This window comes from Sturnira hondurensis, unplaced genomic scaffold (genome assembly GCF_014824575.4).
Source record: "Sturnira hondurensis isolate 20B ecotype Veracruz unplaced genomic scaffold, ASM1482457v3 Scaffold0000022, whole genome shotgun sequence".
Classification (NCBI taxonomy): domain Eukaryota; kingdom Metazoa; phylum Chordata; class Mammalia; order Chiroptera; family Phyllostomidae; genus Sturnira; species Sturnira hondurensis.
In genome coordinates this window covers 5366758-5438846 of record NW_028072653.1, presented here as the reverse complement: position 1 = coordinate 5438846, position 72089 = coordinate 5366758, and positions in this window count along the sequence as shown.

Sequence of the window (72089 nt, the reverse complement as noted above, 5' to 3'; positions counted from 1 at the left end):
ACCACACGTAACAGCTGGTTTTGTGGCAACTTTGCAAAGGCATGCCCTTGGTTACATGGGACAAGTGCGTGGATAGACTTATTAATAAAATTCATTTCTACCAGAATACCCACTTAAAGTGCCACACTAATGAAGATGGTCCGTAAGAATTAAGAAAACAAATAACTAAGTCATAAAGTATTTTAATGCCATTATCTATTTCTCCAAGTAGAAATATTGACCTTCTTACATTTTATGTCCTTAACTAAAATAGTTACAATCTAACTGATGTTTTATTTTGCTGGAGATAGCTGTGGTCTAGAAGACTAAGATTCTACCAAGGTTTTGATGTTTACTTGGTGATTTTGAAACATATACATTTTGACCAAATGAATTAACCTTTGTGTTAGATGTTTTCCTTATTTATCTCTGTTTCTCTTCCACCTCAGATCTCTTACAGTCTACTATTGGCTTTTGAGAAAACAAGATATTGAAAATAAGGAAATATTCCTGGAGTAGTATGGTGAGTCAAGAATGAATACTAGTTTTGCATTCTTCCAAAGTAAATATGAAATGGACTGAATACCTTAGAGAAAACAACAATGGCATAAAAGCAAGAGCTATTATATTGTTAAGCATATAATTTACTTTATAAATGTAAGCTCATGCATATTCACCATCCTGTGGGAATAAACCACAACATGAGCACTAAGGAATTTTGCTTTTTTTTTAGTAGATAGTGTAATATTACTATGTACTCAAATTATTTATTACCAAAAAGTCTCCAGCTAAGACTAGAAACACATATAGTTCTTATAGTCAACATCTGGAAATGGATTTCAATGTATATCCTTTGATAAATGGTGCCAAAAGTTACCATTATTTCTCTTACATATAGTAAAATTGGCAAATGGAGATTTTAGAAAAGCTGAATAAAACAATTCACAATCTAAAGTATTTCTGTAGTTGTGTATTTTATCTATCCAGTCTATGAATTTCTCTCCCTAAACTATGCATATAGTCAGCCTCAACACTGTTCTTTTTAATATTTCACTTTGCTTTTTCTTTTCATGTATATGTTATAAATCTATACAGTTATCCATCCTATCCTTAGGGCAGTAGTCAAAATATTGTTAAGTTTCATAAAATAAGGAGAGCCATACTTCTTGCGGTTTATGCATAACTGCAAATATAAAATCTTGTTGAAGAACATGAATGTAATGTAAAAGATGCTCAATATCCCTAATAACCAGGGAAATTCTAACTAAAACCACAATGAGCTATCATCTCACACGTGTCAAAATGACTGTCATCAATAAATCAACAAATGACAAGTGTTGCCAACAATGTGGAAAAAAGGGAACCCTTGTGCACTATTGGTGAGATTGTAAGTGGGTACAGTCATTGGGAAAACAATATGGAGGATCTTCAAGACAATACAAAATACGACTAACATAAGACCCAGAAATTCTACTTCTGGGGATTCGTCCAAACAAATCCGAAGCACAAATTCAAACAGATAAATGCACCACCGTATTTACTGCAGCAGTATTTACAGTAGCCAAGATGTACAAGTGATCCAAGTGACCACTGACCGACAAGTAGATCAAGGTTTACAGAAAGCATAAATTGCCAGTTATGAAAATAGGCATGGGAGTGTAAAGTACAGCATAGGGAATATAGTCAATAATATTATAATAACTATGTATGATGTCAGTTGAGTACTAGAGTTATTGGGTTGATCATTTTGAACGTTATATAAATGTCTAATCACTATGTTATATACTTGAGTTTAATATAACATTGTATGTCAACTGCAATTACAGATAAATTTACAAAGTAAATACAATGGAATGTTCAGTCATATTTAATGATACATAATTAACGTATTGGTAATACTTGTGACTCCCTACATTTTAAACACAGAAAAAGGTTTACCCTTAAGAAAAAAAAGTGTGAGGCAGATGTCAGATGCTTCAAAGTGTTTAGCCCTGTCATGAATTCACTACTAAGTATATAAGTTGAAAAGAAACACAATTAATATTAGCACTAGTGATAGTGGCTGGCATCTGAACTTAGCATCTCCTTGTCCTTCAACTTGTCTAATATGATGACATCTCTGGGGAGTTAGCATCAGAATTGGATGGAATTTTTGAACACCCAGTGAATGTCAGCAATCTAGTTTCAGAACAGAATATCTATGAAATATATACAGCAAATAACTTCCAAATTGTGAAATTTTGAAAACATTTCCTTTTGAGTTAGGGACAAAATGCAACTCACTGATTCTATTAAACATGTGCTGAACTGAATAGTCAGCATAAAAGAAGGAAAAAAACCCCATGTGTGTGGGATATAAATAAGACAATAGACTCATCACATAGACAAACACTGTAGAAACAGAAAATCCAACATAAAATATAAATTATCATTAAAGCTTAACAAAATAGCCTACACAAAAGCAATATACAAGAATTAACTGCACTATTTTTATGAGAAATATCAATATTTGATATGTATAAATATTAAATATCTACAAATAAAAAAGTCATACCCATGCTCATGAATTAGAGGACACAATATTAAAGAGATATCAATTTTCCCTAATCATTTTATAGATTCTGTACAATTTGATTAAAAATATCACAAGGAAATTTTATCAATTTTAAAGAAATTGAGAATCTGTTTCTAAAATGTACATGTGAGGTATAGCAGGTAGAGCTTAAGGTGTTTCCCCAACTTTTCCTGCTCTAATTCCTGGTCTGAGAATATGATGAGATATCACCCTGAGTGAGTTACACAGCAAAAAATGTTTTGTAGATATATTATGGTTAGTAATCAGTTGACTCTGAATATATTAAAAAACATTGATTTAGTCTATCAAGCAGCCATTTTAAAGTTTGGGTTTTTTTTTTAAATTAACTTTACAGGTCGGGGAGGGAGAAAGGGAAAGAGAGAGAAAGAGATTTGTTGTTCCACTTATGTATGTACTCATTGGTTCATTCTTATATGTCCCCTGACCGGGATTTGAACCCATCCATAGCCCTGGCATATCAGGAATATGCTCTGACCAACTGAGCTACCTGGCCAGGGCTTACATGGCATTTCAGAAGAAGAAAATATTGTTCTTCCTGGTAGCATAAGAAGGTAGAGGTTTAAATCAGAGGGTGGCTGGTTTGCAATGGGCAAGGTTCACATAGGAAGTACCTGAGGGCAGCTACCATGACCTAAAAGTAACCACAAGACCACAACCAGCAAGAAACAAGCATCTCAGTCATATAAACTCATGGGAATGAATTCTAGCAACAAGTATAAGCTTGGAAGCAGATTTTTCCCCAGAGGCTAAAGATGAGAACTCAACCTGGCCGACTCTCTGATTTTAGCCTTAAGCAGAGAGTCTGGCCAAACCATTCCGGACTTCTGACCTATAGAATGGTGAGCTAATAAATGGATTCTGTTTTAAGCCATTGAGGTAAATCTACCACAACTCACAAGTAAAATAGATCAAAACTCTAAGATGCTTCTGAATCAAAGGAATAAAACGGTACTAAATTAGACCTACCTGAGATCAAGGTAATTATGAAACTATGGTAAATAAGAATGTGATCCTCCTGTTATAATCCAAGTACAGAGAGTCCTTAGAAACTGATTGTTGACATGTTGAATTTGCTTTATATTGTAGAAAGTATTGTAGAACAGCATGGAAAGGAGAATCTATTCGATATTGTAGTATGGGAACTCTTGTGTACTCAGATTGAAAAAAATTACGTTTAAACTTCTTACTGTACAGAGAAATCAACCCTAGTTAAATAAAAATTCTAAATGTTAAAAGTCCAAACTGTAAAACTTTGTGAAGAAAATGCATGGGAACATCTTTGTGACCTCTGAGAAGGAAAGAAGTTCTCAAACAAAACCCACCAAACACCATAAAAAATATATAAAGCAACCATCTTAAAACAGCAACAGCACAACAAAGGGAGCGACAGGAACAAAACCATATATTCCTCAAAAGTTTCCTTAAAGGAAAAGAAATAAAGCTACGGGCCATTGGAATACATTTGCAAAAGTATAACTGAAAAACTATTGTTATCCAAAGAAAGACATTTCAAAACCAGTAAGAAAAACACTCAGCAAGTCAATACTTTTTAAAAGGTAAATGATGAGCAGCTATTTTAAAAAGGAGAAAAATATAGTGAAAATATATTCCTCAACTCTAATAAAGGATAAATGAATTAAGATGAAAACAATGTCATTGATGCTTTTATGCTTACAAAAATTTGGCTTATGCTTGAAAGTCTAGAGATCAGAGAACATAATTACCTAAATTGTTGTTTTCTATCATGAGATTTTAGGTTTACATTTGCCTTTTTTGCCTACTATGTTGAGAAAAAAGTAAGAAATACAACAATAATAAGTATTGGTTAGGGTATGGGTCAACATGAACTCATACACATGGAGCAGATGAAAATTAAAATTGAAACCCTTACTTGAAAAAAATTGGACGTTAGTCTGAAATTTTAAAGGTACTCACGATGTAAGATGTGGAAATCCCATCATGAAATGCATAACTTTGGCAATTGACTTCCTTGTACAACTGACCTGTCTCCACTGCCTTCCTTTTTTACCCTTTCTCTATGCCCAAATTTTAGTAAATACTAAAAACAACTAAGTCCCTAAAGGAAGTACTCAGTTGCTCATTCAAAAAATATTTATTGAATAGCCACTCTGTGCCAAGTATTTAAAGCAACGACGGACTAACTAAACATGTCTCCCACCCTGTGCTTTTTGCTTTCCCAAAAGTGATGAGGTAGTTGTTGTGAAGACACAAGATGCAAGTAACTCAAGCAACTTCAGTTGTTCTGAGGGAGAAAAGTAAACAGGGTGACCTGATCTGATTAAAAAACAAACAAACAAACTGTAGAAGAAGAAACCTTTATTAGACACAGTGTGTCCTAAGGAGGTCATTGTTCAGTATATTCTTTATATACTGAATTTCATATACTTGTGTGTATATGCATGTGTGCATTTACATACACACATATACATACAGTTGACCCTGAACAACATGGGTTTGAACTGCCCAGATTCACTTATACACTTATTTTTCTCAACACATACTGTAAATATGTTTTCTCTCATGATTTTCTTAGTAATACTTTCTTTTCTCTAGCTTACTTTAATATAGGAATACAGCATATAATATATAATATACCAAATATATGTTAAATGACTGTTTATGTGACTGGTAAGGCTTCCCATACTAGGCTATTAGTAGTTAATCTTTCAGGGAGTCAAGAGTTAGAGGCAATTTCTGACTACAAGGGGTGGCAGCGTCCCTAACTGCAGGTTCAAGGGTCAACTGCATACATACACATTTATTTCCTATTTAAGACTCTATGAGTCCATACCCCACAGCACATGCTTGAGTCATCACGTTACCATCTTCAGTTTGCATCCCAGTACCTGACCACGACACTAAACGGGCATGAACAAATGCCACCTGCTGAACAAACTTGGACAGATTATGTTACCAGGTATCTTTCTCCTGTATGGCTAAGGTTATAGTGCTTCCAGGTGAGCTTGGGCAAGAGCTCCTCCACCTTTCCCACCACATTCTTCTCTGCACAAATGTCTGATGGCTTCTGGTCTTCCTCTGTACTAACTGATTTGGAGGATGTGGACATTTTTCTTAAGAAATCTCTGTGACACCTACGCAGACCTTGAGGATCTGAAGGCTGGTTATAAATCTAAATCAGTGACCAGCAACTTCCAGTCAGTGGGTGGAGATAGAGAAAACATTTTATATTGTTTGTGTGCCTTTATTGGAATAATACAAACATTTAAAATGCTTTCAGGAAAAAAATTAAATTTTTTTCTTTGTAATGATAATAACCTCTGCTTCTCTGAATTTCTAATCATAGACAAAATATTCTTTGATTTTTAAAGTAGTATTATGTTTTCTATATGATTGTCAATCTCTTGTTTCATGATAATAAAACTGCTTGTGAGAAAGTTGATGCTAATTTACATACATACCAGTTGTCTATGAGCCTACCTATGTTTCTTCCAAAATACATAGGGAAGATTTTCAAATTTTAAAAAAATTTTGTTTTAGCCCAGCTGGTGTGGCTCAATTGGTTGGGTATCAGCCTGCCAACCAAAGGGTCATCAGTTGTGGGTTCAGTTCCTGGTCAGGGCACTGGGTGGTGGGTTCAGGCCCCAGTCGGGGTGCATATGAAAGGCAATCAATCAATGTTTCTCTCTCACCTTGATGTTTCTTTTTCCATATGCTCCCTCTCTTTCTCCCTCCCTTCCCCTCTCTCTGAAAAATTAAAATAAAAATAAATGTTTCATTGTGTTGGAGAGCAAAAACAAAAAAGAAAAAGAGCTCCATGGTTTTTTTGTTTGTTTGTTTTTTAATCTAATTTCCTTGTACTATGACTGAAGTTGAACTATTTCCACATGCTCATTACTCTTTTGTGGTTCTTATACTATGAAACTCTTTAACACTGTTGACCATTCCAAAAGATTTTAATGTTTTTAAAATTCTTTTACTTCTATATTTTGGGAAAAATTCCCTTGTTTGTTATTTATCGCTTAATTGTGCTAATGACTTTTTGATGTATTAACGTTTGTGCATTTTAATTCAAGTACATTGATCTTCCCCTTGGTGATTTGTCTCTGTTGCTTTCATACTTAAAAAGTTTATTTATGCTTAGAAGTCTACAGATCACAAAAAGTAATTATCTAAATTGTCATTTCATTATTATAAGATTCTAGCTCTACATTTCCCCTAATTTGACTTTCTATCAGTCTCTGAGTATAGCTTCTACATCTCCCTCTTGGATTTATTCTGGTATATGATGTGGAAGGAGGAACAAAATTATTGTCTCCTCCTAAATATAACCAATATTTTCCAGTCACTTTATTAAGTAATCTTCTTTTGGAAATGGCTTGTGATATTTTCTTATATCTATATATAATAGATATATAATATACATCCTACTCACACATTTATGTTTGTATTCTCTACTTATTTTCACGTATTTGTCTGGATATTCTTGTGGATAATGCTGTTTAATAGATTGTATTTATTAAATGTTCCAATATTTGTATTACATTTCAATAATTTAAAAATACATTTAAAATATATTTAGAACCACCTAAATTATATCTTTCTTTTATGACATGGTAGTTATTTTACGTGGCTGATTTTGAAGAGAACTGGGATTTTAAATAATTTTGTCTTTTTTATAATAAAATTCTCTCCTCTGCTAAGTTGCCTGCTTATTTAATTATTATCACTGGGGATTGTAAGTAATTAAAAAATACCTTCAACAAATTTTAAACAATGATTGCAAAGTCCTTATAAGATAATATGTAACTCTAAGAACAAATATTCTGCAAAGAATCACTAAATTAAACTTCACTGTTCTCTAGTTTATAAAACAATTTAACATTTGACTCATGGATCTGAAGTGTACACATAAACAGGTCAGTTGAAGCCCATGGCAAATCTACTAGTTCTCTGGCATTCACACCAAGAATGTTTTGAAAACCACTAATATGCCACTCTCTAATATTTTCTAATGTAACGATGGTCTATGTGGTCTTGAGGGAGGGTTGAACAGAACTGAATACCCGTTAAATAATGCAGGACCACAATTATGGGAAAACAGTCATTTCCTATTTAAACCATTCCGAGGAGAAAGAAAGAATCAAGGGGTGGGGCAAGGGTGGGATGCAAATGAGACTAAGAAAAGGAAGCTGGAAAGATAAGAAAATAACAGGCGAGCAGAAGTGAATTACAGAGGTGAGCCTTTGAAAGGAACTGATAAGATGTCACCCCCAATACCATGAGTGCCTTTCAAAACTTGACAAAGAGGCCCAGCCTACAAAAAGAGATTTGAAAAATGAAGCATAATACTTTGTTAGGTAGGAGTTTTATGCTAACAAAGAATGCTTCATTTAAATATAATGCTGTTTGCTCTGAGCAAAACTGAAATGGAAACATCGGTAAAGGTTTCTCTGTACTGTTTTCAATCTATAATTTAACAGCTTTACTCCACCAGAACAAACATTTGCTGAATCTCATGGAAATGGTTTGAAAAGTGTGCTTCATGCAAGACCGCCTCCGAACGCCGCAGCAGAACAGGCAGCACCTGTGCGCTGAAATGCACAGACCCACCCACAACATGGGCAGTTTTGGGGAAAGGGAGGCGGCCACAGTCCTGTTCTTTGACACACTGTAGTTTTTTCTCTTCTGTCCTTCAGAATCTTCCTCATATTCTGCGCAAGCAAGAGGCGTTACTCACACCAGCCTCCACGCCCATTTGTCCAAAATTCTTCCCTATGACCAATCCCTTGAATAACTCACACTCCTGACTTTTCTGATCAACGAGATGACTGATAAAGGCAAAGGCTTGTGGTGTCCAACTTGGTAGAAGTTGCCATCTCCTCTGAGTAGTTAAAATAAATAATTCACCGTCTCCTGCAAGCGATATTTGTGCGTGTGTGTGTTTGTGTGTGTGTGTGAGCAAGATCTTATCTTTGATGTCTAGTCTTGTATTTGGGCTGCTCTTTCCACTAGCTTTCAAAAGCCCCCTACTATGAAGGTCTCCAGTTAAGTACCCTTATGAATATGCATGAATATAAACCTCCTTTCCTCATTTTCGTGGCTGCTCACTGTGCTGGGTTGCCCTAGAAGCCATTCCAAATAGTTCTGATTTTGCGTTTGAGATTCTTAATGGTGGTAATTATCGGTTGCAGCCATACAGTGCCAAATATGATGCGTGTTACAGATACTTTAAAAAATAATAATAAAAATGCCTAAAGATGCCAATTCCCACATTTTAGTTCCTACAGGGCAATTAGCCCCTAGTAATGATGTTTATATTTACATGCAAATGTTTCAGGAAAAATGAACCTTAACAGAGACTTCATATCAATACTATTGGGAGAGGAGAGTATCCATCTGTCTGTAGAAAAGGCCTGTCATTAGCTCTACGTGGAGCCTATTTCTGTAATAGGAACTATTTAATCTTAAGTAATCCATTCCTCATTTCGTGTTAGTTTCCCTTCCTTCTGTTCTTTTATTACAACTCTTAACTAATGTACAGTGTGTGTGGCTCTGCAGGGCCTGGACACAGGTGACTTGCCGCATTTTCTTCTGAGAATCATCTGTCCTTTGAATTATTACCTGATATCCTCACCCCTCCTCATTTTGCGGCAATAACTGAGTAACCAGAGCCAGCTTCTCAGAGGCACCTATTTGTTAATAGCCTCTGTTTCTGGGATTGTTAGGACAGTCAGAGACTGAGATATAACGAAGCAGCAACATTCTGCAGCACAGCTCGGACTTCTGACTGGCCTCTGGAAACTAAAGCTCAGACACATTGCAGTTCAGTCAGGTTGAGGGAGCAGGCTCGGTCTAGAGGCAGCCTCCCATGACGATGCTTTTTCTACTCCAAGACAAACCCTTAATAGAGGGTCCCTCAATGACAAATGTTTTTTTTTCCTGTATGCCCTTTGTTTCCATGGGGCATGTGAAACCGACAATCATCAATTTAATTACTTATCTAGTGCCATTAGACATACTGCTTGCTTATCATAGAGATGTTCTTGTGCAGAAGAATAAAGTTGATATTCATCACAGTAGGTCCTCCTTAATGCACAGGGGTAACTTCCAAGACCCCCAGTAGATGCCTGAAACCACAGATTGTACCAAACCCTAGACTCTATGATTTTTTTCTTATACATGCATGCCTATGATAATGATTAATTTATAAGTCAGGCACAGTAAGAGATCAACAAAAATGACCAGTAATGAAATAGAACAAGTGTAATAAATGTCTGTAATAAAATTTATATGGATGACTTTGGGGCTATCATTACGTAAAATGAGGGTGACGTAAACACAAGCACTGTGTTACTGTGACACAGTAACATGCTGTGACACAGTATCAGCAGATCTGATAGCCAGGACAGCTACGAAGCGACGAACCGGTGGCTAGCACACATGGTAAGTACACACCTGGGGCAATGGGATGACTCATTTCCAGGTGGGACGTGAGATTATATCTGGCTACTTGTAACAGTACACAATTTAAAATTTACAAATTGCTTATTTCTGGATTTCTCCATTCAATGTTGTTGGGCCACGGGCAACTGAAACCACAGAAAGTAAAACCATGGATAAGGTCGGGTAGCTACTCTGTCTCACTTAACTAGTGTCATTTGTTACATGTTTTAAAAATCAGGAAAGAACAGTTTCATTCTAGCTTTCAGAAATGGAGAATCTCTACATCCATGATCACATAAAACCAAATTGTTGGATAAATATAAAACTCCAGAGGTCTACTCATCACTGTGAAAACATTCGAAGGTTCCCATGTTGTTTAAAGTCATGTAAAAATATTTTTAAAATTTCAAAGAGCAATACAATAAAAGAACGGTGCCTCATCTACAGCATCTCTATGGAAATCCCTTTAAGAGTAGTAACATGGAAAAGCAAGGGTAGAATTTGGTGACTCTACCACACTTAACCAAATTCAGGTATATAGTAATGACCCACAACTTTGCATATTAATAGACATGCCCCTTAATGTCTGAGTATACATTTTCCCCTTTCACATAGAAAAAAAACAAGTAAGAAAGCCACCCCAGCATTTCTAAATGAAGACCAAAATGACAAAAATAACAACATATTTCAAAACACAGATGCTCATTGTCACTCACAGTGAAAATCTGGAATGGAGGAGTCTGGGAAAGTGAAAAATGCAGCACCCTGCCAGTGGAAAACCTCATTAGAATCCCGGGAGATTTATCTGTCACTCTGACAGGATAATTTGATTTTAAATTCCATCACTGCTAGCCCTGATTTTTTAAATTAAATTGAAAAAAAAGTGACTTCTTTTCTCTCATATAATGAATAATAGGATAATATAAATCAAAATCAAGAGTGTCATTAATCAGAAATTACAGGAAAAAGATCTGAGAAATTTAGGGTTTTGGGGACACAGAAAAAAGTTCGCCTCTCCCACACCCACCCGCCCATGATGGAACCAGAGTGAAGATCGGTTAAAAGAAATTCCTTATAAAGTTCAGTTGAGGGTTTCAAAAGTTTTCTTATCAGTGTAGAATTTTAATACTTTCTCAAAAACCGTTTCTCTTTCAAAGGAGCAGCACATACCCTAACGCCGAGCCCATTTAGTGCATTAATATTAATAATTCATTCGCGTAGGAGAGTTTTTTCAGGTAGTAGACAAAACCCAGTAAAATGTCATCAACACGCCCTTATGTTACTGAAATCACATAAATCTTACAAAACCCCAGTCCCTCCTCTTCCATCTTTTCCATACTAGGACAAGTAAACAACTAAACACCGGTAAGGGATGAAGGGAATGCCACTTGGAGAAGCCGATCTATTGGCAGCCCCTCGCTGGCCGGCCCGGTCGCATTTCCTTGCAGCACCGAAGGATTCAGGTACTGTCCCACCCACCGTGGTAATCAAACAACTCATTGGAAAGGACACAACTATATCCTGACCAAAATGGAATAGAGTGACATATCTTGAGAACCACGTTTTTCAACTTCCAGGTGGCACGCTTCATACGCTTTCCAAATATTAAAATTTCTGAAGAAAGAGGACTGAATGTCAAGCTGCTTGTTAGAGAATCGGGTTCATGAAAGGTGAGCAGCAGAATTTTTTAATACGAAGCGGAGAACTCAGAGGCGCCTGTCTTTTGGCCTCCTCATTTAGCAGAACCAACTCTGATTGGCTCACCTTCCAACAGAGTTCTCTCTTGTAACATTTACTTTCTCTTTAGGGAGCTATGTTTCTCTTGCTGGGTACCTGTCACTCTCTAAGTCTGCTTTCTGAGTCTCTCCCTACCGCATTTCCTCTTCTAGGTAAATGAATGAAGACACAAACTATGTTCCGTTACTTATTAAAACATCATGTGGCTTCCTAGAAAATAGGCCAACTACAAAACAGCCTCTCCAGTCATTTAAAGTGAAGACCGCAATGCTACGTATCATTTAATACTTCTAACCGGAACAACCTGATTCTACTGCTCAACACATCCAGATACTGGAAATTGTAGTGTATTTGTATTTTTCAAAAAGCAGGCATAATTTCTATTTAGGGAGTTAGGCAGATGCTAACTCCTTAAAGATTTTTAATGTTTAACATGTACATGTATTCATATTATAATAAATACACTTTACATTTAATTGCATGAAAATATATGTGTGTGTGCATGTATGTCTATTATATAAAATCTCAGAGTGGTAAGAGCCCACGAGTAAAAAATAAATAGATATATTAAGAAAATTTGAGTGAGCAGTGAGAATTAACTGAGAATTACGTGTGGTCATTAAATAATTCTCACTACTTCTGCTTATCAAGAAAAAAATCAACAAGAATTATATTCAACAGCTTTTGCATATTGTCCAAATTGTAGAAGTTTAAAGAAGGCACTTACCTTACAAAATTAAGATTCCTCTCATGCCTGATTCCTCGTGGACACTGTAGATTTAGTAGCAACTTCCCACCTGTTGCAAATTTAAAATTGGGATTCTTTTTAATAAAGGTGGAAAAAGTTTTTTTCAAGTTTTATGTTTATTTAATCAGTAAACTTTAAAACATACAAGTACATGCTCACAGGATTGGGGTGTTGAATCATGTTCCACAACCTCTTATTTTTCTGTTTTGGGGACAACTGTCATATATATTAACACACAACAGGCAGAAAAGATACTTGAAAATTATAAAAAGGAGACGTAGACTATTTAAATGCCTTTGGTCAGCTCTTGTTTCCAGGAACATACTCCTCAAAGACTTCACCTTCACCCTGAACAGAACTGTGACAAGCCTGTCAAGGTCTGCCGAATTCAATTAGAGCAGTTTTCTGGGAAAGAAATTGTGATTCCTGACAATATTAGGGCAAAATACTGAGAGCTGTTTTAACTGTAAGCAGGGCAGTGGGAGCTACAGTCATCTTTAGTCTGTGGCTTAAAGCTGTCATCACAGCATGACAGCCACAACGTATCTGTTAAGCTCTGCTGACACCGGCCATTGGTTGCTCTGTCCTACAAGGTTATGGATTGTCTATGTTCTGTTGCAGAAAATCAGGAGAACGTTTGGAGGCTGGGAAAATTCAGAGCCTGGACAGAGAAGTCACTGTTGTCTGTCATCACTTAAGAAGGGGTGATGCTCTGTGAATCTTATGAAAAAGGACTTAGAAGATTTACGGATTCACAGACCTGAGAGTTACATATTTCTCTCTCACCCCATCAACTCTTTCATAGACCCCGACAAGACCATCGCCTGAATGCCTCCCTGCTGGTCCCTCCTTTAACACACTTTTCTGCCGTGGCCCCCATATTCTGACCTTGCACTTCAGTAAAATCCTACTCGGCAGTCCTTCCTCCTCGGGCCTCTCTCCAATGCACATTGCACTCTGTCGGAACCACCTTCCTAAATTACAGGCATAAACACATCCACCTTTGACTTGTTCTACATGAATAGCCCTTCTGGCTGAGATTAAGGATGGGAACCTAAACACCCTGCCTCACCTGGCTTTTGCCTGTTTTTCAGACTCACGTTTCAAGTGTCCCCAATCCTCCCCCACTTTATGGAGAGCTTTAGGACTAGTAAATTCTGGGTAGTGTATGATCACGCTCCGCACACACGGTTCAGTTCTGCCTTTTAATCTGCCTAACAAAGGTCCATTCATTCTTCTAAATCCCGCTTGCCGATGTTACCTTCTCAGAGGCCTTCCCGGCTCCACCTCCTGGAGGAGTTAACCACTCTCTCTCTAAGGTGCTTCTGGAGCTGTCTGCCGGTGACCTATCTATTTACATGTCTACCATTTCTCCTCCAGTACAAATCTTTGGGTCTAAATCCTGTTTATTATTCATCTCTGACTCTGACGCACTTAGCACAATGCCTGGTCTATAGAGGAAATGAATGTTAGACTGAGTGTACAGACTTGTACTATTTTTTTTCATGTATTACTGGAGGTAAAAATTTCTCAAGTCCATACTGGCATCCTGCTGCTTAAAGATACTTTGAACTCAAATCCAAATTTGGGGCAGTAGGTGGCTGGTGAAGCCCTAGTATTTTCATTCTTTCATTCTGCAATTGCGCACAGTATGTCTTCAAGTGGCTACCCTAACCTCACACCTTCACCATACTGTAATCCTCCAAAGTGCACAGAATAATCCCTAAAGGGAGTTCTGGGTTCTTGAAAGTACCTTAAAATAGGAGGTACTAAAGTATAAACTTCTCAGTCTTACCTGATTCCTGACATTCAACAGAGAATTTACTTGTGAAGTATGCCCGTGATTAATTAATCGCCATTAAAAAGAAAGAGACGAAGAAGAGAAAGAGTGCTTTATTCCAGAGAGTTCAATGGCCACCCCCCAGGCAAGTTCAATGTATAAACACCTTCCTCCCTGGATTAATCTCCATAGGTGCTACTGGGTAGATATTTGTTCTCATCTGGTTAATATTTTCACAGCTAATGTTTGGTAAATAAAATCAATGAAACATCTGTTCTGGGCGCTGTTTGTCAATACTCCAGGAGGCCGAATGGCATCATTACACCGTTATCTTCACTTGCTATCACAGGCTGGAGATGAAGCTCTAATATCCACATAAACTGCCTTTGACCACCACGCAGGGGGAATATGAAGAAGGCACTCTTGGGTTTTCCTCATGCTCTTTTCTACCTTTGGAAATTCAGGGGCTTGACACAATGCTGCTAAAACTTCACACCTCACCCCCTTCCAATGCCCGATGCTCACACACACGGTAGCATGACAGACAGGCTTATTGGAGAAAGTGCCCCGTTGAAACTAGAGCCTCTTCATTTTCTGTGTAAACCCTGGGGTTTCTGCGCAGTCGGGGATGTGCCAACGTGAACCCACACAGCTGTCCCACTGGAGGGGCTCTGAGTGCAGGTGGGGAAACAGCTTGTGATATTAACAAGACTAGATCCTTCTTGCGGCTTTCTATAGCCTTTATTTAAAATACAGAAGAACTGCTTTCAAAGACTTATTTATAACTGTATCAAGCACAGATTGCACCAACATTATGCGGCAACGAGCACATGTGTTATTCATACTGATATTAAGTAATTTTTTCATTTCTGAATAGCCAAAAAGAAAAAAAAAGTTCCTGAGGATCATTTCAGATAGGAGTTACTAAAATCACATCAGTGAAGCTAACTGGTAAAAACAGCTTTTTTAGGAAATTTTTTTTTAAAAGTCATAAAAGCAAACAAATGAAAAGATTTAGTATAAACAGAGAAATTGAGACACAGGAAACAAATTATTTTAAACAAAGGTTTTATAGATATCACAGCTGTCACATGTATTTTTTTCTCCTTCATATAAGATCATAATTAAATTAGTTCAAATGAGCTACATCATAATAGGCTTATATTTTAGTTTTTCTTTTTATCTCCTCAATAAGTTTTGGCAGTGTTTTTAATAGTGAAAACGTATTCACTGTTTTCGATGAAGTTCTACTGATCTCCTACTGTGTATCACAGCCTCTATTAAGGGTGGTTACCAACAGGAAAACACTCAGGCTATGTGGTTGGTTTTAAGCAATATATACCTCTTTGGAAAGACACAACTATTCAATAAATGTCAATGACAACCAAAAGTGGCAATTTAAAAAAAAAAAAACAGTGGTTAAGGGCCAAACCATGCAGGCTCAGCCACTTAGCAGGTATGCAGTTTTCAAATATTTAAAGTCTTTGCCCTCAGTTTAATCATCTCCAAAACAAAGATCAAAATATTACCTATTTTATAGGGTTTTCCTGAGAAACAAAGAAGCTACAACCAACAAAGCACTAGAAAGTGAGTAGCCACACAATAAGCACCCAGGAAACAGGAGTTATATTATTCTATGGTAATTTATAAAAAAAGGTGATGTTATACAGGATGGCATTGACAGAAGAGCTATAAGAAAATAATCCTTTGCATTGCATTACATTGGAAATATTTGATTTAATAACAGAAGAGGAAAACAAACATCTCAGGTCTGGGGAAAATATGGAACAAAGTATGAAACTATGAATGAGAAGAAGATGGACTTTAGAAGGAAAAAAGTGATGGAGATACATTTGAAAGAGTCGAATGAATTTGTAGACAGTCTTCTTGCTAGACTGGTAAGTAGACATCAAATGAGGACATAAATGAATAGAGTGAAGGACAAAGTTCAAATGATTTCCTATCCAACATTTTTACTCAATTATTCTCACCCTGCAATAAAACTTAGTGTTTACTGAATTGATCATTTCCCTTAACACCCCAAATATCTTCACCCCCACCTAAAAACTATTACTTGTCCACTTCTCTGTTCCATTGTATCTACAAATTCACATTTCTTTAATTCTGCATTTCTTTAATTCTGTTGAATTTCCACAATACCCTCCTTTTTCTACAACTTAACCATTACTGCTTCCTTTTTTAAAAATGCATTTTTAAATTTGGCCATCCCAAGCATCTCAAATGTCTATCTTAGCCTGAAACACACACACACACACACACACACACACACACACACATATTTTCTCCTTCCCTCCCCTCCCCCAACTCTCAAATTTAACTTCCAAGAGAACTCTGATTTACTGTTGGTACTCATGTGTTTTAGAGTCTTAGGTTGTCATTTATTTTTTTAGGGATAGTTTCTCTTGATTTTAGAAAAATTAAAAATAGTCTCTGATTTATCTGCAAGCAGCAGTGAAATTAGCAGGTAACAAATCAATACTATGAAATTAGTATTGTAAGCATGAAATACACATTGTTATTATTTTACTATTTTATGTTATTTTTTTTTAAATCTTCAGGAAAATCTTTAATAAATCTGTATTCATCAAAATAACTGTTTAATTAATTTTTAAATGGACAGTTAAGCCAACCACAATCATACTCAGAGAAAATTCATTTTATCATTGGGAAATATTAACTATTATTCTTATACATAAAGGAGAAACAATTGTTTCAATATTTAATTATATGCTTTAATGCTTGAACCAAATGTTCTCAAGGTTAAAATTTAACTAAAAGATTACAATAGCATTATATTAAATTTAAAACTTTGATTAAAGCAATTGCCAGAGAAATTTTAAATATTACTGATTAGATATTTAAATATAAAAATATGTAGACAGAACTACTGATATCTTATATTTGACTTTATTGCATTTGTATTACCAAATAATTTCACTCTCAATATTGATTTCCAGTGTCAGACTCTACAATGAAATCACTTAAGTTTAAATTTTTTGACACCATAGGGTGTCACATCACTTATGCAAAATCATGTACATTATAATTTATGGGAAGAGACTGGATGCCTGTTACATAGAATAGATGAAACAGAGATAACCCCATTTTTCAGGTGTGAAATATTAGGAAGTGCAAAGCCTGCTTTGTAAATACAATAACCCATGGGTAACAAAACAAAAAGCCTTAAAGCATAGGTGATTGGTCTTCAAATTGCATTATAAACAATGTCGGCAAATAAATGAATAAAATCTGTAAAAAAAAATAGGCTGAAATACTATCAGATTTAGAAAAAATTATTTTCTAAAGATTTGGGTATTCACAAATTAACATAAATTTCTGAGAAGATAAACAAGGAAAGGCTGTAATAGATGGATTAGAGTTTATTAGGAAATAAATTTATTTTATATTGTTTATCATACAAACTTGTAGCATGTGTTTTATTAATAAAATTATTTTTACCACGTGCCACTGCATAAAGAAACAGCAATAAAAAGTCACTGTACAATGGTTGCTGGTTTCCAATATTGCTAATATTGCATCCATTTGCACAGAGTAGAGCAAATGGGTGTTTTTATATGGTATTGATGGAGCCCTAACTGATATAGCCTTCAGACACACATATATTTTGAAACAGTATTCTAAGTCCATAAATTTCATCGAGGAAAATACTGAAATATAAAGACATGAACAAAAATGGGCAAGAATGTTTACAGCAATATTGTTTAAATAATCAGTAATTTAGAATGCATTCAAATGCCAGTCAATGGATCTGTGTAAAAATTTCTTATGCAATGGAAAGTTACAAAGCCAGATAAATAACTGGATGTCCAAGTTTGTTGTTAAGAAAAAAGAAAGTTACAGAGAACCATAATTAAGTATAAACCAAGAATTACTTAAATATAGGCATATAAATATCAGAAAATTCTACAACCAACCAAATTAAGAACACTGTATCTCTCAAAAATGAGTTTATATGGAACTTCATTTCCTACTCTTTTCTAATGGTGAAAAAGTGAAAAAATAAAAAAAACTTTATCAAAATAACTTTAGTGAAATTTAATTACTCTAATATCCTAGATTTTGCTTCATTCATTCCAGACTATCCATAGAATGCCTGGGAAACATGATTAATTTGTGTTTACAGAAATCAGTTTGCTTTCTTCTCAAACAACTAGGAGGAAAGCACATGAAAAATGTTTATATTTTGCTTGTAAGTTTAGACCTAAAAATAACAGAAAGGGAGGAAGAGAGAAAATGCTGGGAAATTATTGTCCAGGAAGGTGTTATATTCAATCTCGTAGAAAAGGGAGGAGAGATAATTAACAATAAAGCAACAATACACCAAGCCTCCCCCATCATCCGTAGTTTGCCTGCCCCTTCTCAGCATACTTACAACCTAATATAAAATGGAAGAATTGCATTACATATCAAATTAATTCAGAACATGACGGGAAGGGCAGATAAGTGGCTACTGTAGAAATGAATAGAGATCATGAAGTATTTAATAAGTATTGATCCTGATTTCACCAGGGGTAAGCTTCTCTCTGCTACTTAGTTAAGCACTTTGGAAAGCTGTATCCACTGTGAGGTCAGTAGTTCAATACCCAGTCACGAGCTATTGACTCAGCAGACTTCATGAAATCAAGGAAGAGCATCTCCGGCATCTTCTTCCTTGGCCGTGGACCCCATTTGGAAATTAAAATGATCGGATATTTAAATACAGGGGATAGGGTGGTGGTCATCACTGCCAGTCATTGATTAATGGTATAGAAATAAGCCTATAATTTGCTTTTGCCATAAATAGGCCAGAAGAAGAATATTTTCTGCAAATGCTTTTAAAATCCTCAAAAAGCCACTTACGTCACTTCTTGAAACTTCCTTCCTACTATTTTTTATTTATTCCTCCTCCTCTCTTGTTAGCTTTAGTTTTATGATGACATTGTAGAAACTACATAGTCTCAGAATAACCATAACAAAGGTCTTAGGTGCAACGCTATCTCATTTGCTGAATTTTTAAGCTACGCGCTTATATGTCAGTCTGTTTGGACTTCACTTTTCCATCTGGGTTTTGATGCTTATTAATCTCAAAGCTAACCAAACAGAAAAGGTGATTTAATACCCGATGCCACAAAACGTCCTGCAAAAGAATTAGTTAATCTATTAACGACTTTCTAGTTGAACTCTTCTTCCCTCTCCTCCTTCATTCTGGGGTTCTAGATTGGCCCATCTAATCAGAAATGTGAAAGCCATTTTTAAAGAGCGGAGATGTCCTCTGAACACTTCTTTTTTTCGCCTGTGCCTTATGCCATGCACAATGAAACTCTTGCATGGAAGCCGTCCTTCATCTTTCAAGGGCTTGTCTCGCTTTCATTCATGTGCTTTCCAGATGGTCAGAATCATTGTTCTTACCCAGATGGTTTCATGCAGCGTACAGCTCTGTAGAATAGCGTCTTCAAAACTGCTACTTTATTAAGCTGGCTGGATCTCACAGTAGATTATTATTTTAAAGTAAAACCTGTACTAATGTGAGACAGTATAAATACAAGGATAGGATGAGCAATTTTACCACCATTACTTCCACTGATAGAGTTCAAATTTGGGTTAATTTGCCTAATGCCTCAAATGCAGATAGGGCGCAGTTATAATTCGCATCTCCATTTCTTACATGGTCAAGAGCGGGAAGAGGATAACCTGGGATTTTCAAGGAGCAGGACTAGAAAAGGAATTCCTTTCTCTCAATTTCTATGCAGTGCTTTTTGTGTCTGAAATAAATATTGAATACCGAATTACTCCATTTAATTCCAAGCTTAGCATAGAGCTGTTAAAATATATGTTTAAAAAGTACCTTAAGTTCTGAAAAGTGCTTCAACAATGCAATTCTTCACACTATGCCACTTTGTTCTTTCATTCTGGTTGGGCTTCCCTTGGAAAACAATCCCTTAGGCACATAAAGAAAACATACACTCCCTGTACTAATGCCACGTACGCCTATGCTAACAATTTCCTTCGTGACCCAGACACACAACATTTTGAACCCTAAAGAACACACGTGCACATATATATGGATTTTCCTTGTAGTTCTGGCTAGCAGAGGCGTCCTACCCTCACCCAAGCATCAGTTGCTCCTTTAATCGGTCAAAATAAAATCTCATCAATTTTCAAAATTATGTGGTGATATAAACCATTTTGGAAAAAAAGTCAAAACTGTAATCCAGCTGCCACAAGGCAGGCATTGTGGAGCAAGCAAAGAAAATGTTCTTCTCAAAAAAGGTTACAGTCTTCCCACCAAAACCCCAGAAGATATTATCTAGCAATGCAACAAATATGTAACAAATACATTTTTAGAAAGTGGCCCCTGGATTATAACGAGGCAAGATTATCATAGACTATTTTGATGGAGAAAAGCACTAAGAAGACATTAATTTTGTCATCTAATAATTAGAGCTATGAAGAATGAGCTTAAACATCTACATTCGAATCTTCAAAACAGAATACAAATTCAGAATTATACCTCCAAATGAACATTTAAAAATGTAGAAATAAACACAAAGGGAAAGTAAAAAGGGTGGTAACTGCTCTGGGAAAACTTATTTGCTGTCAGAGGAATTATGCGACATAACTCATGCAAAACGACACAATTAATTTGAGATGGATTTACAAATTTTCATGGCCATCATTAGGTAATGAAAAATGAATAGGGACTAAGAAGAGAAAATGAGAAGATGGTGCAGAAATTCAAGCAGCAGACTTGTTTTGCTCTAACTTCAGAAAAGAGCCAAGAAGCCAAGGCAGAATTTCGTAATTCTATCTCTGAATCTCTTGGGGAGAAAGAGAGAGAGAGACTAAGGAGGCAAGCATGTAACGTGGATTTGAGTTGAGATAAGGATGATACATGTATATATATCTCACAGATTTTCACACTTCTGACAGGCATTTATCAGAACTAAATCTGAAGTCACTTATTAGAGAGCAGTTACACAGCCTTACGCAATGGGAGGACATGAAACAGCCCTGAGTAGAGAGTAGTTTAAATATATTTACACTGAGTATTTTTCCTCTGGGTGACACACACAAGGGAACTTCCACATATTCCAGCAGATAAAGGAAGGCACCCCCCTAAAGCTGTCCTTCAAACTGAAGCCATCATCACCCAAGCCTTCCCAAACTGCCGTATACAATATGGCATAATTTCAGGTGTTGTATTTTGAAAGACAAAACACAGTGCCCAGACAATATAATGGCCTCAAAGGACGTGAACTAAAGAAAAAAAAAATCTGATAGACGTAGAGGTCATCTCAGACAGTTGGTTTAAAGACAAAGAGCCAAATATATTTAAGGGAGAGCTAGTAATTTTGTAGTGAAATCATCACAATGACAGGTCTAGGTACTGTTATCAATCATTTTAGTGGCAAAATATATCGCTGCGTACGTTACCTGGCTATACCTAACTACTCAGGGATCATAAAGATAAAGCTAGGGGACAAGTCAGCGAACAAACCAATAAGCGAGCAATGAACATCGATTGAAAAAACTGTTCTTTCCACGTTGTATAACCTTCCTGAAAATCATCTGACCGTGTGTGTGAGCTTTTTTGGAGTAGGGTGAGCTTTTTTGTGAGACCCTATGGAGTAGGGTCTTTTACTCCATAGATCTCTGTCTGATGTTACTCTAAAACCACACTGTTTTGAGTACTAGAGCTTTACAGTTAGTTTTGAAATAAGAAAGTGCCATTCCTCCCATTTCAGTCTTCCTGGCAATTACTTCATGCCTCATATTCAATTTATGTAAATTATTAAATTGTACATTTCTGAAGTCTTCAAATCTCTGTTTTGAAACACAGTGATGCGAACAGAGCAGTTTCTTTTTAAATGGCTGTCAAGGGCCTGACTAATTATTAACTTTGAATTAGCTTTTCTCCCAAATCTAAATTCAAAGCAAATTCTTGCTATATTCTANGCCTCAAAGGACGTGAACTAAAGAAAAAAAAATCTGATAGACGTAGAGGTCATCTCAGACAGTTGGTTTAAAGACAAAGAGCCAAATATATTTAAGGGAGAGCTAGTAATTTTGTAGTGAAATCATCACAATGACAGGTCTAGGTACTGTTATCAATCATTTTAGTGGCAAAATATATCGCTGCGTATGTTACCTGGCTATACCTAACTACTCAGGGATCATAAAGATAAAGCTAGGGGACAAGTCAGCGAACAAACCAATAAGCGAGCAATGAACATCGATTGAAAAAACTGTTCTTTCCACGTTGTATAACCTTCCTGAAAATCATCTGACCGTGCGTGTGAGCTTTTATTAGTAGGGTCTTTTACTCCATAGATCTCTGTCTGATGTTACTCTAAAACCACACTGTTTTGAGTACTAGAGCTTTACAGTTAGTTTTGAAATAAGAAAGTGCCATTCCTCTCATTTCAGTCTTCCTGGCAATTACTTCATGCCTCATATTCAATTTATGTAAATTATTAAATTGTACATTTCTGAAGTCTTCAAATCTCTGTTTCGAAACACAGTGATGCGAACAGAGCAGTTTCTTTTTAAATGGCTGTCAAGGGCCTGACTAATTATTAACTTTGAATTAGCTTTTCTCCCAAATCTAAATTCAAAGCAAATTCTTGCTATATTCTATCTTAGTTCCGAATCTCTATTTTCCTGGCTACATTCTTTAACAAAAAGTCTTGATTGTTCTTTTACATTTTGCCAAAATGTTAGCAATCTAAAAGCATCGATGGAGTTGTGTTATTTTACGATGCAAAGTTTGTTTTAAAAACTCCCTGATGTCATAAATGAAGGCTAATTTACTAGATTTGTATCTAACGTAGCATCAGCTGAGCCCTGGCTGGTGTAGCTCAGTGGATTGAGCGCAGGCCTGTGAACCAGAAGATCGCAGTTCAATTCTCAGTCAGGGCACATGCCGGGTTGCAGGCCAGTTCCCGGCAGGGGACACACGATACATTGTGTGTCCCCAGCAGAGGCAACCATACATTGATATTTATCTCCTTCCTTTCCCCTCTAAAGATAAATAAATAAAATCTTTAAAAAAATAAAAAATAAAGTAGCATCAGCTGAGGAGTGACTTTAAATAGAATATTTACGGTGATATTAGAAAAAAATGAAAGCTCATATAAATCAAAACATTAAGTTACAAAGTTATCATCCCTGGCTGAGAAGAGTGAAAACAGATGAGCAAGGAAGAAGAGGCTATTTTTAGCTGAGTTTTCAAGAGAGTTAATGAAATGGAGAGTTCTGNTCCTTCTCTTCCCCTCTAAAGATAAATAAAATCTTTAAAAAAAATAAAGTAGCATCAGCTGAGGAGTGACTTTAAATAGAATATTTACGGTGATATTAGAAAAAAATGAAAGCTCATATAAATCAAAACATTAAGTTACAAAGTTATCATCCCTGGCTGAGAAGAGTGAAAACAGATGAGCAAGGAAGAAGAGGCTATTTTTAGCTGAGTTTTCAAGAGAGTTAATGAAATGGAGAGTTCTGGAAGGCAGTTCGAGATGGCAGATGGCCCATCAGGGGAACCGCTGAGTGTCCTCCTAATGCAGTCCTGGCTGTGAGGTTGAGGGGGTTGAGACCAAAGCAAAAGCTCTGAAAAAGTAATGATTCCAGAGTCTTAAGTGGTTTTAAAAGCGTATCTATAATAGTCACATAAAATTCTATAATGTTAGCTGTAAAAAGTAAAACCCTCGTGATATACCCTCATACAGAATAGTTATCCAAAAAAACCCTTGTGAACATTTTATATCTTGTGGCAGACATAATAAAATATTAATAGCTGACCTTAATGTAGGCATACTATGTCTGGGGGCAGGCCTGATGACTTTGCAAGCCAGCTAGGAAACAGTGGAGGGGGACTGGCCCCAGGACGTCCCGACCCCGGGAGTCGGTGGTCTGGTCGCTCTCCTCTCCTGCTTTCTTCCGCTGTTTGTTCACAGAGCAACAAAGAAACAGCAAGGCCTCTTTTCCTGTACCGTTACTTTTCAAATTTTCCTCTTTCACTATTTTTAAAGTTAATAGAAACAGACTGCTCAGGTTCATCTCGAGATTCTACAGAAAGAACACTTCAGAAATAAGAATGGCAAAATGAGCAGGTGACCACATATACAAGTAAGTTTTAGACAATGCAGCTGAAAATAATTCCTAGCACATGTTTTTTTTTTGGGGGGGGGCACTTCAAGAACTGTTTTAAAAAGCAAATTTTGAGCAAAATTCTGTTTCTGGATAGAACCAAAGTGCTAGGCTTTCTTTCCTATTCACAGTCTATTTTCAAAGGTTACTTTTCTCTAAATACAAACATACATGTCCTTCATTATCAGAAAATGAACTCAAGAGTAATGGGCATTCTGGGGTTTGCTAGCGTTACTGAGTCCCTGCTCTCCCCATGGGGCAATGGTTTGTCTCGTTCAGTGTGTTTAGCAATCATTCAAAACTATCAGTGTACAGGCTACTTGACTCCTCCTTGTGGGAGGACAAACTCTAAGGATAATTCCTGACCCTGTGATTTAGTTGAGCACATGAGATATAAATAAAAGGAAGTTAAACTGCTTAATGTATGCTGTAAGTGACACATGCTTTGAGTCTTGAATGAAGAAAAATCACAGTGGGTTTCTTCTCTCCGGCGACTAAGCGTTTTAGAGACTTTCTTGTGTTTGTCTGTGTGGGGGCATTTTGGTGATAAATTACATATTTTACTAAGGAGTTCCACAGCCCTGTTCACTGATACTTACATGTAACTGACAACAGGTTCTGGGAATTCTAAAGAAACGTGTATCTCAGAATGTGGACATTTTCAGTTGTTAAATTGTTACTTTTAATTTTTTTCTCCCATAAATTAGAATTTGGAAAATATTTTAACCTTACTTTCCTATTGTAGGCAGATTTGGTCTCCTTGCATACGACAAGAAGCTAAGAAATAAGATGTAGTAAGATACATTTTAAAATAAGGCAGCTTTGATGAGAAAATGAAAAGTTGTTTCTATTTAATATTCACATTGATGTGTATTAAGCTTATTTTTAAGTACGTTGCCCCACCTATGTGTTATATAATTATTAGTTATTCTTTGCTGAATAAAATTCTGTTACAGAATTTCTCTGGAGTCTGTTCAGACAGTCTTTTTTTTCCTGCTCCTTACAGCCACGACTGACACAGAGGAGACCACTGTTTGATTAAAATACATTGTAGTCAGTATATAATATACTGACTGTAGTCATATAATATTGACTACAGTCAGTATATTATAATATGCTGACTACATATACTGACTGCAGTCATATTATATACAATTGGTATCTTATAATATACTGTAGTCATATAATATACAGTCAGTATATTATAATATACTGACTCTATATTATAATATACAGTATATTATAAGATATACTGACTGTATATTATAATATACTGACTGTAGTCATATAATATCAGAATATCAGCGTAAGTTCTTTATGGATGTTTTAAAAACATAATCCTCACCCAAAGTTAAAAATATAAAATTTTATTTACTTAACACATTCAGGTTTAGCAGCCAGGTTTTTTAAAATAAAACTTTATAGCTCATAACCTATTTTAGAATGGGAACAAGTCATAGCTCATATCAGAATTTTTTGTCTCCTTATGCCACAGCAGATTAAGCAGGTCAAACCAAATCCTAGACACTGGGTGATTTACGTGGCTATATTTTTAGAGCAACCTCATCACACCTACTCCCATACCACTAAGTAGGGTCATTTTAGACCAGAAATCCAAGAATTAATTTTGGTATCAAGACCCAGTTTTGAATTGACACTAACTAGACAAGTGTCCTTGAGCAAGTAACACTTTTTATGGGTCTAATTATTTTTACTTGTAAAGTTAGAGTACTGGATTATATAATATATAAGACTCCTAAGAACTCACACATTCAGTGTTTCCCTTGGGCAATTATTACGAGAAAAGCACTGCTGAAGTATGAGATATAAGAAAAACAGTAGAAATTCTTTAAAAATTAAATACCGTACCATGCTCTACATTCCAAGTTTTGTTAAAATAAGCAAATGATTTTCTAATAATAACATAATAGATGCAATATTTACAATAAAGAACAAAGTACATTCAGATTTAAACCACTTGGGACTACATTTTAGTGTAAAGTAATTACACTAAATTACAGATACAGATACTTTTAAAAGCTATCATTGACTACTAGTGATAAATGTGATAAATGTGATGCTCTATATGCAAAACCAAAGCTATGGAAAGCAAATTAAAAGGAAAACATTTTGATGTCATTTATAGGCTGATGCAAAATCTTCACTTATTCCTTGGAGGTCTTGGTACTTGGTTCGTTGTTACTCTCTCTTAGTTCTTGATTGATTATAATAGTCACACAGAGCATCCTTCCAAAATCCTGGCTCTCAGTTACCTTACATCCCCTCTTTAAATGAGGGTTCTCTACCCCACAACATGGTGTGGTATTTATTACCCAAAAATGTTTTTAATCAATCAGCACATTTTTTCCATTACCTCAATTTTAAGGATTCTACTCTTGAAACATCACCTTCTAAGACTTCCCATGAATTGCCCCACATCAACAATATTATTATTTCCTAGTACGTTAAGCCATTATCCTAGCACATATCTACTAGTTGTCAACCTCTTTTGCCTTCAATTCCATCTTTAGCCAATTAAAATTCCATGGTCCATCATCTCTTGCATTAGCCTCAACTCTCCCATCCATGTCAATTGCCTGGAAATTCCCAAAGTCCTAGTTCAATTTAATTTTCTTTTTAGTCTACTATCACTGGACAGATGAATGATGTTGAGACAAGCACAACCAAGTTAACAGTTTTACCACTAAACAATATATACTTTGGGGCAGATCGATGTTGTTTCTTCAACTCAAGGACATGGCATCACGTGTTTCTCTGCTCTTCTACGTCATTTAATTTGTCCTCTTCGTCGCATCATTCTGCTTAACATATAGCACGATCTACTATCTGTGATTTTAAAATTCCACTCAACGATAACAAATCTTGTGAAAGAGCTCTCATGTCTGGTGGCTGGTCTATGAGAAACTCCACATTTTCACCTCCCCCACCGCCCCTCACATCTTGCCGGCAATCACTATCCTCTTGCAGTGATCTGCTCAAAACATACTGACTTCCCCAGTGCTTCCAAAAGCATCAAACGCATTCCCACATCCAGACTTTCGCTCTTAACGGTTCCTTCTCCTTTGAAGACTCTTACCCCACATATCCCTGGGGATCCGCCTTCCCCTTCCTTCTGATATCAGTTCAAATGTCATCTTCTCACTGACACTTATCCTGACTATTCTTTACAAAGTTGTCCCTATGAAGCCCCACCTGACCTTGGCACCTTAATTCATTTGCTGCGGCATTATTATGTTGTATATCATTAGTAGTATATTATATAACACATATCACAATTCACTATACAATATTTCTTTTTTTTCTATCTCTTTTCATCTAAAGCCCCAAGATATAAGCTCTGCAGGTACGTGCAATCTTTTGCCATCTCTGGGCCACACTGAAAGTAGAAGAGTTGTCTTGGGCCACACATCAAATACACTGTGACAAGTAATAACAACAAAAAAAATCGCCTAATGTTCTCAGTAAATTTACAGTTTTCTGTTGGGTCACATTCACAGCCATCCTGGGCTTCCTGCACCCTGTGGGCCGCAAGTTGCACACCCCTTCAAGGGACTTTGTTTTATTCCTTGGTGATTTCTCCGCTCCTAATAAAAGTATCTAGCACATAAAATATTTATTTTTTAATATTTATTTGTTAAAGATTTTATTTTTAGAGGGAAGGGAAAGGTAGGGGAGAAAGAGAAAGAGAAACAAACATTGATGCGAGGGAGAATTAATTGATTGCTTCTCATACAAGCTCTGACCAGTACCAAACCACCAACCCAGGAGTGTGCTCTGATGCCTAAGTGTAACAGCCCAATTTGCTCTATGAGAAGAGTTCATTTTTACCCCCCCCCCAGAACTATGAACTACATATATTATAACCATGTATGAGACAGTCATGAACCTTAAGCTCTTTGAATGGATGAGATGGAGAGTAAAAACAGTGTGAGCAAAGGATGCCCTCTCCTCCTCATGGTAAGAACCCATGGAGCACCAAATTAGGGAAGAAGCGAATAAATAACGTACCAGTAGAGGATCTAGATTAGACCCCAGACCCACTTTTTACCTCTTAGAATATCGTCTAACTACCTGCCATCTACTACACAACCATTCCTGAAAATATCGCCTCAATACTCCACCACAGTTGATCAAAAAAATTACAGCTTACAGTATTTGACACCACAGTCAAACAATTCTGAGATTATCCACTGTAATCATGCACAACTAATGTTGATTAAAAAATTTTAAAACTATAATTAAAAAAATCCGTGGTCCATTTACACAATGGAATACTATTCAGCCAAAAAAAGTGAAGGAAATTTTACTCTTTGCCACAGCGTGGATAGACCCGGAGAACATCGTGCTAAGTGAAATAAGCCAGTCAGAGAATGACAAATACCTCTGATCTCACTTATATGTAGAACCTAGTGAACAAAATTAACTAATAAACAGAATAAAAACAGAATCATAGATAAAGAAAACAGACTGACAGCTTTCAGAGGGGAGGGGGATTGGGAGGCTGGGTGAAGGGATTCAAGAAAAAATTCCCCATAGTCACAGACAGGAGTACGGTGCGTAGTAGAGGGAAGGGGTGTGGGGAGAGGTAGAAGAGGATAAAGGGGAGAAAAAGGTGTTGGAAGGAAACTTGACCTGAGGCAGAGAAGACACGATACAATATACACATGATGTGTTATAGAATTGTACACCTGAAACCTATGTAATTTTATTAATCAATAACACCAAAATGAGTTTAATAACTATTTTTAAAAACTATGTAACAGCTAATGAATAATATATTTAAAAAACATGTGCATTTTGCAAACATTTTTTTAAAAATCTAGTCGTTGTTCTATACTCCTGAGTGAGTTATGCTACATGCTGAATAAAAGAAGCAGTTTTTTTTTTCCTTTTCCTTGAGACTCCCGCTGTTAGATGGTACCTTGTTTTTCTGATTTTTGCCTTAGTTTCAGTGGGAGGCAGGCAATTATTTTCTTTCACTTGCCTTTTCAAATGAAAGAGTGTGGATGTTCCTTAAACCACATCTCATCTTCAGACTTATCTGCATGACACTGACCATGACCTGCTTCTGCTCTCTCTTATTTCAGATTCCTGTCAGCTTGAAGCTTGGATTCCAACTGTCTTTAGAAAACACATGTTCTACACAAATCCCAGGAGCTCTTTCACACGGCGTTGCCTGTAGTTTCTGGACAGACTGGCTATCCTGCCTTACCCCTGAGCCTAGAGTCCCTCATTCTTTTCTCACCCCTTTTAATTTTCTTCTTCTCACTTGGAGCCTTTGCTTTGCATTCAAGCTGACCCAACACTATAAGAATTCAGCTCCTGCTTTTCTCTTACCCTCACCCCACCCCCTCAATCAGTTCCCATGTCCTCCTGGGCTGGCAACACCCACACTTTCAAGTGTAGCTCAAAGTGGCAGAGGGCTGGGAAGCATAAATAGATTTGGGAGCTATAACCTACAAGGAAGACCAATGTTCACTGTCTTTGATTCTTAGAACAGAATTTTTCTTTTCTTTTTCTTTAATTTTAGCCTTTGCCACTGGTCTTTTCACCTAAAATACTCTTCTCTTGCTAACTCTTATCCTTCAGGTCCCAGCACAATTTTTGTCTCCTCACAGAAGCTCTATTGGCCCCTCTAGTTCAGGTTATTCTATTTTTTAAATCTGGTGTATTGATTTCCTACATAATACTTACCAAAATATTTCAGCATATTGCTTATCTATTTGGCTTCTTTATTATTCTTGACCTTCTCCACTAAAATGCCATTTCCTAGAGAAATGAAATCTTGCTTTATTTCTTCCCTCTCCCTATTACACTCAAGTATAATTCACATGAATAGTATGCATGCAATAAACATTTATCAGATCAGTTGATTTCTTCCTTCTCTGCTCACTTAACATCACCACTCCAGTCTAGTTATTCAAATATTTTGGAGTTTTTTTTAGCATTGAGGGATATATTTTCATTTTATTATTTTAAATTATTATTTATCATGGCTAAATACAAAGAAGTCTAGTGGAACAGCTAAAATGTTTTCAAATACTCGCACTGGAAGTGGAACTATGAAACATTACCACAGAGCAACAAAGAAACTCAGGCACACAGAGAAAAATACATAAATGTTGAGTGCTCAAGGCATATGAGCTTGACAAAAAACATCAGGGTAGTCCTTCTGTATATAAATGACTGAGTCTCAGTTTGAGTTGAATTATATCCCACTAACAATGAAATGTTAAAATCCTAACTAACCCTTAGTACCTCAGAATATGACCTTACTTGGAAATAAGGCATTTACAGCACTAATAAGTTAAAATAAGGTCATCGGAACAGGCCCTCATCCAATATGATTAGCATCCTCAAAAAAAGAGAAATTTGGGTACAGAGACAAAATGCACAAAAGAAGGACAACGCAGAGACATAAGGAAAAGTTACCCGTGTGACTGCAGACATGCGTCTGTAAGCCAGGGGTCACCAAAGATTGCCAGCCAACACCAGAAGCTAGAATTGGCAAGGAAAGCATTCTCCCCTGGAGCCTTTGGAGGGAGTATGGCCCCGTGGACACCTTGCTTGAAGACTTCTATCCTCCAGAACTGTGAGACTGTATGTGTCTGTGGTTTGAAGCCACTCGGTGTTTCATTTTATTATGGCAGCCCTAGGAAACACACACGAGTCCTCACCTCCGCCTGACCATGGAGAAAAAGAAGAATACCAAGCAATAGGCAAGAACTTGAAACCTCATCACCACATTCTAGTCAAGTTTAAATCTAATGTTAAAGCCTTTTTAAAAGTTTGACTTAGAGAAGAACTGTGCAAGCACCCTTAATATAAGACCATTTTTATGCATGTCAGTTAAAAAGAATCTAAGGCACATCATAATTACATTGCCCAAGATTAAAATGAAGGAGAGAATCCTAGAAGCAGCAAGAGATAAGGGGACAGTCACCTACAAAGGACTTCCCATCAGACTGTCAGCTGATTTCTCAAAAGAGACCTTACAGGCAAGAAGGGGCTGGAAAGAAGTATCCCAAGTCATGAAAGGCAAGGACCTACATCCAAGATTGCTCTATCCAGCAAAGTTTTCATTTAGAATGGAAGGGCAGATAAAGTGCTTTGCAGATAGGGTCAAGTTCCAGGAGTTCATCATCACCAAGCCCTTATTTTATGAAATGTTAAAGAGACTTATCTAAGAAAAAGAAGATAAAAAATATGAACAGTGGAAGGACAGCAAACTCACAGTTATTAACAACCACACCTAAAACAAAAGCAAACTAAGAGGACAGCTAGATCAGGAGCGGAACCATAGAAATGGAGATCACATGGAGGGTTAGCAACAGGGGTGTGGGAGGAGGAGAAGGGGGGAGAAGGTACAGAGAATAAGTAGCATAAATGGTAGGTAGAAACTAGACAGGGGGAAGGGCAAGAATAGTAGGGGAAATATAGAATCTAAAGAACTTGTGACACATGGACATAAACTAAAGGGTGGGTAATGGTGGGGGAGGGGTGTGCAGGGGGAGGGGAATGAAGGGGGGGAATGGGACAACTGTAGTGGCATAATCAATAATATATATTTTAAAAAAGAATCTACCAACTATACTAAATAGTTCTACTAGAAATAAAAATATCTACTTGTCTGCTTTCACGCACACACACACACACAAACTTCTCATATTTGCAGAGTTCTACAGATGCAGACTTCGCAAATTATGTTTTTGTCAATTAGCCCACAGAAGTAACATGATTTTTTTTCTTCTGCATGGGCAAATACTTGACCTGACTCAAATGTGTTGTTAAAACTAAATTAGATAACAAGCATTAAAATCTTTAGAAATATCTAGTAAAGCATGAGGAAAATACATAGAGTATTGTGATTACTGAACTATTTAACATGTGGAATTAAAAATATTCTTCAAAACTAATTTGTCTATAGAATATATGTTGGCCATATCTTTAAAATGGCATTTTACTTGAAAAATAAATCATTATTGAATGAGATTTACTCGTGTGCTTCATCTGTATGCCTATCTTTTTTTTTTTTTTTCACTAAAGAAACCTGTTATTATTTGGTGGAGGAATTTGTCTGATGTGAAAAAAATAAAAGAGTATAAAAATGTTAAAGACTAAGACTCAGATAAAAACAGTAATCAAATATAGCTTCAAAAGCACTGTCATTTACACAGAAATCTTTTATTTGACTCACTTGTATTTGCCTTAATCATGCCTCGAAAAACTCAGTTAAATCAAAACAAAAAGATCTAGAAAAGTAAAATTAGGAAATGTTGCTTTTTCTTTGTTTCTCTTCTTAGAAGAAGAGTTGGATGTCAACACTATTTTCTAAATTATTTATTATAATCTGATTCACTGAGTGTAATGCACAACCCTCCATCTAAACATTTGAGGAGATTACTAGAAAAACACGACTCTCTCCATCATTAACTGGGTGGGCTGGAAAGACCTGGTAATTTTTTAAAAAATAAAAACTAGTCATTTTGAATCCCTAGTAAAGACACTGTATCATGATTCTGCATATTTCATGTTTCAACCAACCATCTCTCAACTCCCTGTCTTCTTCGCCTAGTCTAGTGCTTCCAAAAATGCAAATACCCCCTTCACTTCTGCTGTAAACATTTCTAAAAACTACCAGCTTAGCCATCACCCATCACGGACTCTCCCTCCATCTCTGCCCATCTTGCACAAGCTCCCTTGCTCTGCGTTCACATTCTCTTCCCAGGAAAATCTAAGGTGAAGCCCAGCTTTCCTCGGACTGCAGAGCACCCTTTGGATCAAGTGGCCTCTTCTCTTCATTTCTACTTCCTGGCCAAGGACACATCCACCCGGAATCCCCGTCATCAGTTTCAGGTTATCATGCAAAATTAAATTTCTATTCCTAGAGATAAGGTGACTAGTGGCAGAATATGATTGGTTTTCCTAAAACGATTTTCTTCCCAAACCCGCTTCTTCCTTATTTCTATTCCTTAAAGGGAAGATACATTGTTTAATGGCCAAAATTGGAAGACATGAGTTTTCTAGTAACTTTTGATAATATGTAATGTAAGTAAGTTGTTACAGGAAAAGAAAGTAGTATAAGAAAATTTAAGAAAGGTATTGAGGATAAATTTAGTTAGTAATATATCACTGACAAAGAAAAGAGTGGATAGTAAATATGATCTGAATCTCTGGTAAGGGGTTTAAATTTATTGTTTCACATTTACTATGGGCCGAGTCAAAGCCAAGCTAATATCTTGCAACATCTTATCTGATTTAAGACACATGATCACTCAATGTAGGAAGAAGAAAATAGATTTCTGTATGTTATTTACATGTTTTAAAAATATTATTGCATAATTTTTACAAGAATTATCTTTGAGAGCAGGGTTAATGATGGAAATGAAGATATATTGATAAAGATACATTTATTTGTGCCAATATGATCTTCTGAAAGGCATAGCCCACAAATCCTAAGAAGGAATAATTACTTGTTTGATTATTTAAGCAGTACTGTGCATTAATTAGGTAGATCTCAAAGCATGCATTGGCTATCTTTTTAAAAAATAAAATATACAACTGACAGCCAACACAACAACCCAAGAATTAAAAATATTTAAAACCACCAAGCTTATTTTAGGTGCTAATGGAGGACAGTAATTGCCAAGTTGGCTTCTAATACAGTTACTAAACATAGCAATATTAATGTTTTGTATACATCTCCTAAATGCATTTGAGATTATTAAGATGTGTAGCTAAGCAGATAATATTTCTCATATTCTCAATGCATTAGGCTTACTCTCTCCAGGATTAAAGTTTACTGGTGGCAGTTATCAAATAAAAACAAATAAACAATTTGCTAGCCATCAGTCTTGTGCTTGTTAAGGGGTATCTGTTGGCCCTTGTAACATTCCTAGAAGGTATTTTGTTTATTACTATCTCCATTTGTATTTTTTCATGTATATAAATGTTAGAACTTTAGTTATCAACATGCACCTCATTTTGAAAAGCAAAAAGTGGTGGCAGATCTGACCCAAGGTCACACACTGTGTTATTCAGTTTAGTGCGCATGTGACAATGGCCACCTTGGGTACTGTTTGTCCAGATATTTCAGCACTGGAGAAAGTTAAGGGAAAAAAGTCCAAATATGATTGAATATAACTAGGGACAATGCAAGGCATTAAGGCTTAAGCAAAAAAGAATTGGGGAGAGGGGAGCAGAAAAGCCCGTATAATGAAAGCTTGCCTTGTGAATCATACACATGAATAACAAATAGAACCAATGGGCTTTCTGCATTTGTAACATTTAAAGATATAGCTATCTTTTAGGAGAGTGTTCATGAAGTACTTCCACTTTGTGACCCCTCAAAGTCCTTTTATCTCGCAGAGTCTCTGATTCTATAATGACTCCCGCTACAAATAATATTAGCTGACGGATGAGCAATAGACAGGGGAAAAGCAGGGAAATCACCTCAAACAGTGATAACAGAAAGTGGAATTAAGTCACTGTTATCCAGGGCAGTTCCACCTTTCAAGACATCACTTTCGTAAAGCTCCTAAGAGAAAAGGGAATTTTATAAAAAATTTTTCGTATTAATTAAATTCCATATTGTATCAATCCATCATCCAGTGTATTATAATCATATTACGGGAAACAATTTGTCATTCAGGAACTTGCCAACAATCCCAGTAGCAATGGTCTCTTAGAAACGGATCTCAGGAAGGTAGATAACAACAGGCATGTGTTGCCTGGGAACAGAAGATTTTTCATTTCCCTCACGAATCTGAATAGCCGGTTGATTTATTTGGGAACAAAAGCACAACATTCAATATCTTATGAAAGACACCTACATAAAACCCTTTAAAAACAAATGGTTTCTAGGCATAATTTGAAAGACATGTTGAAGTGTGAAGCCAGAGTATAAAATCAGCCACTTTATCAATTTATACTAGTGCTTAGCTGCAAAAATTTAACGGGATACTAGGAGGCAGAAAGAAGGCCAAAATGTCTTTAGGGAAGAAAACATATTTGGGAAAGAAAAACTATGTGTAAATTCACAAGGGCAGAAGTTGGGGAGTAGAGTATAAAGGGGTATGGAAATGTATACCGATGCATATACATGAGTAATTAGTAAGCCACAATGCTTGGATAAACAACAGTTATTATATTATTCATAAGTGATATTCTAATAGAATTTTCTTTGATCATTTTGGACCTTGCAAAGGTGGGAATACTGAGTAACTTGTGTCTAAGGGTAAAACACAGAGACCACAAATATCTGGGGACCACTGAATGCTTATGACTGTGCATGAACAGTCTTTGGCTCAACTCAGCACTATGTCGCAGTGGTTAAGAATCTGGTTTCTGGAGTTATAATAGCCTTGATCAAAAATCCTGACTCTCCCCCCTCAAAACAATGGAAACCATTTATTCACAAAGATGTATACAACCCTATGTGCATTGCAGCATTATTCATGGTGGCCAAGACCTTCAAACAGCTGAAGAGTCTTTCAATAAGTGCTTGGGTAAAGGGAATGTGGTGCATATATACAGTGGGCTACTAGGCAGCCATGAGAAAAGATGAAATATTGTCACTTGCTACAACATGGATAGACCTTGAGAACATCATGCTAAGCAAAATAAGTCAACAGAGAAAGTTAAGAACCACATTGCTTTGCTCATATGTGAAATATAAAACTGAAAACAATGAATGAACAAAGAAGAACAAACAAAACTCACAGACACACACAATAGTATGGTGGTCACCAGAGGGAAGAGGGTGGGGGTAGTAAATGGTAAAGGGGGTCAAATTCATGGTGACAGCAGGTGATTTGACTTTGGATGGGTGTGCTCAATGCAATATGGAGACCATGAATCATAGAAATGTACACCCAAAACTTATATAATCTTATTGACTAATGTCAACCCAATAAATTAAATGAAAATAAAAAATTAAGGAAAAAAAAACAAGCAAACAAGCCAAACCCTTTTTTTGGCACTGTTGAAATTTATTTATTATAGCCCTGATGGATGTAACTGTTTATGCAGTGTGGGAAACTAACAAAAATACAGCCTTCGAGAGGGCTCTTGTGGACTTCAGGCCCTTTTGCCCGTGGGCTCCTTTCTCAATATTTACACATATTTATACTTTTATATTTTTTAATAAAATTGTATTTTATGACCATGTAGATAAAACAAGACTATGGTAGCATGTCAAGATATTTTCATCAGCCTAAAAGTTCAGTTTTTCTTCTGATTAAAAAAGAAATTAGAACATCTTTGTGGACCTCAGGCCCCACGCCCACTGTGCCTAGTGGCAGAGCCATCCCTGCCTGTCCCCACCTAATACACGAATGACCTTCGGCACCTTATCCTACTCCCCATGCCTCGGCTTTGTCATCTGTAAAAAGGGAAGACATACATAGGACTGAGTTCACAGGGTTGGTGTGCTCATGGAAGTACATAAGTCTATCCTGGAAGATGGGGCAGGGCCGATGGGGTAGAAAAAGGTGAGAAAGAAACTGGTGAGACAAGGTTGGGAAATGGGAGCAGAGCTGAAATTTCTAAACACAGTGTGTCTTGTCCCTTGATTCACTAAGTCTCTGCCCACTCATATGCAGCTGTTTTTCAAATACAGCTCCTTTGAGTTGAAATACACACACACATATACATGTATATAGATACACACGCATGTATACACACATGCATGTGTATATACATACACGTATATCCATATATACACATATATATCTATATGTGCATGCACATATATCTATATATGCACATATATGTGTATATACATACATGTATATATACACATACATATCTATATATGTATATAGATATGCATATATGTGTATATCTATATGCATGTCTATATATGCACACATGTATGTGTGTGTGTGTGTGTGTGTGTGNTACATACATAGGACTGAGTTCACAGGGTTGGTGTGCTCATGGAAGTACATAAGTCTATCCTGGAAGATGGGGCAGGGCTGATGGGGTAGAAAAAGGTGAGAAAGAAACTGGTGAGACAAGGTTGGGAAATGGGAGCAGAGCTGAAATTTCTAAACACAGTGTGTCTTGTCCCTTGATTCACTAAGTCTCTGCCCACTCATATGCAGCTGTTTTTCAAATACAGCTCCTTTGAAATACACACACATATATACATGTATATAGATACACACATATGTATACACACATGTATGTGTATTTACATGCATGTATATCCACATATACATATATCTATATATGTATGCACACATATATACACATATATGTGTATATACATACATGTATATATACACATACATATCTATATGTGTATATAGATATACATATGTGTATATCTATATACATGTCTATATATACACACACACGTGTGTGTGTGTGTGTGTGTATAATCATCCCAGACAATGCTGGAAAAAGCACAGTTATTCTTAATGTTGGATTTAAAGAAAATAATTACCATTAAAGAAAGTAATTGCTATTGTAATGGAGATTAGTTGGAGGATTAAGAAGTCAAAGTTTATAAATAAAAATTTTGAACTAAAAAAGACCACACTTCTTTAGTGAAAGTCACAAATTTTGCGGCTGATATAACTGACTCTCTCAGAAGTTTGCATAACGTCACGAATTTGGATTATAACTCAAACCTCCTGACTCTTCCCTGTAGGACCCTACCTCTCTCCACACCAAAAGGAGAGTAGTTATGACAGAAAGATTTTTGAAATGGTAGTCAGACTGGGGGCTTTTGATAGAAGGAAATATTTTCACCAGTTTAAAAATATTTAGCCCTGGCTGGTGCAGATCAGTGGACTTACTGCCAGCCTGTGAAACAAAGGGTTGCCGGTTCGATTCCTAGTCAGAGCACATGCCTGGGTTATGGGCCAGGTCCTCAGTAAGAGGCATGTGGGAGGCAAGCACACATTGATGTTTATCTCCCTCTCTTTCTCCCTCCCTTCCCCTCTCTCTAAAAATAAATAAAATATAAAAGAATAAAAATATTTATTTTACAGTTAATGTACACACTAATACTTGTGCAATGTGGAAAAAAAAAGACATATAACTACCTTTAAGGAGCTTCTGGTTTAGTCATTCAATAAGTGATTAAAGCAATATTTGTATCATTGCAACTGTGTTAAGTTCTATGAAAGGGAAGCACAGTGTCCCACGAAAAGGGGAGAGCACATGGTTGCTCTTCCATGATTGAAGAATCCAGAGATGCTTCCTCAAGAAGGAAACGAGTAGCAGAAGACAGCAAGACCTGAACATTGAGATCAGGAAAAAAAAAAAAAGGTAGTAGAAGGTATTCCAGCCAGAGATTGTGAAGGCGCGTAAAAGTGGAAAGGCACAGTCATGCCGCAGTCAGAAGAAAAGTCAGTCTCAGTCATCCCAGGCCTTGTGGTAAGGAACAGAGTCAGCACGATGAGGCCGGAGGGCAGGTGGCAGCTGGATCCCTCAGGCACTTTAAGAATCTAAGACTGGTGGGACTGATTCCAAGTGCAGTGGGCTACCAGTAAGTACTGTCATGATGTGAGAATAGAACAGATGAAAATGGGCAGTAGTTTGTGGCAGGCTTGTAACAATAGTGAAACTGGAGAGAGAGAGAGAAGGAATCAAGAATATCTCTAAAGGTAAAATATACAGGGTTTGGTTTCTGATTGGAAAGGGTTAGGGGTGTGAGTGAGTTTTCACGCATGACTCTGCTTGTCTGACCCAACTGACTGGCCAATCAGGCCACCTTTTTAAAGAGGATGAACAACTTCGTAGTAATTCGAGTTAAAAGTCTGTTTTTCCCATGTGTTTTTCCCCCTTTACTTCCTCTTATAAAGTTAGTTTAATAGGCTGAAGCAAATCCAAGAAGGAGCCTGGACCACAGGGATACAGTTAGATAGTTGAATAATGATGTATTACAACACCAGCTTGTGTTTACTGGTGTGTGCTATTTGTATGACCCTTTTCTAGGATATTTATTTGAACATGGCATTCATGTTTACTCATTTAAATCCTTAATGAATGTGAAGCTGACACTACGTTTATTCTTATTTTACAGAGGAGGAAACTAAAACACAGAGAAGTCAAATGATTTTAACAGCACAAAAATGATCAAGACAAATGTCAAGTTCAAGCTCAAAACTATCAAGTGGCCCTGCCTCTCTCAATGAACCCCTCTAGTTTGATCTTACACAAAACATATAAAAGCGGCCTCCATAATCCCCCTAAGGCTCAAATCCAATGTGTTAAAAGGCCAGATAAGAATTTGGGGCTAACACTCCACATAACATTAAATAGTGGGACCGCTTCACTGTACTCTTGGGACCAAGAGGCACTGTAGTAGGCCCCTGGGTGAGGTAAGAAATGGAAAGATCTATGCTACTGATCTAAGTTCTTATGAGAAGTATGACCAAGGTGAAGATGTGAAATTCTTTTCCAGTTCCTTTGCAACTGCAATGTCAATCAAGAGCCTTCAGTTTTTATGGGGAAAAAAAAAACCAAAACCTAAACATTCACAAATTAATGAACTTCCTTTTTTTATGAAGAAAGATGCATTATTATTGTTTGGAAAAATCTTGTAAAATCATTAATCCTGTTAAAGCCCCCAAATCGGAGACCTGTGATCCCTGTCCTCTGTCGAAGATGCATGAGAAATTATCTTGCTTAGAAGTATAGCAATGTCTTAAGGTACTGAATTGTTCCATTTTATTACCACATGAATTCCATGTAATCTGTTCTTCACATAGCACTTTGCCATAACGCATTTCATGGTTCATCGACAAAAATGATCCTTCAAGCCAGGTAAATAACAGTATATGTCATGTACGTGTTATCTGATTCTGAGCCAAGCCTTGAGCAACGGAGGTGGTTAAAATTTTAGTAGAAAATGTAATTCATAAGCCAGATAAAGAAATGGGCCAAGTAATATGTCTGCCCACAGCATCCTACTCTGTTCTTACATTCGGTGAAAAAGTAAAAATGAACAGAATGGAGGAATAAGAATGTACAATGTGCAGCCCTTTCTTGCTAACTGCTTTTAATGAAAACCGTTCATCAATAATTATCAGGTACCAGGCACAATGTACACGAAACCTACTTTCCATTTACACGGTTAACTTGGAGATTACAGATACATTTATCTGATGTGGCACAGCATAAAAATCTGAGTGAGACCTCACTGTTCACAGAAATCTGCCTCTGAAGGACATAACCTTTTCTGTCATGATTGCAAATCTCATTGCAGAAGGAGAAAACGAAATCACCTGGGAATGCTAGAAAAGACAGGAAACTTTAAACCAAATGCCACTCATAACACCAGAGACCGGAGAAAATGATGCGTTGGCTTTGATACAAGAAAACATCTATGACATTATCTATCATTAAGTCAAAAAATCTGTCAGGTATGTTTTCCTTACGATGATGGTTTTTTAACGAAGTTTGGGATTGAGCTGTTTAAGGAATAATTGGCACCTATATCAATTTAAGCAAACTTTTCAGCCCACCTGTAAAAGTTAGACAAAGGAGAGCATCAGAGTTCTGGATCCCAACAGTTGTTACTGGGAAAACTAAATGAACCACAGGAAATCTTCTGCACCTTCCTAACATTTCTCACCTCAATTTACCCTGGCCAAACTGTCTCTAGACTACACCGTCAGCTCAAGCCTGATTACGAACCAGGTAGCCACAACCTCTCCAAAGATAAAAGGCAGCATAAACATAGAAAAAGTCACCCTGGCTGGTGTGACTCAGTAGATTGAGTACCAGCCTGCTAAGCAAGGGGTCACTGATTTGATTCCTAGTCAGGGCACATGCCTGGGTGGCAGGCCAGGTTTCCTGGTGTTGGGGGGGCGGTGCAAGAGGCAACCACACATTGATGTTTCTCTCCCTATCTTTCTCTCTCCCTTTCCTTCTAAAAATAAATAAAATCTTTAAAAATGTAGAAGTAAGGAGATACTACAGGGAGTATTCATGTTTTCTTTGTTCGTGGTTCCTACTTTTAAAATAGCATGTAAAATAGCTGTGACTTAGATCAATCGGAGAAGCTGAGGCTTCCGCCAAATTACCCTGCACTCAGAGCAAGAGAGAATATGAAAAGCTTTAGACTACCACTTTCAAAAGTTTCTGGGAGCACTGTGTGATAGCAGACCAGTGGTTATAAGAGTTGAAACATTCACACAAAAGTGTGTGAGTGTACGTATGTGTTTTCCCCAAATTCCTGATTGCAGTTCATGCTCGCGTTTATAGGAAATCAATGTTTATTTTATTTTTTTGTTGTTGTTTTGTTTAACTTTAGAGTGATCAGTACCTCATGCCATGCCTACTTAAATCTGCCAGTGAATAATATTATATAGGAAAATAATATTTTGTTTTTATTTAGTGGTACCAAGATTACAGCTATAATTGCCCATTAATTCACTGACCAATTCACTTAGGGCATAATTTTTCTGGTAGAAATTTGTGACACTAAGAAAATAACATTTTTCACTTTAAAATTAACTTTGGTACAATCATTAAAAGTTTCTTTATCCAAAAAACAGTATTTCAGGGCTTTACGTTTCCCAAGGGCTTCTCAAGTCTGATATTTAAATAATACATCATCTGCTTGTGAAGCATCAACCATTTCACTGTTTTTGTCATTTTTTTCCTTCAGAGATAACTTTTTAGATTGTTGAATATCTATTCTGCCAGATGCTCCCATGTCCATCAATGGCTTTGCACATTATTAGAACAGTTCTCCAACATTACTGTCATCTACTTGATGAAATTCTGGGGCTTTATGCAAGATTTACAGAGCAGCTTTGCAACCCTAGTACACTGTATTTGTAGAATGTTGCCAAATTTCAAAATTAAAAATCGGTAGGAGATACAGAACTGTTCAGGCAATAATTGGTCTGCTTCTATGAGAAGATATATTTAAATGAAGACCAAATGTGTAAATGGTCATTTAGCCAGTCAAGTTGGTTCATAGTATGATGGATTTTAAGCCTCCAATTCAGGGGCCAGCAAACTTCTTTTCCAAAGTGTCCAGTAGTAAATATTTTAGGTGTGTATCACAAGTACTATCATACTTCACTCAGTCATTGCAGCATGAGTGCAGTTATACATATGCATAAAAGAATGAGAATGACCGTGCTCAAATAAAACTTTATTTACACAAACGAGTGTCAGGTTGGATTTTGCCCACCAGCCCTCATTTGATGACCCCTTCTCTAGTTTAATGAACACTCAGATAATAAGTCTATTTAAAACAGTTATTGAGGATAACTAGGTTTCTCTACACATATATCTATATATATCTATATACTGTTATTTATGTAGCTGTTATTTATGTATACTGTTATTTATGAAATATACTGTTATTTACCTGGCTTGAAGGATCATTTTTGTCGATGAACCATGAAATGCGCTATGGCAAAGTGCTATGTGAAGAACAGATTACACGGAATTCATGTGGTAATAAAATGGAACAATTCAGTACCTTAAGACATCGCTACTCTTCTAAGCAAGATAATTTCTATAGGTATAGATAGATATAGGTAGATAGGTATCCGTTGCTATTGAAAGAAAAAGTTCTGTTAGTCCAGAGGAACGGTACCTCTGCAGCAACATGGTATTGCCCACTAAGGTATTGTCACAATAAACCTTAGGTCAATCTTTGTGAAATAAAAAATAAGGCTCTCTGTTCTACTATGATAACATTTAAGATTTTCACTGAAGCCCAATTAAGTCAGAGAAGGTCAAATTGCAGAACAGTAGCAGAGTAAACCATTCCACAAGTAAATGCTTTGTGTGTGCACACATGTGTGCACACTCAAGGCACATGGGCTCTCGGAGAATTCTCGTTTTTATTTATTTATTTATTTATTTAAGATTTTATTTATTTATTTTTAGAGGGGAAGGAGAGAGGGAGAGAAACATCAATGTATGGTTGCCTTTTGTGCATCCCCTGCTGGTAGTTGGCCTGCAAGGAACCGGTTTGCAACCCAGGCATGTGCCCTGACTGGGAATCAAACCGCGATTGTCTGGTTCGCAGGCCCGCGCTCAATCCACTGAGCTACGCCAGCCAGGGCTCGTTTTTATTTATTTTTATTATATTTTATTGATTATGCTATTATAGTTGTCCCAAATTTCCCCTTTATCCCCCTCCACCCAGTACCACCCACTCCCTCAGGCAATCCCTCCACCATTGTTCATGTCCCTGGGTCAGGCATCTAAGTTCTTTGGCTACTCCGTTTCCTACACTGTACTTCACATTCCCATGGCTCTTCTGTAACTACCTATGTGTACTTCATTTTTTTAAAGTTTTTTTTAAGATTATTTATTTATTTTTAGGGAAAGGGAGAAAGGGAAGAAGAGAAACATCAGTGTTTGGTTGCCTTTCACACACCCCCAACTGGGGACCTGGCCCACAACTCAGGCATGTGCCCTGACTGGGAATTGAATTGGTGACCCCTGTTTTGCAGGCTGGCATTCAATTCACTCAGCCACACCAGCCAGGGCCTATCTGTACTTCTTAGTCCCTCCACACTTCACCCACTCCCCCACAGCCCCCTTCCTTCTGGCAACCATCAAAACACTCTCTGTATCCATGATTCTGTGTCTGTTCTTCTGGTGTGCTTAACTTGTTTTTTAGATTTGATTGTTGACTGGTATGTATTTATTGCCATTTTGTTATTCATACTTTTGATCTTTTTTTTTAAATAAATTCCTTTAGCATCACATGTAATAATGATTTGGTGATGATGAACTCCTTTAGTTTTTTCCCTGTCTGTGAAGCTCTTTATCTATCCTTTGATTCTATGTGATACCTTTGCTGGTTAGAACAATCTTGTCTGTAGGTCACTGCTTTTCATACTTTGAATGGTTCCTACCAGTCCCTTCCAGCCTGCAAAGTTTCTTTCAAGCAATCAGCTGACAGTTTTATGGGGACTCCACCATAGTAACTATTTTTCTCTTGCTGCTTTTAAGATTCTCTCTTTAATATTTGGCATTTTAATTATGATGTGTCTCAGAGTGGGCCTCTTTGCATCCATTTTGTTTGGGACTCTACCTCCTGGATTGGTATGTTAATTTCCTTCACCAAATTAGGGAAGTTTTCTTTCTCTTTCTCTTCTCCTTCAGGTACCCCTATGATGCAAACTTTGATAATGCTTGAAGTTGTCCCAGAGGCTGCTTATACTGTTCTTATTTTTTTTTAACTATTTTTTCTTCTTCTTGTTCTAATTGGTTGTTTTCTGCTTCCTTATATTCCAAACCATTGATGTGATTCTTCACTTTACTCACTCTACTGTCGTTTCCTTGTACATTTCTCTTTATTTCAATGAGTGTACCCTTCATTTCTGACTGGATCTTTTTTATGCTGTTGAGATCCTCACTAAGTTCCTTGAGTATCCTTATAACCAGTGTTTGGAACACTGCATTTGATGGATTGCTTATCTCAATTTTGTTTAGTCCTTCTCTGGAGTTTTGATCTATTCTTTCACTTGGGCCATGTTTTGTTGTCTATTCATTTTGGCAGTCCCCTGTGTTTGTTTCTATGTATTAGGTAGAGCCGCTATGACTCCTTGTCTTAGCGTCTCATGGCTTAGTGCAGTATGTCATGTGGGGTCCAGTGGCACAGCCTCCCCTATCATCCAAGCTGGGGACTCCAGGTGTGCTCTTCATGTGGGATAATACAACCTCCTCTTGTAGTCGAGCCTTGCTTGCTGTTGGCAGGTCAATGGGAGGGATTTTTCCCAGGCCTGTATCTTTCTAGGATTGGCCGTAACCGCTGATGATCCACTGCCACCCCTGATGGAGGTCCAGCTGTGCAGTGGCAGGTGGTAGTGCTCTGACATGATCTGTAGCTGTCTGCTAAGTGTGAAGGCCCTAGGGTTTCCTGGGTGGTGTAGGCCAAGGTCAGCATCCACCTGTGTTTACCCTGGGGCTACCCTGCCAGCACTAAAGAGCAATCAGAGATGACTGCTACTTGTGCTGGGCTTGGAGATTCCCAAGCAAAGCCAAGCTGTGAATTTAGGCTGGTGCTGGTAGTGCTGTACCTAGACACCCTTAGGGAAGAGGTATGGGGACTAGAGGGGCTCATTGAAGCGAGCTGTTGCTCATTGGAAAGAATTGAGGAAGTTGAGAAGCTTGAGCCAAGACCAGCCATTCACATGGAAAAGCTACCATTAGCAGTTATAAGTTGGGTGGGATGGAGCCTCAGGGGATTTGTAGGGTGGGGCAGGTGTCCTTCCACCCAAGTTGCCCATCAAACAAGCCACTGACTGGTGCTGATTAAAGCATAATTAAGGAGTTACTCTAATTATCAATTTAGAATGAGGTTCTTTTCATTCAAGAAATCATTTTTCCCTTCATCTCTAACTTGAGAAATCAGTGGTATATAACGCTGAAAAATAAAAATTATTGTCAATTGGCATCAAATCATATAATTTGTCAGAACTAGAACATTGATCTCATATTTTATATTAAACCGGCAAGGGAGATATCATGATTAAAAACACGGATCTTACATTTTATGCAATATTCCACTTACAACATGCCAGACTGTGATTTCAGAGACAGACATTACAAAGATATATGTGGGTGTGGCTATAGATAGTGATATCTATATACACCTATTGATCAATGTACATGTATACAGGCAGGTAGGTATACATATATGCATGCATTTGAATAAACTATTTTAATCCACAAGACAGCTCTATGAGGCCTATACTGTTATTATATACATTTTCCAGATGTACAAATTGAGTCCCTAAGCACTGACACAACTATTAATCAGAAGACCCAACGTCTAGCTCAAGAACCCATGCTGCTACTACTATGCTTTTCACTACATTAATGATCAAGCATTTCTTTCTCTTCCCAAACCCCAGCTCCATTAAAAATAGCATTTCCAAAGGGAATGCACAAAGTCTGCCTAAATTAGATCATACAGGTTTAAAGAGTTCATACAAAAGCACTCCCACTTATATTAGAATTTATGAAGAGGCAAAGTCTTTTCTGCAACATCTATCTTCCCCACATGATGGACGGTACAATTATTTTCAAGTCATCCCATCTCCCAGTTACACTCAAAACACTTTTTAAAAATTGAAATTACTTGAATAAATCAGCAAATTACTCATCAGAATGAAATGCTAATCTATTATTCCCTTATATTTGGCATTATCAAAAAAAAAAGACAAATCATGAGAACAGGAGTATATATCAAATCTTTTCCAAACAACTAAATGCCAATATATGTCCTAGAGTCAATATACATTTCAGATCCAACATCTCTGACTCCTTCCAGTTAATCCAGTAAATTTGCATAACCAAAACAACCCTTCCCTCTAGGTTTTCCAATTAATAGGGATTTAGTATGTTTAGAAGATATCCGGTTGAATTTAGTGAAACAGCCAATTGTAAACCAGGTGTTTCAATTGTATAAATAGCCTAAGATGCGGACTGCATTAATCATGGCAAGTCTTTATCTTGGCTCCAAACCACCCAACTAAAAATGCAATAGAGTATTGCCTATTTCCTCAACTTTATCTAGACTGTTTGTATATCCAATTACATTTTTAAAAGATAGACTGGAGATCTCTAAGGGATGTATAGCTCCTCGGTAATCATAAATACAAGATGGTATTAATAATGTTATTTCCATTCATTTTTCTCATTAATTCATTCTTTTAAATTTTGTATATTGCAATGGGTTTTTTTCTTCCCCTTGTTACAGATGTTTGGATTCTGTAATCCCCCAAGGTATCGGTAGCCTGTGTATCCCATCTGCAGTGATAAACAGAGCTGGTGATTAGAATTTCATACAAAGCAAAGTACTAATACATCATTAAGCCTACAAAATATTTAGTCCTCCATATGTTGTTTGTGTTTCAGATATCTCAAACACTTTGCTATAAAATACAATTCAGAATAAATAATAGATAAAAGTAAAGTCAAGGAAAAGTAATGAGCATGTGGATTGTTTTAACTTCTTTCCTTTATATTGTATTGGAATAAAGTATAGTATTCGCCTCCCAGTATTCTCTATGTCCTTGACGTAAAATCTGAAGAGTCAGAGTATATGAGGTTTGCAGAAGAGACGGATTTTAATAATACTTTTGGCACTAACTTGACCTTGACTTGAGATGGGTGGGCAAAATTCATCAGAAGTTTCTGAATGGGCATTGCCAGTCATCTTGCACAAAACAAACTCTGTATTTTCTGCAGTCTGTACAATGGATGTAGGATTCTGTTTTGCTACAGAGCTTAAATGCAACTTCACGTATTTTTGCAACCTTTAAGAAGTAAATCAATTATTAGGGAAAACCTATGTATATTCTATTGCACATAACAAAGCAGCAAAGCCAAAAGGTGAAATGAACCCAAAACAAGAAATTTCAACAAGAGTAGAAAGCTAGAAAGAAAAAAAAAAATCATGTGGTAGCCCAGTATTTGATTTCTACCTTGGAAACAGTGTTACACAAGCCAAAGAGGCAAAACTACACCAACTACATGAGACAGGAGTGCAGGACCAAGTCTCCAATTTGGGCTGTCTGGTCATTATCAGCAGGTAATATGTAAGTTTTTCTGCTCCAACATCAGAGTCATTTATTTTTCCACCAGCTTTCTTGGATACTGCCTTACATCAATTTTACTTACCCCTTTTTTTCTTTCCTGAGTTCATTTTAGCTACAATTACTCCAATCTGGGACTAGAAGAGTAAATACTGGAGAGAATAAACAGGCTGGTCTCCTCTAGGGTAAAGGCATGAATGATCCAGCATCTTACCCAACCAACGAACACAAAATCAGAAGACTAAATCCCATAGACCTTGAAACTTGTATAATTTACTTAGAAGTATAAACATACACATGACCCTGGAGAGTCAACCATTTAATATTTTTCTCATTTAATGAAGGCTGTGGACCTCCTGAGTGCTTCCAGAGCACAAACATCTTAGAAGCACATTTTTTGTAACATCAAATTAACAAAAAAAAATGGGAAAGACCTTTCAGGTCAGTCAGACCATCCCATGGAGACCATGGAGGGCAGTCGCCTAGAATAAACACGCCAGCATTTGGTCCCCTCGAGTCTTAGAGTTCCCTAGTGTTAGGCCAGCTTCTGACCTTTTATTTACAGTGCTATTCATTATTCATATTTTATTAAATATTTAAAATGCCACCTATTGTATTTGATGACTATTATGAGAAGAAAAGGTCTCTCTAGTTCTTCAGATCTGGCTACTTAATATCCCAGACTTGGCATTAATTATCCGACACTTCCTTTCAAAAATTCCTGAGGCTCCACGCTTGCATTTCACAGCAGGCAGATGCTAAGCCCTTCAGCCGCAACCACACAAGGCCATGAAAATAGTTACACTCAGGAATTAGTTCTATCTTGACAATAACTTCATTCATTCACAAATGAACCCATCGTTTCTCTTATGTCCTCAGGAGTGCCACTGATAACTGATATTACTAAGTATAGACAATAGGTGAAAAGGAAGACATTTGTAAAACAAATAAACAAACAAAAAAACCCCCACCTCCAATACAGTATCATTTCTTTCAAAGAAGCGGGTTTTAGCTCCTTCCAATGGCCATGATGTACATGGAACCCAAGAGAGGCCCTTGCTTATTTGTGTCTGTTGCTGGTCTGACTCTCTCTGTTGTTGCTCTCCTTCCCATAGGATAGAAATATGAAAGTGAAGGGGAGGGTTATGCTATACTGATTATTTAACTGCTTATCTCCTAAGCTGAGTGCTTAATTCCTCCTCTGGAGCTCTGTATTTTCACATTAAGAGAAAGGAGAAAATCTCCAATCTGTATCCTTGAGTAAGTCAATCCTAGGGCCATGCATAAGAATTCTTTAAGGAAAGACATATATCATTTGAATGGATGATAAACCAACAACCAAAAGCAAAACCAAAAAACTAACAAACAAACAAAAAAAAACACTTCTTTGTGGTGCCAGGAATGGACTTAGACCAGCTGCAGAGAAATAGAGGTTCTGGAGGATTTTAGTTGGCAGAAGGAGCTGCCCCGGCCCTGAGAAGTACTTCAGAACCAAGCTTCTAGGAAACACGGAGCAGGTCTAAACCTGTATGGTAATCGGAACATAACTCCTGAAATGCAGCCTGGCCTTAACTATTCCTGTGATTTTTTAGTAATCATGATGGGCAAGGCCTGAGTAGGAGAGCAGCAATGCCATCACAGCAGATACTGCAACCCGTGGAAGGAACAAATGCAGGAGGTCACCCAGAGCAGGGTGGCAGTTTATGACCCAGAGATTCCACTTTTGGGAATGTATCCAAAGAAACCTGAAACCCTAATGGGATAAAATATATGCACTTCTATGTTTACTGCAGCATCATTTACAATAACCAAAATATGGAGGTGACCCACGACCATCAACAGATAAGTGGATAAAAAAAGAGATGATACATATATGGAATGTATGTATACATACAGCAATGGAATATTACTCAGCAATAAAAAAAGAATGAACTTTTACCACCAGTGACAACATGGATGGACCTAGAGAGTATTATGCGAAGTGAAATATGTCCGACAGAGAAAGACAGGTACCACATAATTTCACTTACACTCGGAATCTAAAGAACGAAATAAACAAACAAAATGGAAACAGACTCAGAGAACAGGCTGATGGTTGCCAAAGGAGAGGGTGTTTGGGGTACCGGATAAAAAAGGTGAAGGGGTTAAGAAGTACAAATGGGTAGTTAAAGAGTACTTATAAAGATGTAAATTACTGCACAGGGAATACAGTCAATAATACTGCCAAAACCTCATACAGAGCCAGGTGGGTAGTTGAAATATCTGGGGGAGCACTCAGTGTAGTACATGCCGATCTGGTCGCTATGCTTGACTTCAAACTCTTGATGATACTAAATTATATTGAATGCAAAATGTCATTACATTTTTTTAAAAAGTTAATTAAAAAAATTAACTAAAAGGAGAGAGAGAGAGCAAGGAAGCCATGAAGACATATGTATGAGGAGGAGGCCAGAGTGAAGCAGCAGATTAAATAGCTGGCTGGCTCATGTGACCTGGAGAAGAGCTGAGCAGGCTGTAAGTTATTCTTCCTCCACAGAAAGTTTACGCGAACTCTCTTCCTGCTGCTTACTGTTCATTTTCATTTCTCAACTCCTGTCTCCATGCCTCCCCCAGTTTGTCTTATCTGTGCCTCTTCTATCTTCTGCCTTACCTCACACATCACTCAACAATTGCAAAGGTTCCTGACACCGAGTTTGATTTCTGACCCAATAGAGAATGCATGTGAAGAAAGTCAGACTTCCCGGGATTTACTCTTACATCTGTCTATGATTATTTGTATGACCTTAGACAACTGAACTTACCTGAAACTCAGCTTCCTCATTTATAAAATGAAAATAAACATTAGTATATAGGTATTTGGATGAGCAAATGAGGTTATTTGGGAAAAGCACTTGGCAGAGTGCCTGGGATACAGCCTAACAATATTAGCTCCAATTATTATTAAGTACAATTAGTTAAATGATTTTAAACATGTATCTCTAACCATGGTGTTTATATTTTGCTCCATCCTTTATTTCCAGCTCTTTGCTGATTATGTCTTACTTTCACTTCATATTCAACATTTGATAAATTCAGCTCATCCAGTTTTTCCTTTTCAAACTATTTTTTCACGCTAATATCCCAATTTCTCTGTGTATCAATCCCATCAGCTATGAAATTTTCTAGCTACTACTGGTATGTTTGAGCACCCTTCTATCTTTATTCCCAAAGTCACCCCTCCAGTGGAAATGTTCAACTTCTGCCCAAGTATTGAATTGCATCCTGTATTTCCTTTTTTAAATAACTCCCTAGTATGATCACAAGACCTCTATACACAAATAACTATCTCTAGATTACAGATATTAATCTATAGGCCCTCCAAGTTTACGGTGATCCTATAATTTGAGCACTTTACAAGTTTTAGCCCAACCTCCATTTCCAAAGTTTACCTCTTTCATGCAAACGTTTAGCTTCTACTGAAATATATTTCATTTCTCCTCTCAGAACATTCCACGCATTTCTCATTTCTCTGCCTATCAGTCAACATTATTCTCTTTCTAAATGTATTCATTTTTACATGTCTGTGTAAAATAATATGTGCCCTTCAAGGGCCATCGCTAATAAAACATTATGTATAAAGCTGGTCTTGACTGTAGCTTTTTGACCAAGACCTTCTAGCACTGTATTGTATTTTCCCTCTGCCATTTCATCATGACATGAAAGATAATATATATGTTTTTACATCTTATTGCTTTTGTCTCCATCAGGCTGGAGAATCCTGGGGAAGGTTCGTCGTCGTAATGGAGCCTTACATCTATATCTGTGCCCTGAAGAAGGTGTCTGGGTGACATTTAGATATAAGATTAATGTAATAACATTTGGTCACTTTAAAAAGTGACACAAAAATAATTCCTCATATCATCCAGTTAAAATGATTACTAAGTGAGGAGAAAGTACTTATTAATTAATTCCATTACAGATCTAAGCTCTAAGTGGTAATCGAGCCAAACAGTTACTAATCTTTATTTCTTAAACAAAAAATTATTTAGGTCAGCCCTGGCTGGTGTAGCTCAGTGGATTGAGCGCGGGCCTGCGAACCAGATGATCGCAGTTCGATTCCCAGTCAGGGCACATGCCTGGGTTGTAGGCCAGTTTCTGGCACGGACCAGTTCTCTGCAGGAGATGCACGAGAAGCAACCATACATTGATGTTTCCTTCCTCTCCCCTTCCCTTCCCCTCTAAAGATAATAAATAAAATATTTAAAAAATTATTTAGGTCAAATGAAAATTCAGTTATGTTTCTAGCAAAGCAGAGCATCTTAAAAATGTAACACACTCATGCTCTGTGCTTCCTGAGTTTGAACGTTTAAACATCTAACCCTAATAGTGCAGGGTCTGACTGTGGATTGGCCAAAGTACATCCTACCAGATTTCAGCCTCCCATAGAGGACAACTACAAAATTGGGGGAAATAGAACAATGACAGTGAACTGAAGACCTTGTGGAATGAAAAGAAAAACAGTATCTGGAGAAGAGTTGGCATTTTGGAAAAGAGAATCATCGTGGCGTGAGGTATCAATTTCCACAGCTTGAAGCCTGAGGTTAGGACGTGCTCAACCCTATCCAGAGTGACAGGCACTCCAGAAGAAAACGCACACACTGTCTGGCTTCCGCAACCAGAGGAAAGAGTTTGTGGCAACCGCCGAAACTGAAATGGATTTCTGCGATGGAGCGCCAGCAAGAGAGAATCAAATTTTGTGTGGAACGATGAAAATGTCTAGCCACCATCTGAACAAAACAAGCACACANTGAAGCCTGAGGTTAGGACGTGCTCAACCCTATCCAGAGTGACAGGCACTCCAGAAGGAAATGCACACACTGTCTGGCTTCCGCAACCAGAGGAAAGAGTTTGTGGCAACCGCCGAAACTGAAATGGATTTCTGCGATGGAGCGCCAGCAAGAGAGAATCAAATTTTGTGTGGAACGATAAAAATGTCTAGCCACCATCTGAACAAAACAAGCACACAGAACTGGGCTTGGAGCTGGCTCAAAGCAACCTACCTAGAACCAATGAGCTGAACTGAGACTTGAACTGTTCTCCCAGAGAGAGAGTTTTCAGCTTAGGTCCAGCCAAGTTAATTGCCTGCCAAAATAACACCAGCAAACGAAAATCACTATTTTTCAGGGAAATTTAACTAAATATAGAGTCCCCATAAAATGCAATCAACATATCTAAGGAACAGCCCTAAATTACATAAGTATCAAAAAATGATCAACATACTGAAATCATGGCTATACTAATAAATATAAATAAGAATATGTCATCAGCAGGAAAAAAAGGGTAAAAAAGAGCACCAAGTGGAAATTCTAAAAAAAAGGTATTTAAAAATCAAAGGATGTGCTTAACATCCTAGCAGAGGTAATAGAGGAAAAGTCAATGAATGTTTTCATAGATTAATAGAAATTATTCAAATTGAAGAACAAATAGAAATATGTTAGAAAAATATAGCCTCAGAGATCTGTAGAAAATATTAAAAAGTTAAAGTTTTGTGTAATTGGAACCTCAGAAAAAAAAAGAACAGAGTAGAAAAATACATTAATTTGGCGAATGGTATAAATTTACGGTTTAAGAAATCCACTGAACTTCAAGCAGAAATGAGGGAAGGAACAATAAATGCATCACAGTCAAACTGCTGAAAACCAAAGTACACGAACTCTTGAAAGCAGCCAGAGAGAAACAACATCTTAATTACAGAGAAACAATTATCTAAATTTTTGCTAACTTCTCATTTCAAACTGTGTACATCAAAAGACAGTAAAATAAATTTCAAGGGCTAAAACAATAAAAATGTGTCAACCTAGGAGTCTGTGTTTAATAAGAAGAATAATGAAGACATTTAAGATTAGAAAAACAATGAGAATTCCTTGTCAGGAAATGTGAAATATTAAAGGTACAAGGAGTTGAAAACAGACACATTCCAATATTCAGGAAGAATATTAAATAGGATCAAAAATGGCAAACACCTAAGTAAATATAAAAGACTTTCTTCCTATTGTTTCAAAAGTATGCCATATTACATAAAATATAATGTGAAAGGAAGAAGAAAAGACAAATTAAAATATAAAGGAACAAACTGAAAAAACATAGTAAAATGATAAGCCAAAGTCTAACCATGACAAAAATTACATAAAATGTTAATGAACTAAGTAATCTCAGTAAAAAGCAGAGATTGGCAAAATGGATATAGGAGAAATATTTCGTAATATGTCTATTTAGTACAAATATAATGTAAATAAACCAACACAGATAGATTAAAAGCAAATGGATAGAAAAACACATACCATGCAAACAGTCAGCTAGAAGGCTAAGGGACCAAATTAATATCAGAAAAATAGACTCCAAGACAGAGTATTGCCAATTAAAACATTTCAAAATGATGACAGATTCAGTGCATGAAGGTGATATACCAATTTTAAATATGAATGTATCTAATAATGGAAATTCAACAGTAAAATGCAAATTCGGAGTGAGGTACAAAAAGATAATATGAAACTCATGGTCAGAGATTTGAACAGAACTCTCAGCATCAGATAAAACAAGTAGAAAAAAAATCAGTAAAAATAGAGATGATTCCAAACAATATGTGAATAACGGCAAGAAAATACATTAGTTTTTATTGTGTGTAACATGTTTTCCAAAGAGGCAATCTGCTGTCTCACACGAGAAGCTTGGTTTAAGAATCAGAACCATACAGATTATGTAGCAAAAGAATTAACATTAAAAAAAAAAAACATTTAACAGTGCCCTATTTGGAAATTAAATAAAACACTTCTGAGTGATGCAAGGTTAAAGAAAAATTATAACAGGAACCTAGTCAGCAAAACAAACAAACAAGCAAAATAGAACCAGAGACAATGAAATAAACAACAAACCGACAGTAACCAGTGGGGAGGTGGTAATGGTGAAAAGAAGAGAAAGGGTTGTCAGGGGCCGTTGGACATGGACCCACGGACAAAGCCAAGGGCAGGGAGGGTTAGGACTTAGGGTGGGGTGGACGGGATGGGGGAGAATGGTGGGGGGAAAACGGAGACAACTATATTCCAACAGTGATAAAAATGATTAAAAATAAAAGAAAAAATCATAACAAAAAATAGAAAATATTTTGAAAGAAGTTATATTAAAAGTATATCAGAGTTTTGGGGATGTTGGTAAAGCATCCAGTGCTTACAGGCAATTTTACACCATTTAAGGCTTAGTTTAGAAAATAAGAAAACCTAAAATTTATGGCCTATCATCTTACCTTAACAAGGAGAACGAGTGATACAAACTAAAAGAAATAAAATAATCAAGATAGAAACTAAAAAGATACACTTTTTAAAGTCGTATGTAGTTTTTTGAAAAGAATAACAAAATAAACTTCCAGTTGCACTGAGAGAGGGAAAAGAATGAGAAAACACAATTTTTAGTATCAGAAGTGAAAGAACATTAATTATTAAATCTACAGACACTAAAGAAAAGACATAATTATCAACAAGATCATTGCTACAACTTTAAAAAATCTAGATACAGTAAAAAAATTACCTTAAAAAGTTACGAAAGTAACAAATTTAAGTGGAGAATCCATATATCACCTTAGCTAAATAAAACAATGTTTTATATAGCTGTGTGTGTGTGTGTGTATATATATATATATATATATATATATATATGTGTGTGTGTGTGTGTGTATATATATATATTTCACAAAGATAATTCAGGCCCAGTTCTGTTTCTGAATTCTGCCAAAATTTTAAGGTAAAAATACAATCCATTCTGCACAAAAAATTTCTAAAAATTGGGGAGACACACTTCCCAACGTGTCTTATAAGGCCAGCATAATTCTAAAACCAGAATCTGACAATGATATTACCAAACAAAAATACTGCTAATCTACGTTTTTTATAAATAAAGATGAAGAAGTTATTTTGAGTTATTAGAAAGCCAAATACAGTAACATATACAAGGCTAATACAGCACAACCTAGCAGAGCCCTCGTCGGTGCGTCTCAATTGGTTGGAGTGTCATCCCATAAACCGAAGGGTCTCGGGTTCAATTCTCAGTCAGGGCACATGCTTGGGCTGTGGGTTCAGTTCCCAGGTTGGGGTTCACGCAGAAGACAACAGGTCAATGTTTCTCTCACATCAATGTTTCTCTGTCGCCCTCCCTGTCCCTCTCTCTAAAGTTAATAAGCATATCCTTTGGTGAAAAAGGCAGGCTGGGAGAAGACAGCTGTAATATATGTAATCAGCATATTCTTTTAACCAACATATACTTGTAACCAGAACATATGTATCTAAAGTTTTTCTACAAATCTCGAATAGGAAAAATCTGTTTAAAGAGAAAGGGACAAAAGACATCAACAAAATATAGTCAACAAACAAACAAACAAAATAGGTCAGCACAGTTAATTATCAGAAAGAGATAAATTAAAGCCGTAATGGGAAAAGATTTGTTAGAATAGTTACATATAAGTTTGGCAACATCAAGTGTCAGTAAAAACACAGTTCAACCAGAACTTCCGTGCTCTGTTTGAATGTTGGTTGGTGAAAACCAACCCCTGCTGGTCCCGTGTCCCCACATTTGCACTCTAAGGGATCTACCGAACAGAAGCATATATATTTTAGCACCACAAAGCATATATAAAGATATCCATGACAGTAGAATTCACAGTATTTAAAAAAAAGAAATAACATACATGCCAATTAATAACAGAATAAATAACTGTGGCATATTTATCCAGTGGCGGTCCATGAACAAATGAAAACAAACTGTTTCACACCATAACCTGGGTGAAACTCAAAAACATAATATTAAGTAAAGGAAGCTACAAAAAGGATATTACACAATCATTAATTTTTTTTAAAAAATTATTTATTTATTTTTAGAGAGAAGGAAAGGGTGGGAGAAAGAGAGGGAGAGAAACATCAATGTGTGGTTGCCTCTCATGCGCCCCCTCTTCAGAATCTGGCCTGCAACCCAGGCATGTACCCTGACTGGGAATCGAACTGGTGACCGTTTGGTTCAAAGCCTGCACTCAATCCACTGAACTACACCAGCCAGGGCTACAATTTTTTGTTCAAAAACGTGTGAAACCAAACACCGAAAGATAACAGGATAGTGGTTAACAGGGTGGGGATCATAAGGACTGAGGGGCACATCCACAGATTGCTGTGTTTATTCCATTTCTTCATTGGGTCTCTAGCAACCCAAGTGTGTTCACTTTTTTTTGTTATTGCGCTTAGAGAAAGAGGAAGGGAGAGAAATATCGAGCCCGCAGCCAGCCTCGCCAGCTGCAGGACAGTGCTCCAACCCTCTGAGCCACACCAGCCAGGGTTATTTGCTGTTGCTGTTGCTGCTCATTTTTCCAAATATGTTTTTTGTGGCTTTTCAGTATTACACCTCTATAATTTTTTTTCTTCAAAAAGAGCACAAACTATGTAGGTAAAAATAGAACTTCTGGGATAAGCCTCCCTCTTTCCTATTCACTGAAAGAGATCTGACTGTCCAGTCGTCAGCCTATGAACTCTGTTTAGTCCATGCAGACTGAATACCTCAATGTAAGTTTACAACGGACCCGTAATCCTTCATCTTTCCGTGACTATACACGTTCATGCAACATATAGAGACCTGGACTCTCCTCTTGAGAACTAGGCTATTCAACAGTAAAATTCAGTCTAGACACCTATAACTCCAATAAAGCCAGAAAAATTCGAGAGGCACTATCTAATGTGTGTTATGAAAGATATGGGACTCTGGAATGGACATCAAATATTTTCCAGCTTACTTTGCCCAGGGAAGGAGAAATCCATCTTAATAGGAACCACAAGAAATACCTGATTAATGCCTGCTGTTGATATTATTTACTTAATTAGGTCTTACATTTTTAAACACAATTTAAATTAAGATAAAGTGATGCTATGCATATGTATGCATTTTATATGTATTTTAGATGAATGTGTTTTCTTTATATTATGCTATATACTATGCTATACTTTAATTACAAGTTTAAAAGTGTATTTGAGACAACAGAATTGAGTGAGCTAAAATATGGTGCACTAGTAACTAAACAATGCGGCCAGGATCAAAATTATTCCATTTTCTGCACTCAAATAATTTGTATATGATGATCCTGAGACACAAATTATTATTATTATTAATTTATCTATTTTCATTTTCTGTTTATTTCCAAAATCAGGGTAATTAAGCTAATAGTGGTGCTACCTATGGTTAGGAGTCACTGATGATACCCAGGCTCCTGGACTATATTATTACTACATTTGCGATATGATTTGCAATGAGAAAAAATAAATAGCAAGAGCATATGATTATTTCTGTAATTTAACTTACATTTTCTAAAACCAGTAATAACTAGTGTAATTTAAATTCCATAAAAGAAACAGAGATGCTCTACTGAATCTAAAAATCAAAGCCCATGAAAACCTTTTATAAACAATGTAAACAGACATGTACAATATAAGCATCTGCCAATCTAATCTGATAATTTTGCTAAGTTGTATTTTTTGCCCATTTGGCACGTTTTTATGTAGCAATTTATATACAACACTGTATCAGCATATATGGGGGTATACGACCAGCTGCATCCTATTATATAATTTACAGGGGAAAAAAAAGTTTGACAAAGAAAATTGCATTCTAATGAAATATGGGGGAGGGGGAATTCTCATAGGAGAAACCTGTTGACCTACTTTCCAACTGAGCCCACAAAGGCATGTCCTGTAACTAGACCGTTTCCTACATTGTCAAGTCCTCTTGAACACGGTGGCATGTCTACTCCAAGGCCGAACCGCACCTTTGCCTCAGGAATGAGCCTACCAGTTTGGAAGGCAGCCCTTGGAAGAGCTAGGAAGGAGGAACATGCACTTCTCTCCCCAAGAGAAGGTTGTTTCTGGAATTTTTTTCCTCCCATCAGAATATTCTAATCAGTAGTAAACAGCGTCAACAGCAGTGGTGAGTAACAATGTACAATCAGGAACATACATGAGATGAGCAGCTGCCGGTGGTTAGCATAGTTTCTGTTCGCTGTTTTCCAAAGCACATGTTATATTGTAAGGAGAAAATCAAGGGAATCAAATTGTACAAAATGAACATGGGTCATAATAGTCCTAACAATGCTGCTCCTCCTTCCACACCCAATTGATTTTTTCATACATGTGTTTGCTGAGCTTCCTCCCGTCAGGGTCATTTGCTCGTACCCAGCAAGCCAGGTACGTTTTCTAGGAAATAGCTCCTGATCACTTCTGTAGCCACCGTCTTTGAGTGTTTCAGACATCTTGGCGAGATTTCATCTGCTGCAGGATGGCCACACAATGAGTCATTTTTCTTATGGCATTCATTTCCTGTTTTGTCTAATTCTTTGTATTCTTGTGCAAAGCTCACCCATCAGTTTTCTTACAGTTGGTGGCCCATGTCCGCTTATCTAGGGCAGGAAGGTGCATCCCTCCCTTCGTGTTGTCTGTATCCACATATACTGCGGTTGGTAAATGTTTTGAAAATGCCCTAAGGTGATTCTGATACACACCGTATCCACTGTGATGATGGATTTAACAGACAAGAATGCACTGGTCTAAAGGACTTCCAGCATCTGTGGTACAAGGCAGTGATTTGCCTTAAAGGATTTACGTAGCAGCTTCCTTCTCTGAGTCAACTTTCCACCCAGTTTAATGACAAGGAGATGCTGTTGACCATGGAGCAGTAAGTATTTCTGTTCATGGTTGTAGATTCCACAGCATGTTACTCTACTGATGTTCTGAGGTTTGTCTGTTTCCCACGGGCCTTTTGCTTAACAGGGTGTGTCTCTGAGTCCGCCGGGGCCTTGAAAGAGAGGGTCAGAACCGCTCTAATAACCGCTTCGGCATAGGGCCTCTGAGTCAGTCTAGCTGTGCTGAACCTTGCCTCATGTGAAATCACCGCCATTCCATCTTCGACCATCAACAGATCAACTCCCAACTGCTCTTCTTCATGTGACACCATCGTGCGGCAGGGCACGGACTAATCTGACTTATGCGGTAGCCATTTTGAGCGCCCCTTTCCGGTTATCTAGTTCCATCATAGGGTCCCCTGCATCACATCCAGAATATTCCTGCTGGGAACAATGAATTTTTTAAAGATTTTATTTATTTTTAGAGAGAGGGGAAAGGAGGGAGAAAGAGAGGGAGAGGAACATTGATGTCCTGGGGACCTGGCCCATGACCCAGGCATGTACCCTGATTGGGAATTGAACCACTAACCCTTTGCTTCACAGACAGGTGCTCAATCCACTGAGCCACACCAGCTAGGGCTGGAAATAATAATTATTAATATTTTATTTAAAAATAGAAATAAATTAGAAGTTATTTCAAACACCTCACTATGTCCCAGGAACTATATGTGCTAAGCAGCCTGTGCTGTATTATTTAATCTCCCCCCAAACCTTCCAAGATATTTTCCCCATTTTACAGATGAAGAGATTGAGGTACAGAGACTTTAATCAGCTTTCACGAAGTAATATACTTGTGTCTATCCTCACGGTACTCAATCGGTGGCTGATACTAGTAATAAGGTAACAGATGAATGTGCTGCCATTCGCAAAGAAGCTTGGAGACTATGTTTCAGTGTAGAAGGACCTGAACTGAACTTCAGTCTTAAAGGAAGGGGTGTTTAGAATTGTTTAAATGTCAGGGAAGCAATGCATTTTAGATAGATAGAATTACAAGTAACCTTTCCTATCAGATTACATTAAGCTGCTGTCTAATTTACCCACAGCATGAGACCAGCCATATGTAGTGATTTCAGTGTAGGGAATTAAAATGCTGCTTCATCAGTTCCCACTGGAGAACAACATTTCTTCTGATAACTATTATGGCGTAGCATGCACTATGTATCAGGTACTGTGCTAAGCATTTTAGCTTATTTAAAAAGTTTGCATCTGGAGACAATGGTGAAGTCTCACTAAATAATAGTGGGTGTGATGTAACCTTATGAGAATTAAGCTAGTAAAATCCATGCACAATGGATGTGACCGATATTGCTTACAAATGCATGAATGAACTGTCGAGAAATATTCATGACTGACACAATTGAAACTAGAAAAAAAAATACCTCAAGGATGCATGACAAGTGTATTATCACAATTAAGTAGGCAGAACTCCAATCAGGTAATATTGCGCCCTGAGCGGAGAAAGCTGATGATCAAGGAGAACAAAGACTGGGTTAGTTTAGTTGGCCTCAGAGCTTCAACAAACAAACAAGCAAACACCAATCACCAGAGTGACACACGCAGACATTGCCAGGCCTTGTCCCAGTACCATGAGAGGAAGATGGTGGCCAGTGACAGGCACTTGTGAATGATTATCCCTGTTACAGAGATCAGTTGAGCAAGCTAAGAAAGTCTAAAGGTAATATACTTAAAACATGTAACGAGTATTTCCTTTTCTGATTCTCCCTTTAACAGGCAAACTTACGACTATAAATATTTTCACCCGTGGTTTTCTTTCAAGTGAGAATGTGCTGGTAAGACGGATGTGAGTGTCTGGTGTGTTTTGATGGTCGTGTTCTCTATTGTACATGAACACACTAGCATGTTGACATAGCAAGGTAGTTACGGTTCTAAAGGCACATAGATGTAGACCAACACATGCGTCAACCCATGGGTAACAGTAAGTCAAAGAAAACACATTTCTGAGGCAGCCAGAAAGACAGATCACTGGCTAGAGTCAATGTCACTTAGTGAAGCATATAAGCCTACCATCGCCAGGGTAAGACCCCTCTGCACATCTGGGTCCTGCTGACCACTACTACATTTCAACTGTAATGTTTTCTAATTATCTCTGTGAAGGACTCATTAGCTTCATATATACAGAGGAGAGACAAAGTAACTTCTTCCACAGTCCTCAACTACAGGTAGTAAGTACAGAGCCAAATTCTGACCCCAAGGCTGTTTGCCTGTAAATTTTGCATTGCTTTCACTGCAAACAGGGGGCAAGTCCTGGAAGGAATGTGGGATTCCATCCTGTCACTGATCTGGGTCAGGGGTAGTACACCTTAGAAAACCCCAGAAAAAGCCAACTTCAACCAAATCAGAGAAATTAAATCATAGGTAGGTTTTCAGAAGCTTTCACTTTTTTTTTTTTGGTCAGTTTTCAGAAGAATAAAACAATCGCAAAGCTGAGCTTACAACAGACACCTATAGGAAAGATTCAGCATCACTGCTCACACGAGAAAGTTTAATATATTGGAAGGCTGTTGCCTAAATAAGAAAATGCAAGCTGATGGCCCCTTCAAATATCCAGTGTTTCCCATTTCTAGAAGTAGGCAAGAGCAACAATTGGCAGAAGACTCGTAAGGAAAAATACATCTGTAAGAGGAGATTATTCATTATGTGAAATCACGTTTGTCTTTCACGAAGTGAGACGGAAGAAATATTAATATCAGGGCTCAAATGACTCTCCCTTTACATAAAGACTATTTTTCAGATTTTTGAGCCAAATTGCACTGTCAGAGAATCACTCCAAATTTCATAACCATTATGACGACTCAGGAGCTGTTGAACTACTTCAAGTTTGCCTTAGGCACAATTGTGAAGTAAGTGACATTTATCTTCTGAAATTTATCTTCTGCCCCTTCCTGTTCTTTCTCTACATGCCCCCCGACACACACACACACTGTTCCTGGCACTGCCTTCTTTTGTGCCTATTTTTTTTTAATGAAAGACTTATCACCCATACACACTTTAGCATGAATGCATTTTAATTACCATAATCAGCGTGCTTTCTCACACAGGGTGCGTTCATTTTAGGAATCATCTCTAGCCGCAGTGAAAGGCTGTGTTAGCGTGTGGACACATCAGGGACACTGTGGAAAAGCCTGTGAGGAAGTCACTGAGAGAACTTTGTGTAAATCCTGAAATGATGCTATACGACAAATCACCTACAGAAACAATGATAATTATTGGTGGACATTCAAACCACAATGTGCCTTAAAGAAATCCCACATCTAAAAACTAGGAGCTGAAAGGTAAGACAAAGAAAGGTGTGATGAATCTTTTTTTTTGGCAATAACTGAATCTTAGGTTGGAAAAAGTGTTAAATCTATCATTCTATTTTTTTTATGTTTACCCTTCCTCTTTTGCTAAATGCATGGAGTCCTTTAGGCGCAAATCACATATACGCCTCTGCCTCCCAAGGCATTGCCAGTATGTGACATCCACTCATTCTCAGTGATACCTCCCCCACAAACCAGGGTTTCCTTTCGTCACGGACGTTTTCAACACACGACTGTTAGATAATAACCTGATAAATTAATGTTCACCAGAACGTGCATGCCTCAAAACTGCTGAAATATTTAGTCATCCCTATTCTTACATGCATTTCCTTTTAAAAATAATTTCATTGACCAAATAGAATTTGGCCCAACTGAATTATAAAGTTTCAAACAGTGGGCACATGGCAGATTTAATGAACAGGTGTATGGGCAGCTGACCTCCCCCAACTTCATAAGAGCAACAAAAATAGCAAGACCTGCAGCAAGGGCAGTGAGAATAGTCTCAAAGCCATACAAGCACCACTGCTAGAGAGCAGGCAGCTTCTACTCTCAGGATGTGTAAGGCTGAACCCTCCTCGATGAATTGCGTCAATAATGGTATTCAGGACAGCCTGTCTCTCAGGTTTTACAGGTGCAATGGTCTTATATGAATGCCTTTGAAGAATTTATCCATTAGAAGTGTCAGAGGGATGCACAGGTGACTATCAATATCAAATAGCACTTATATGATTGGATTCACTGGGACCCACACCTATGTCTTACAATTGTGGCTGAAGAATTATTCTGATTTCATTTTGAGGCCCGCTAGGGCTGAAGCCTTCCTGGGAACAATACGTAGGATTCTACCAGCTCTTTTATGAGATACCTTGTCTCTTTCCTCTATAACCCAGCAATATTTAGAGGTTTTTTTTTTTTAATCTCTACAGCGAAAAAGCAGTTTGGCTAAAAATTTTTAAGCAGTCACAGAAAATAAAGTGAGCCCCTTTTCTAGATAGGCACAGCAAAAAGGAGCTGTGTGCATGCAGATAAATTCTGTCCCTCGGAGTGAAAGCCCAGAAGCCACGGCCGCCTCTCTCCGAATCTTCCTCTCGGTCTTGTTATCGCTTTGAAGCAGCACGCATGCACCCTGGGTACCAGCTTATTAAATACAGGTTATTGTTAACAGAACATTCCGACGGACTGGGCTGATTCATGTGCGCTCTCCCTTGTTTACTAAGAATACTTTTGACTGGAAAACGTTGAAAGGAAGTTTGCCTTTCATTTTTTTTAAAAGAGGTTTTAATTCCCTTTTATTTAGGGAAAAAAAAAAAAAACCTTTGAAGTAATATCTCACCGATCACTTCCCGAATGTGTTTAATCCCAAAGCTTGAAGACATTTCTGCACACAAGTGTCTCCAATAAATATATATCCTACTGTCTCATCAACTAACATTGTCATTTTTTGCTCGAATATAGAGGTTGTACAACCTAGGTGTTATTAGTGCAGAGAGATTTAGAAATGCTGATATTACTTACCACCATCAGTCAAGGTCTGTAGCTTTTTAAAAAAATATTTTATTTATTTGTTTGTCTTTAGAGGGGAAGGGAAGGAGAGAGGGAGAGAAATATCAATGTATGGTTGCTTCTCGTGAGTCCCCTGCTAGGAACTGGCCTGCAACCCAGGCATGTGCCCTGACTGGGAATCGAACCACGATCGTGTGGTTCGCAGGCTCACGCTCAATCCACCAAGCTATGCCAGCCAGGGCTGTAGCTTTTATTTTACCCATAAGATTGATATTTGAAAAAAAAACCTGTATGTAATTATTGTAAAATGAATGTTTTTTTCAAACTCCCAATATAAAACAATTATAAAATTGTCATAGTTTAAAAACCATATTACATCTATATGTGTATATACAGAGAGAGAAAGAGAGGTGTGCATGCACCCAGACATACTTGTGGAAATACAAAGTATAAATTTTGGGTCAAACAGACCTGGTTTTTATGTGTAATGTACTAGCTGGCCTTGACAAGGATTTTTAAAAATCTTTATTGAATTGATTGAGATGGCATTGGTTAATAAACGTTATAGGTTTCAAGTGTACAATTTTATAATATATCATCGGTACACTGTATTGTGTGTTCACCAAAGTCAAGACTCCTTAACAAGGATCTGTACCACTACTCATGGACCATCATTTCCTCATCTATAATATGGGATTGCAAAAACTCATCTTTAAAACTGTTGTGAGGGTTAGAAATAGTGAAGAGTGATGAATGGAGTACCTGCCATTAAATAGGTGTTAATAAACAGGGGCTCTTTCTGTTGCTGCTGTTTTGGTAGGTGGGACCATGCCCCCACCACACCCCCGTTATTCCTGTGAGAAGCAACACCATAGGAAACTGCACCTATGGTGCGGAATATCTGCCTCTGGGACTTTTGGTCTGGGGTCCGTATTCTACAGCCTGTTTGCATTCTTTGTCTTTGGCACCTTGACAGCTATGACTTGTGTCTCTTAGGAAAGTCTCACGAGCCTCTAGCGGTTCCTAGCTCAGCCATTTCAAAGGAGGTTGACGCATACTTAGGGATGCCCCTCCCCCAAATTAATTTCCACAGTCCTTAAAGTCCAAGTATCTCAAACATGTTTTAGATATTTGTGATACTCCATCTAAATGCTTTACTGAGGCAGTTAACAACCACAAGTAACCAATTCTACTGATGTAACTAATTATAATTCTCTCACAAGATGCCTTCAGAAAAATAATTTAAAGTTTTCTAAAGTAGAGAAAACATACTTCAGAAAAGACACAAACTAATACAATTTGTATGCTCTCATGCAGAACAAATACACATCCGACTCATCCTTATCATTAAATAGAGGTGGTAAATATATTGATGTCATGTTCTGACCCTACCCTACTCATTGATTAAAAAAAAAAAAAGACCCTGGGCGATAGCAAATAACCACCTAGAGCAAATATCTTGTACCATAATATGTTTTAAAATAAATGCTACAATTTCTTTCTAATACAAAAAAGTAGATAAATATAAATAAATAAAAATTGAATTCAAAATTAAAGATTTTTTCTGGAAGTTTGGGCCAAAAATGTGTATGCCCAATATATATGTGAGAACACTATACATGGCAAGATACAGTACATCCCTAATCAATGATTTCTTATCCCTGGCCATGTGGTCCCCATTATGGAAAGTGTGGTCACTGCACCTGTGTGTCTTGTGCTGTTGCAAGAGTTCCAGTAACAGCTCATATTTTCTCAGATTACACGAGAGGCCTGGACCTTCCTTTGTCGTTAAAAGTGAAGCCTGGAACAATTCCTCGAGCTTATTTGCTTCCCTTTCCTCCTCTATGTGTGGAGGAGTCTTCACCAAGCGATGCCTCACGGCACTTGCAGTGGTTAGAGTCTAGGATCCTCCTCCTCTTGCCTGAGATGCAAGGCGGAATTACTCGCGTGCTTTATGGAGCCTACTCCTTGCTCCAGTAGTAAGGAACTACATTCATATTTACCTCACTTTTGGGATGACTCCGGGATTCCGCAAGTGCTAAAAGTTTCCTTGGAGCAAACACCGTGCCCTTTACCGGATCAACTCCTAGTCGTCCTTTGGGTTCTAGTCAAATGCTATTTGTTTGCCCAGAGGGCTTTAATTGTGCTCTTCCTCTCTGTCTTAAGGAACTCACTGCACAGTGCTATCTTGTCCCTTTGTCTGAATTCCTCACTAGACGGTTGGCCCTGTGCCTTTACTTGTGCAATGCTCATTCAGGTATAGTATGAGATCAAAGATTATTTCTTGAGTGAGTTGGGGGGTTGAATGTTGTTTTAAATCCTTCAATGGCTTCCATAGGGACACTGTGCTGCTGTCCCCCCAGAGTCCCCTTCGGGTTGGAGGAGTTCACCTCATGAGCTGAAGGCAAAGCAAGACCTATCAGCAACAGCTCTCTCTAGGAACTGCCCTGCCTCCCAGCCTCTGTGCAATGGTCGGGTGACATGGGATTATAAAGGCCAGACCCCTTGCCTAAATGCAAGATGACATCTAGAGCCATCCCAGCCCCAGAGGTCCCCAAAGGAAAGACTAAGAGAGGCATTGAAGGCAACTGCATTTGAATTCAATTCTTCCCCCTGTGCCCAGTAGTATAGTCTCATTCTGGTTTAAGGGCTAGTCTCTAAAGCACTCAGCAAGAAACTTCCTGCCTGCAGAGTCTGTAGTCCAAGGAATCCAACTGTCATCACCATAGGTCTTAGAATAAAAAACTAAAATCCTTAGAAAGACTGCACAGCCATGACTGATCATCTGGCTCTTGCATCTATTCTCACCAGCATGTCACTTCTGGTCTTGCATCCTTGAAATTTACTTGTTTTCCTCTTTATCTGGGTATTTTCCTTCTCATCCCTGCTCCTAGAATGCCCCCCTCTTGCCATTTCCCATGGATGCTTGTTCATATTCCTGAAGTCTCAGTTCCAGCATGCTTCTCACAACCCCAGTTGATTCCATGATTGCATTTTCATAACTAGGGATCATCACACTTCTCAACATATTGACCCCTCTAACATCTAAGCATCTGACGAACACACTGACAAATGTAACAGTAACGATACACTATTAACCAGGCTCAGTTTGAAAGGTTTGCCATAGTTCATCCAATAACATCCCTGTAAGACAGGGACTAATATTTCCCCAATTTCACAGGTGAGGAAGCTGAGGAGGAGAGATCCCACAGCCAGCAGAAAATGTCACCAAGATTCCAATTCGGGCAACCTCACTACCCAGTAGTCTGTGCTGTTAATGCCTGCTGTGAACACTGCATGACGCTTTTTGAATAATGGGGAGCGAATGAATGAATGAATGAAGTGGAAAGGAGAGAGACTGTTTTCAAATGGATTTTCTAGAGAGGGGTAGAGTCAGACATAAGAGCTTTCAATGTAACTTTAAATGCATGATCCTTTGGAAAGAGGCAGACACAGGAACTATCTCTGATCTTCTACATTGAATCAGTGGTCTTACTGTTGTTACATAAAGGAAGATAGCATACACAGGTGTAAAATCCGATACGGTGCATATAGGTATTCTGGTACTTGGTGCCTCATTTCTCTACAACAAGCAAGCAGTTCAAATAGGAGCAAAGCCATTCAACAGAATCCATATTTGACATTTACAACTTAGTATATTAAGACAAAAGTTTAGTCTTAACTTTGAAGGTGCATGTTCTCCTTATATATCACTATAGCTAACATGATAGTACATCTAGCTTCAGAAATTATAGGATGATTGAATCCAATAATATAATGCATGAGAAATATCAGCTCTAATAAAAATCTTCTACTCCTCAAATGTACTGAGAGGACTCTGTCTACAAGACACAAAATTTGAGGAAGTAAACTAAAAAATGTAATCAGTCATTTGAATGTTTTATCTGCATTACATTGAACATTTTGTAATGTAATGAACATTAATAATGTAGAAGATTGGGAAGTGTTGACTTAGTATCCAGGAGATTTGGCAAAGAAACTAAGTCAAAATAATTCGGTTCCTCTTGGTGCAGAATAATAACACATACCACATTCTTCCTCCCCTAGCTTCTGCTTAGATTTGTTTAAAATCACAACACATTTGTACTGTGTCTAAACTGACTTTACATTAATATTATACTTAATTTCAAAGCACAATTAAAGATGTTATTGAATGGGTCAGTTGCTGATGAATTCCACAAAATATGATCATCTTTGGCATATCAGTGTTGAAAGCCATTTGGCAAGATAAAGCATTGCAAAGATCAGTTTCAACAGGTCAGATGAAAGCCTGTTACTGGTGGACTTTTATAACCAAAAGTAGAGTGTCAGATGCAAAAGAATCTCTTTATAAACATCAGTAAATACATATTTTTTTTTACATTTGTAGAGGTATTATATTTCATGGGAATAATCTTCTCCTTAAAGTCCATATATGTAGGAGAATAATTATATTCTCACTGAGAATAAGAAGAGCCAGTTACAGTAATTTTCTTCAACAATTATAATACAACCAGTCCAGTAATATGTCATAGGTAGTACCAGTCTCAGTAATTGATTTTTTTCCTTTCTGAGCCATTACCATAGACAAAGAGTATCAGTGATTCTTTAAATGTATTTCGAGAGAGTATTCTCTAGAATAAACACAAAACAAGGCACTAAATTCCAATAGAAATAAACTGTCTTTAGGAAACTTTCAAATAAAATAAAGCTTTTTTCAAAAATATACTTCAAGAGTTCAGGAACTGTAGCTTTTATCTGTTCGTCAATACCATTGCTCAGTTCTCATTTGTCAGTGAAATTCAGTCTAAGGCAGATCTCTGCACTTAGAACTTATACATTAAATAATTCATTTTTCTGCGAATATAAGTGCTGGCCTGATCACGACGTTAATTTAAGATTTCCTTCTCCTCTAATTAAGATAACCATTAGATAACTGTAAACAAGATATTTTTTCAATTAGGAGTTCAGGAAATCTTGACAAATTTGAAGCCTTATTATTGAACTCAGCATTAACCAGAATATCTTAAAGTCTTGTGACTGTGGAAAACACACTATCCCAATGTATGTGATAACATGTAAATGAATAATTTAATTTTTTTCCCTTCCAAACACTGCCTACTACTTCCATGAATGGAAGTTATAGAATTAGGGCTGTCAAATAAATAGATAAGTTTTTTAAAATGTGATAACCAGATACTGGTAATTATTAAGCACCTTTTACAAGAAGCCTTCCAAGTCATTGGCCACAATTGCTAATTCATCACCATGGTTTCCTATCATTCATTTATGCAAAAGGGTACAGTGAAGTCTTTATACTAATTTGAAAATTAAAAAAGAGTATAATATGTCTGGAACCAAAAGTATGTGCTGTTTTAATCACTGATTTTCTTTTTTTATGAGTTGAATTCTGATTCATTATGAAGAAATTTCTATGGGACTGCTAAATAGTACATTTGAAATTTTTACTTTAGAAATTAAAAATACATTCATGTTGCAATTTAAATCCTTTGAGGTGAGAAAATATGAGCAAGCAAGAGCAAATAACATATAGGAGATGGATTTCAATCAGATATCCTCATTAATAATATCAAATAAGTTAATTGGGGAAACCATAGCTGAAGACCTGTACAATAATAACTTCAAAATTAAAATTTTGAATTTTTTATCTTCCACATCATGCTGTCTGTGTTTCTTTTCTATTTTTCTTCTATTAGAAAAGAGTAAGTGTAATAGTTACTTTGACAAATGCCATTTTCTTCATTCTATATTGTATATTTATCTGAGCTGGTAATTTAAAAAAATGGATAGTTTGGTTTAAAATTTTGAACACTTGTCCAGGGATAGGTGGGGAAAAAAGATAGCTGTTTGGTATAGTCAGGGATAGTCAACCCCAATTAGTAATCAGTAACCGTAGCACACATTTCCTAGTGATAACACTAATTATATTTCCAAGAAATGCCTGTACCCCAGGTGTTTGTTATTCACACCATTGAGAGAAAGAACCACCTTATTAAATATTTATAAGTCCTCTCAAAGGGAATCCTTTTGTAATGACAGGTCTTTAAATCAAATTTTAAGCAGCAACCATTGTAAATAATACTTTATTTTAACACAACAGCATCCAGCAGACTTCCCTTTCTGTCTTGATTAATTTTATGAATATTTCAAAAAAAGAGAGAAAAACTAAAGCTAGGAATGAGTCGCTTTAGCAGTAGACTTTTTGGGTGTGTTCTTCCAGACAAGGTTCTCTCTATGGGTTTTTAGTCTCGTGTGCAGGGTAGGTCCCAGTGGCCGTATTTTCACTACATGACCCTGTCCCCTGGAAGCAGCCGACTGGACTAGGAATGAACACCTAGCCCAGAATGGACCATTCACATGTGCTTTTTCAGAGCTGGAGTTGGAACTGGGCGTGGAGAATCAGGTCCAGCTCTCCTGCCCCCAGGAATGAGAGGCAGGCTTTTTGCACTGTGAGGTGGACATTTGCCACACAAGTACAAGGTGGAAAGCAGAGAAAGGATGACCTGAAGATGCAAGGTTATACATCTTAAAAGAGTTCAAGAGCCACGGTGCTAGAGTTTTGTAGATCTCCATCTCTGCCCCTCCTAAAGTAGGAGTGATACAGGGTGCAGCCAAGGGGGGGGGCTCCCAAAAAAGATTTGGAATGGTGTCCAGAACTCAAAGTGTATAGGAATATTGGAGAGACATATAAGATGTCCTCACCCCTTCCCCCCATAGGTGTGAGTTGGGGGAAGGGACACATAGTCCAGGAACATGCAGGGCTGTTTTGTACAGCCACAGCCTTGTGGCTAATCCATGGCCTGGTCATTTAACATATCTATAGCCTTTGGAGGGTCACTTGGATATATTAAATGGCTGTGGCCAGGCTTGGAGCCAGGAGGATGAAGTCACTCCCCCCAAGATGTAACTGGGGGGGGGGGGGTAGGTCCCCGGAGTTACAGCACCTGCGTGGGAGCTTGGAGAAGATTGGCTCCATGACATGGGGCCACACCTGCCCAGACTAACGATGGCAGCCCAGTAAACTTGTAATAATACAGAGATACTGGCAGGTGTAACTGATCATGGGAGGAGGCAGAAATAGGGGTACAGAGGAAGATTGGCATGGGGATTTAAACCCAGACATGGCAGCCATTGGAGATAGAGCCATGCGGTTTTGGGCAGAGTTAGGACCCCCTCTTGGTGAGGTGAAAGGGAAAACCACGCAGCTTTGCCAGAATGGAGATCCCTGCAGCCAGGTGAAAAAGAAAGACACGTGCTTTTGGTGGAGTGCAGACCCCTGCAACTTTGGTAGAAGAGGCCCACGCGGCTTTGGGGTGCTCCTTTTGGCCGTGTGGCCTGGAAAGCAGGAGAGACTTTGACTGGAAAAATGGGTACAAAGAACTCTTGCCAGTGGACCGTGAGAAGGTGCTGCATGACTTTGGATTAATTGGAGATCCTGCCTGGACGTCAACATAGCTGATGATACTAGCGGCCTGGAAAACCAGATGTGTGCTCTTTTCCTGATTTATGGTACCC